The sequence below is a fragment of the Benincasa hispida genome, chromosome 8 (assembly GCF_027475165.1).
Source record: "Benincasa hispida cultivar pf3 chromosome 8, pf3_genome.v1.1, whole genome shotgun sequence".
In the NCBI taxonomy this organism is placed as follows: Eukaryota; Viridiplantae; Streptophyta; class Magnoliopsida; order Cucurbitales; family Cucurbitaceae; genus Benincasa; species Benincasa hispida.
In genome coordinates this window covers 25,925,463-25,997,551 of record NC_143485.1, presented here as the reverse complement: position 1 = coordinate 25,997,551, position 72,089 = coordinate 25,925,463, and the positions used below count along the sequence as shown (strand labels likewise).

The 72,089-nt window shown below is 34.2% G+C and overlaps 2 protein-coding genes across 2 annotated transcripts; one reads left to right on the top strand and one right to left on the bottom strand.

Moving 5' to 3' along the window:
• The first annotated feature begins 45,556 nt into the window (after nucleotides 1-45,556).
• On the top strand, nucleotides 45,557-48,886 carry LOC120082462 (thymidine kinase a-like). Its single transcript, XM_039037642.2, has 4 exons — nucleotides 45,557-45,995; nucleotides 47,545-47,689; nucleotides 47,952-48,073; nucleotides 48,258-48,886. The coding sequence occupies exons 1-4, from the start codon at nucleotides 45,655-45,657 to the stop codon at nucleotides 48,511-48,513; spliced, it is 864 nt and encodes a 287-aa protein (XP_038893570.1). The 5' UTR covers nucleotides 45,557-45,654; the 3' UTR covers nucleotides 48,514-48,886.
• A 4,577-nt stretch (nucleotides 48,887-53,463) lies between these two features.
• LOC150034457 (NADH-ubiquinone oxidoreductase) lies at nucleotides 53,464-54,273 on the bottom strand. The gene is made up of 2 exons (XM_090316616.1): nucleotides 53,981-54,273; nucleotides 53,464-53,888 (listed from the first exon to the last, which is right to left on the bottom strand). Exons 1-2 carry the CDS (start codon nucleotides 54,132-54,134, stop codon nucleotides 53,740-53,742), a joined length of 303 nt encoding a protein of 100 aa, XP_090172742.1. The 5' UTR covers nucleotides 54,135-54,273; the 3' UTR covers nucleotides 53,464-53,739.
• Between the last annotated feature and the right edge of the window lie 17,816 nt (nucleotides 54,274-72,089).

Below are 72,089 nucleotides of genomic sequence, written 5' to 3'. Positions count from 1 at the left end.
TGGCAACATTGAAGTGGACCATCAGGTCAAGAACGTGTTCTCTCACTAACTGGCCTTCTTTCATTCATGTATTATAAATGTACTTGAGGGCCACATGCCAGATCTGAGAGGATGGTTATCCAAACATCTTCTGGAGGGACTCCATGATCTGACGTGCAGTGATCTTGGTCTCATGTTTCTTGGTAAGAATGTCAAGTAGACTTGCCAAGATATAGACTCGGGCCTTGTCATTGGCCTTTGTCCAGCGGTCATAAGCATCCTTCAATGATTGGGATGCATTCTAAGCAGGGATTAGAGGACACTTCTCTATTAAGACGAACCATAGATCATCTATAACTAGAATCATATTCAAGTTAGATTTCTACATCGCATAGTTTTCACCAGTTAGCTTTTCATTCTTAAACAAGGAAATAATTGTGGAAGACATGCTGAAACGAATAACAAACAATTGACCATATCAGTTATATTTGTCTTAACCCATTACACAAAAACAAGTATTCATTCATCAGTAGAACAAGCATTTAAAGAACCCTAATTAAACTATTGATTTAGTTTTTACAATGATACTTCAGAGGTTTAGAGCAACAACCATCAAAATGTGATCAACTATCCCTCCCTTGATTTGAGACAATCTCAGCTATTCACTAATACTAGAATAACTCTTATTCCTATATTTCTCAACTACCATTTTTCGGCCAAGGATTCATTACTAGCTTAATTCATCCCATAAGTTTGACCTTACCATTTTCTGATCCAAAGGTATGCTTCAACAGGTTATCATATGGAAAGACAACTGTTGAAGATTAACCTAAGAAACCCTATTCATTACTAGAGTTCGCATTGTTCCGAATCCTATGATCAAGCCTTCCGAAGGGATGGTCACTTTAGGACGATACGCAAGCGGACCATAGGAATCTCATAGTGCAACCTAATAGAGGAGACCGTAGGATAGTTGACACGCGTCCTTCTCCCACTTACTATAGACCTTTTCCCTAATCACCTTGGTATTGACCCATGCAAACCTTTTTTGAAGGGAGGTCTCGTCCAAGGCAACACGAAAACCGAGCATGGATCTCACGATGTAAACTCTTAGGGATGTTAGAGCAAAAAAAAAAATTATATATCTCATATACCATTTTCTCCTACTAAAGTGTTCTACTATTTTAAGGTTTTATTTTACTTAGTTAAATTTCGGCTAATGAATTTGTCTAAGTCTATGCCTACTATAACTCTTATAATAAGGTCTTTATTCTAATGTTCTAGGTGAATTAAACCATTAAATTAACCTAGTGACATTGCATGCTCACAGGATTAAGGTTAATTCAACTCAATTTTCGAGTCAGTACCTAGGTAGGAAGTGTTCCATAAACCATCATTTTAAGAACCCCCAACCTAGACAGAACTTCACCGATAGAGTTCCTTTATAATCTAAAGTCTTGTTTGTCCTATTAGTCATATTTTAAATCTATTCAAACAAATAAATTATAATTCTAATCTTATTAGAATTAATGTGATCTAAGGTCTAGATTAATTTAAAACATTTTAAAATTAATTCCAATTCCCTAAGATCCTAAGTTTGCATGCAACTCTTTATTATAGGTTTACGGTTACTAAATATTAATTTTATAACTATTACAAAATTAATTATTAGCCCTATAATCATGCTTTCTATGGTTTACTTGATTAAAAATCAAATTCTAATAACAAGACAACCATATTACATGCATTTCATGACTTTAATATAACAATTATATTAGATTGTGAATGTGTCATGCTAGTTGCAAATTGATTTTCAACTCTATTAATATAACACTTGTATTAAACAACTCATGAAAATCAACCACGTATACACAAACATAAATAAATATAACTTTTCATATTTACCTAAGTAACGTCATGCACCATGCTTTATCAAATTCATATATTTAACATATCAAAATATATTAAATAAGTCATGAAATGATATACAAATCATGCGTTAAAACAATATATTATAACGCTTATAATATATTAAAATGCATGAACATGCTTAACCTATGATGGGATTTATCTAAATGACATCCACAAAGCATTTAAATAACAAATGAACTAGTAATTTGGCCCTTAGGATAAAATAAAGCAATAAATTACAATAATCATGCTAATTTTATCCTAAAACTACTTCTGCCGCTCTATAACCGGACCAGACCAACTCGAACCAATCCAAACCGCTTTGAACCAGACCCTAAAACCATGAACCGAGCCAACCCAGTGTAAAACTGGATCAAACCAATTTGAACCAACTGAACTAGACCGAATCACCCTCGATTGTAGTTGAACCGCATGCAATGGAACCCTAGCGTCGCACGTGTTGTAGCGTTGCAACGTTGTCACACAAGAATGTGATTTTGGGCAGTTCGTCGATTGTTGTTCCGTTTTTGGCCAAAATTGGTCTCAATGTTCAACGATTATAGCCTTAATTGTAGACACAAACTTAAAGAAGACTCAACTTACATGATTAAATGCCCAAAATGCAGGGACCTTTACAGTTTGATCGAATCAAAACATGAAATTCTATGGCCATAAAATACCGTAAACATTCATTTGTAAAACTATATTAATAATGAAATTCATCCCACCAAAAACTAGTGCAAATTTCATAAACCTAATTTAATTCTACAAGAAGGCTCTGATATCAATTATAGAGATCAAAACCCTAATGCGGCGAAAGAGAACGGGATCATACTTAAAATTAATTTAAGAATTCTAAAATACCAGTACACTGGAAAATTCAAAAAATCATATAGACAAAGCTAAATACAACCTACTGTATTATTCTTAGGTTGAGCATGCTTAAAGAAAAATACAGAGAAAGGAATAGAAATTCTTACTCTCGATGAAGACTCGATTGATAAGACCAATTCTCCAATTCAGATTTCACGAACACCACCAATAGACTGCCTTCCTATTTTTTTAGAATTCTTGGAGAATGGTTTATGAGAACCAAGGATACGTTTAGAAGGAGGAGAAAATTATAGAGAGTACATAACTGTTCTTTATATATATATATATATATATATAAATCTTGCGTTTTTCAATTTTGTAGGTTTTAATCAAAGGAGAGAGAGGGAAACGTGGGAGCCATCTAATGTTTCTGTTAACTTCCTACATATGACTTTTAATTTAAAATTAAATAAATTAATTTAATAATTAATTAAATATTATTTAATTAATGATTTCATTTAAATCATATTTAAATAAAACAACTCTCACAAAACCTATAGTTTTAATTCAATTAATTTAATTAAATCAAATTTAATTTAAATTAAATTAATTTAATTAATAATCAATTAATTCTCCAATTAATTAATTACCAAATTAAATATCAAATATTTAATTTAGCTTACACTTGAATCATATTTAATTGTATTTCTCTTATAACCTATAGTTTTAATGTGCATCTAATATGCATTAATTTTAACATATAGTTTTAAAATGAATCTAATTCATATTAAATTAATATTGGAATTCCTTCAAATATTTAATTCTCCCATAAATTAATTTTGAATCATATCCAAAATTAAATTTATATTATAAATTTTAACTAAAATATAAAATTTATATTATAATGTATAATTATACATTATACTATTTCCTTAAGTGAATTTGAACATTTCAAACTCTATACAAGACATAATTATCTCAATTCCCTTTACGAGCTAGGAATGGGACCTTATGGACCTACAAATCAGAAGCTCCAATGATATGAGATTAATTGGCTAAACTTATTAACCAAATTAATCAATATTCGTTAACTGTGAGTACACTCCACTAAAGACCCACAACTATACTCTTCCCATTGCATATATATTTCTGTGTCCATGGATATAGGCTAATAACAACAAGTTAGTCCTTCATGAGTGTCCGTAATACCAGTTGAATCAAATTACCATTTTACGCCTGGGTTACCTCTGTATCCTTAAATATTAGTGCTCCTCTAATGAACAACCTGTTTATGGTCCAATCATTAAACAGAAACCCCCTCAGGCCAATAAGAGGCTAGGACCCATTGTTCAAGTCCCAGAGATACTACTTAAGGGAACACTCATCTACTTACCCTAAAGTTGGTAATGAGTGTAATTCATCTTGTATTATTATGTTTCCAACTCCCCACTCAATCTTGTCCCCAAAATGGTAGGCTTATTGAATCACGAACTGGCCACTCTTACGCATGTAAATCAAAGGACTATCCCTTGTAAATAGGAGTTCATAATAGACTCAAGATTAAGACTAAGTTGCCTAGGTCATTCTATTGAAATAAAAATCTAACTAGTCAATGGAGTTACATCTAGTGGTCACTATTTTGCGGTCTACTTTATGTAAACTCATTGCATAGGATACCTTCACTCGCATGTCACCTACACGAACGCATTGGATCATTGCGTTTGTATCAAATACAAAGTGGGCCGTATCCATAGTGTCACCAGGATAAGGTACCCAATCTTATCCCTATACTATAGACTCTTTAGGTTGTATCTTGAATATTGATTCTTGTATGTCTCTACATATAGCTCAAGAATCTTAAGACAGCCTAGGATGTTAGTTTATTGGATTTAGGGTTATTAAGATAAAATGAATACAACATAATCAATAACACTTACTGACATAACATCGATGATTCTTTATTGAAAACAGTCAATTATTTACATTTACTATCTACGAGTTTTAGGACATAAAACCTAACATTTGTAATATTGAATTTGTCAACAATTGGGATTTATTGTCGATTGAGGATCTCGTCGACTTTGTTATCTCGGTCAATTGCAGATTGAATTTCTTGCTAGCATTCCTAAGTTTTTAGTGAAATTCTTATCGGTGCTTCGTGATTCTTGATTTATAAGTTTGTGAATTTGATTCTAAAGTTTGATTAATGATTCAAGTTTAAATTTGATTAATTATTTTTTGATTTAAGTTTAAATTTAATTAATCATGTTATGAATTTAATATTAATTGATCATGTTGTGGTTTAAATTTAAATTTAATTGATGTTTGTGTGAATTTAAATTTAAATTTGATTGATGATATTTGGTGATATTCACATGTTTATATTGCTTTAATTGTATTATGTGCATGCAATTATTAAGTTGAATTTTGGTATTTGGTGTTCTTCTTCTTCTTCTTCTTCTTCTTTTTTGTACAATAATGTTATTAAATTATTGTGTCTTATATTTTGGATTGAATTGGTCAAAATAATATGTTACCAAAGTAGTTTATGTTATTGTGCATATTCATGAATTTATGTGGACAATTATCGACCCAAAGAAAGATAATTATTTGGCCAAATTATGAGTATGCATATGGTAATGAGAATGTGACAATTATAATGATTGTTCATGTGAAAAATAGTCGGTCCAAAGAAAGGGTATTTTCTAACAGAGTTTATTGTCAGTACTTTATTACTACGTTGAGAATACTATTTATAGTTGGTGTTTTTGCTCAAAGGCTGGATATCAATGTTGTGCTAGGTATTTTGTTAAAAGGGGCCCACCACATATATGAAATTTATTTTGTTAATTTTAATATTGAGTATATGTTTTGTTGTTTATTGTTTCAGTTGGTCTTACTCAAATATTTGAAAATCTAAGTTCAATCTCTAAGTTGAATGGATCAAATTTAAAGATTTAGAAGGAAAGTCTAGAGATACTTCTCGGGTGTATGGATTTGGACCTTGCATTAAGGACTAATAAACCTACTTTTACTGAGGAATAGTTGAATACAACTAATATAGAGAAGTGGAAACAGTCAAATCACATGTGTTTGACGATCATTAAGCATTCCATTCTGAAGTCTTTTTGGAGCTCTATCACAAAAATTGAAAATGCCAATAAGTTCCTTGCTCAAATTGAGAAATATTTTTCTAAAAATGAAAAAGGAGAAGCAATTAATCTTTTGACTTCTTTAACTTCTATAAGGTATAAAGACAATGGGAACATAAGGGAGTACATTATGGAAATCTCAAATCTCGTAGGTAAATTAGAGACACTTGATATTGAGATGAATGAAAATTTACTCATACATCTGGTACTTATCTCTGTTTCTACACAATTCACTTGGTCTAAAATAAGTTGTAATACTCAGAAGGATAAATGGAGTATTAATGAGCTTATCTTACCAGAGAAAGGATAGAAAGTGCTCATTTGGCAACTAACTCTCATGATAAGAAAAAAGGAAATCTACTAGTACTGCAGAAGGGACATCTCAGTAGAATAAGAGAAAGAAACAGGTTATTGAAAATCCTTGTTTTTTCTTCAAAAAGAAAGGTCACTTCAAGAAAGATTGTCCCAAATACGCTAAATGGTGTGTAAAAAAAGATAAACTTCTTACTGTAGTTCGTTTTGAAGTTAATTTAGTTTTTGAACCTACAAATACTTGGTGGATAGATTCTGGTGCTACTACTCACATAAGTATATCAATGCAAGATTTCCTGTGGAGTTAGCCGTCAAGTGATGCTGAACGATTCATTTTTGTGGGCAATGGAAAATCAGTTCCAGTTGAAGCTATTGAGAATTTTAGATTACATTTAAAAATTTGTTGTTATTTGGATTTGACTGACACTTTTGTTGTATCGTCATTTAGACGGAATTTAGTTTCTATTTCCAGTTTGAACAAATTTGGTTTGTCTTGTTCTTTTGAAAATAATAAATTTAGTATTTCTTAAGATTCCAAGCTTATTGGTACCGATTCTTTAATTCATAATCCTTGATTCTTTTGCTTCATTTATCAAGATCCTGTTATCTAATTCATGTGGTACAAAGTGTAATTATATGAGAATTTCACTATATTATGGCACAAGCATTTAAGTCAATGTAAGAGTCTATTACGCGTATGCAAAGAAATTCAGGATTCTAAGCACTCTAACTACATTAAATTTAAGTATGCATGTTCAAAAGGAGAAAAATAGGATTTCAATAAACAACCTTTGTAGAAACACCAAATTAATGTAATCCCTTGTTGAATTCTGATCACGAACACTTCGTGGAGCACTACTAGAGTCTTTCCTGCTATGCTTCAACCTTAAAACAGATTGTGGGATCCTTTTTGTGACTGTATTTGAAGGGAATTTAGAGAGCATAGAGCCTTTTGGTGTAGGGTTTTGAGAGAACTTGTTTTTAGCTTAAAAAGCAAAATTATTCAACCATTTTCTCAGCCAATTTCTTTCTTATTTAAAGAAGAAAGACATGCAACTCAATTGCATGTAAGATTGATACCCAATTAACATAAATTTAGTGGGATTCGTGGTATTAATCAAAGTGGCGAAGGTGGGAACTTTCCACTAAGTTGAAATTCATTTATAAGTTGAATTTCAGAAATTCAATTTAAATGACTTTTAATTTTAATTTTTAAATAAAAATTAATTCAAACAATTAATTTTTAAATAAAATTAACTTCTTTTAAAATAACTTCAAATAAAATTAATTCTAACAATTAATTTGAAATAAAATTAATCTTTAAAAATTAATTAGACAATTTAATTAATCAAATTAATTTCATATCGAATATTAAATTAATAAAATACCAATTCAGATCATGAATCCTTATTCATATATAAAATATTTAAATCATATTTAAATATTTTCAACTCTCCAATTTGTTCAATTCAACAATTAATTTAATTATATCGTATATAATTAATACTTTATTCCCTAAACCAAATTTGAACGTTTCAAATTCTCACATCACACTATCCTAAGGTTTAGTCCGATATGAGCTAGCAGGGGGACGTAATGGACTTATAGATAATGAACTTCAATGATCTGAGACTAACTTACTAAACTCTTTAACCTAATTAACCAATATTTATTAACTACTGGGACACTCCACTAAGGCCCAGTAGTTGCACTTTCCTCACTATAGATATATTTCTATCCACTTGATTTAACCATGATTAGTAAATCGATCATTTACAGGTTGTTCGTAATTACAGTTGGGTCAAAATTATCGTTTTACCCCTACTTCTTAAGTCCTACTGATTCTCTAATGAACAATTGGTTTGTGGTCCAACCACCAAACCGAGTCTCTCTTGGGCCAATGAGAGGGCAGGGCCCTTTGTTCAAGGCTCGGACTCAGCACTTAAGAGAACAACCCATCTACTATCCCTAAAGTCGAGTAGGAGTGAATTCCATCTTGCAGAACTATGCCCCCAGCTATCTACCCAGTCTTACTCCTAAAATGGAAGTCTTATTGAGTCGCCGATGTTGAGCCACTCTCACCATGTAGATTAAATGATAATCTCGAATAGACAGGAGTTCATAGTTAGCTCAGGATTAAGATGGAGTTATCTAGGTCATCAAATTGAAATAGTCAGTCTTAATAGTAAAGGACGTTATAAAGTAAAAAGTGACTATTTCGTGTTCCGGTCTTATGCAAACTCATTGCATAGAATGCCCCCACACGCATGTCTCCACATGAACGATTCAGGATCACATCGTTTGTATCAAATACAAAGTGGGTCGCATCCATAGTGTCCCTAGGTTAAGATACCCAGTTTTATCCCTATACTATAGACCGCTTTGGCTATATACTCGAACTGGATCCATTTTTTTGTCTCTACATAAAGTTCAAGTATTCATGCTATGGCCGTGGGTTCTTAGTTTATTGGATTTAGGGTAAAATGGTGCAATTCACATATTCAATAATATCTTTATTGAATAAACTCAATAACAACTTTATTGTATAATAAAATACGTTTAAAGTTTACAAACTACGAGTTTAGGACATACATCCCAACAAATTTCCACTTGGACTAAAACTCCAGTGGGGTTACATATATATAAAATGTTGAGTGTGAGAGAAAAATATAAATACAATAAATTAGGGCATCATATACCCATGACCTCTTCCACTTGCCCTAGATTTACATAACCCGTAGTCCTAGACTCACTAGGTGACCCTCAAAGACTTTAGCCGTGAGGGCTTTAGTAAATGGATCAGCAATGTTGTATTCCGAGGCTATCTGTGTGACGATCATATCTCCTCGATGTACTATCTCCCTGATGAGATGGTATTTACGCTCAATGTGCTTTTCACACTTATGGCTTATAGGTTTTTTAGAATTGGCAGCTGCTCCACTATTATCACAATAAATGGTTATAGGCAGATACATATTTGGAACCACTTCCAAATTTGTTAAAAACTTTCTAAACCATATTGCTTCTTTCACCACTTTGCATACAACCACGTACTCGGCTTCCATGGTAGAGTCAGCAATATAAACTTTCTTAATACTCCTCCAAACTATAGCTTCGCCGATTAGAGTGAACACTAGTCCTGAAGCTTATTTCCTCAAATCTATATCAGTCTGAAGATCAGAGTCTGTGTATCCTTTTAGGATCAGATCCTTAGCGCCATACACAAGCATATAGTCCTTCATTCTCCAAAGATACATGAGGATATTTTTAACGACAGTCCAATGATCTTATCCTAGATTGGACTGAAACCTACTGATGATTACTACTGCATAACATATGTCAGGCCATGTACACAACATGGCATACATCAGACTGCCAAGGACTAATGGATAGGGAATACGCTTCATGTCCTCAACTTCTTGAGGTGTCTTATGACACTATTCCTTTGATAGATGAATTCCATGCTTGAAAGGTAACAAACCGCTCTTGAAATTCTACATCTTATTGTTGGAGTTGATGCCCTAAATCTCATAAGGTCCTATAGTTTGTAAATATTGTATGAACAAACTCATTATATGATTAATAAAATATATGACATTTTATTCACTTTGTCTATAAAATATGTGATATTTTAGTTGCATTAACCACAAACCAATAAACTAACATCCAAGGTTGTCTTTGTACCTTAAACATGTATGTGGAGACGTACTGGTGGATCATGTTTAAGTGATAACCTAAATGGTCTGTAGTAGATGGATAAGACTGGGTACCTTATCCTGTGACACTACGAGTATGGCTCGCTTTATAGGTGTTACAATTGTTGTAAAGTACTACAAATGATCTAATCCTGATCATTATGTATTAGACATGCGAGCGGTGATATTTTATACAAATGAGTTTGTATAAGACCAGACCACGAAATGTTTAGTCTCATTATATAACACTGTTCATAATAGAGACTTACATTTCACCAGGATGACCATAGGTAATATGACCTGAATCCTGAGTGAGTTGTGAACTTCTGCCTATGAGAGCGGTCCTTTGATTTGTGTGGGTGAGAGTGGCCAGATCGTCGACTCAACAAGCTTACCATTTTGGGGATTTGTCTGATTGGGGAGTTGGGAATACAGCTACACAAGATGGAATTCACTCTTTCCTCGAAACAGGGGTAAATAGATAAATTGTTTCCTTAAGGGCTGATTCTGGGTCTTGAACAATGTGGCGCCACACTCTCTTCGGACTATGATCTATTGTTTATTAGAGGGATCAGTGGTACTTAAGGAGTTAGATGTAACTACTAGGGCAAAACGGTAATTTGGCCCAGCTGTACTTATGAGCAATTTGTGAAGGGTCATTGTACTATTGATTGGTTATATCCAATGAACACAGAAATATATCTGTAATGCAAAGAGTGCAGCTGTTGGTCTTTAGTGGAGTACCTGACCGTTAATGGATGGTGAATAATGTAATTAAAGAGTTTAATTAATTATTCATGTATCGTTGGAGCTTCAAGCTACAGGTCCATGAGGTCCCCTTGGTAGCTCAAAAGGATTTAGTTGAGAATCGGTTTTTTGGATTAATTTGAATTGTTCAAATTAATATATGGATTTAATTATATATGATATAATTAAATTGTTTCAATTATATATGATATAACTAAATCGTTTCAATTATATATGATATAATTGTCATAATGTATTTGATACATTATAGTTTAATAAAAGGAAATAAATATTTGAATGAGACTCAAATATATTTTCTATGAATGTGATTCATAGTTGTTAAATTTAATATAAATGAGATTTATATTAAATGTCATTTAAAAGAGAAAAGAATCTATAGTTTATATTCTATGTGATACAATATTAAAACTATAGGTTATATGTTATATTTGATATAACATATAATTTAATATAAATATAATATAATAAGTTAGTTATCATTTTTTTATATTATATTATTATTATTTGAATAATAAGGAAGGGAATTATAACTCCCTTCCCCATCTTTTCTCTCCACCCACTTTGGTAGGGTGGTTATTCGATTTGACGATAGGAGAATAAAAGAAAAACAGTTTTTCTTCTTCTTCTACATTGAACTTGATTGAACAATTGAGAGAGTTACAGAAAAGTTCTATGAGTTTTTGTGTGATACTTCTCAATCCTCTTCCTCCACCTAAACTTTCCCTCTAAACCAAAATAGTCAGAGTCCACTACTCTTGGGTTCTCATCCTAAGAATTTCGAGGATTCCATTGTGGTTGTGTTCGAGTTTTCTGTTCGAGATTATTGTGAAGAGGGTCTTCAAAAAAGGTTCATGTCCATTCGAGGGAGGATTCATGAAAAAAAAAGGTCATCAAAGGTGAAACTCTTGAAACCCTTTTTCATGAAAAGCATGCTATAATTTAATTTAAATGCCTATCTATTTGTATATCTACTATAAATTTTGTATTTGATAATTAATGGAATTTGGTCGACCCGCTTCCGCTCAAGGTTCTCCTCAGTCGAGATCCTTCAATTGGTATCAAAGCCAGGTTGTTGGTTTCTGATTCTAAATTTCATTCTTGTATTGAATCGTTTACAGTACTGGTGGGTTTTATAATTTGCATTTCGTTTATGTGATAAATGTTTGTGGATGGATGGCTTTGTTGATGGATGTTTTTGGGATAGAACTCTCAGTTTAAAGGCTTTATTAAAATTTAGAAAGTTGGTTTGTAAAGGGCCCTTGCGTTTTTTTGGCATTATTATTGCAATCGAATCTGTAATTTTTTTTTTTTGTTAGTTTTGAGTCGCTCGTAGTGTTCCGGAGGGTTCAAAGAAGGGTTGCAGATCGATGTCTCTACATACATGTTTAAGCTACAAGATAACTTGGATGTTAGTTTATTGGTTTGTGGTTAATACAACTAATTTTGAAATAAAACATCAAATATTTTATTATATAAATAAAATGTTTATACATTATAATTATAAACTATAGGACCCTACGAGATTTATAGCATCAAATCCAACAATTCTTGGGTCAACTGTGAGAAAATTAGATGGTTTGGTTTGGTCTCGGTTCAAAATCTTAAAAACCAAAATAAATCGAATTGAATTTAACCAAACCAAACTAAACCAAACTATATATATATATATATATTATTTAATTCATATGCAAATATTCAACCCATTATTCCAAACCCATTTTGATCCTCCAACGCAAAGCCTCCTTGCTAACATTATTTTGAGCCATGAAATTAGCTAATTAATATTGGCCATTTGGAATTTTTTTAATATTAATTTTCAAAACGCTGAAACCCTAACTGAAGTTGGCATTCTCTACGTCCCAGTTTAGTTGCAAACAATCTTCTTCTTCCCATCTAATTTCTTTTATATTTACCTTTGCACATTTACTTCTCTCGTTGGCACCTCCATTTTGTTCTTCTCGCTCTCATTATTCATCGACTCGCAAGTATTATTAATATTTGTATTGATTTTCTTTCAAACTTCTTCACTCTTCCAACATTTGTGTTTATTGTTTTTTCCTCCGATTTTAATATGTGTTTTATTCTTCTCATATTTTGTTTTTCTCCCCCACATTTCGCTCTCCAAACGATGAGAATGGCAACAATGGTTATACCCAAACTAAATCAAACCAAATCGAAGAACGCCGATTTGGTTAAAAAACCATAACCATTAAATTTTTTGTTTTTCTGATTCAAATAATATTAAGAATCGAGATTTTTGGTTTTTTTCACGGTTCAACCCAAAACCAAACCAGATTGAATCGTGCATACCCTTAGTCAAGAAAGACTAATTAATTTTTACTAATCAAAGGAGCATGATAGAGACTTTCCATAACAAGATCTCAAATATTGTCATTAATTGTGAACAAATATAATGAATCGGTAATTTATTTCCACTGCTAAAAGTATCCAAAGTGTGCTATCTTGCTTGGTTTAACTCGGTTTCATTACATGGTTTAATTTGTTTAATCGATGATTGTAGGTTTCAAACATCAAAGAAATAGATCTGAACGTGAAGATGAAAATTCAAACAGAGCACCTAGGTCAAAGAGAAGTCAAAATAACGGAATTTTCCTTTAAAGGCCTAGTGTGGCAGCGCCGAAGGCAATAGCTACAAATGGGAACAACATCATGGTGTTGTTTCGTAGTGCCATGGCATTGCGATAGTTTTGTAAATAGAAATATTTTTTCCTTTAGGTCAAGGAATCATCGCTCATTTCTCAGCCTCCTCTCTTCCTTTTCTCTATTGTTTACTGTCTTTAGTCTAATTCCATGTTCTTAAGACTCATCTTGGCTATGAAGAGCTTGATTCCAATGTTTAGTGGCTAAGGTAAGTATTCTCTAGCTTAGGTTGAGGAAAAAACTCATTGAATTTAATAACACCGAAAATGTGCTATCTAGCTCTGCGTAATTCGTGATTGTCCTAGGATTTTATGTATTTATTTTGCTATTTTGTAGGGTTCGAGCACTTAAGAGGTAGAATGGGGCATTAATAGCAAAATGGACCTAAAATGTGTTAAATCGGAGCTTAATTACATCAATCAGGAATTTGAAGGCTAAGTGACCAAAATGCCCATGTGTACAGCATTGCAACCCTCTAGAAAGCATTGAGCTATGCTAAATGGCAATATCTTCAAATTGCTCGCAGCATCGCAACCTACCTCTATGCTCCAACGCTATTCTTAAAGGCAATATTTGAAAATGTAGGCCAGCTTTATGACGTTGCGAACTCTAGACGTGTGACACTTCGATAAGAGCGTTGCAACACTATGTCCAACATTGTAACACTACGGCTACAACTAAAAATTGTTGTTCAGTCACCTAGTCAGTGAGTCATAATTTCTGATGATTTCAGCCGATTTCAACTTCAATTTCTCTCTACTTTTCTTCTATTTTAGTTTGGGAATGTATCAAGATAATACCTTTCCATGACTATTATGGGCTAAAGTACTCGTTCTAGCTTGGGTTTGTTAGGATTTTTCACCTATTTAATGTATTCGTGAAATTTCAAAATAGAGATTTGTAATTTTCATTTTCAATTTTGTTTATCTTATGTTTACAATTATTTCATTGGATACTTGGGAATGTTCTAATTATCGCTTTTGATTGGCATTGGATATATGACATGTAATCTTTTGTTGATCAATTAGAAGAAATAGGTTAGGGTAGCTTGTAAATCACCTAGATGAGCATTGTTTTAACCAACTTAGAATCGAATCAACTGAATGTTTCATTAAGGTTATTCCTTGTTGAATATTCAATCCAACTTTTCCCTAGTTCTTAATGTAATTAGGTCAATTTGAATTTGCATGTTGTTCATCAATTTAAATTGGTCTAATTAGTTGATTAGGTCGGATTAACTGGTTGTTCCAATTAATTCAGTTAGGTAAATTTAATTGCATGACTCTAGTAATGAGAACTCTGTGATCGAATACATCAAATAGGTGAATTCTGTCAGAACCCAAGCTAGGCCTTCTCAAATTGAATTTCTTCATTTTATTTCATTTTATGCAATTTAATTTCTTTTACAACAAAACAACTTTCACAAAACCCTTATTTGGTTATCGTTGGACTGGAAACACTTTATTTACAAATTCTGAGGGCTGGGTGTTTGACTCGGTCTTGCGACTAAGACTAGCAGTTTGTTGTTATGGATACGGTTAATTATTTGGTCCGAATTTAGGTGATGAAGTCCGCGTCGACCAAATTGGCATCGTTGCCAGGGAGCTAAATGTTTTCTAATTTTTGTAAAGGGTTTTTTATTCTTTGTTTATTCTTGAGTTTTCCCTTCTTTGTATGACCCGATCCTCCGAGGATCGAAATTTTTTGTTGTATTTTGTAGAGCTTGGTAAGGAGGAAAGGAGACAAAGAAGGGAAGTTAGAGAATAAATAGCTTTAAAGGAACAAATCCGTGCAGAAGGCACAATTGAAGAAGAGCATTTTGAAGAGGAGCTTGAATAAGAGACGATGGTGCAGCCTGCCGAGCTCACTCTAAAGGAGCTTTCAGCTCCTGACCTTACTTAGCAGCCCCTCTACATCACTTATCCTAAGACCATAGGTAAATTTGAACTAAAAACTAATCTCATTCACTTACTACCTTCTTTTTCTAGACATGCAGGTGAGGAACCACCCAAGCACTTAAAGAACTTCCACATCGTGTGTAGTGGAGTGCGCCCTCATGGGGTAACCAAGGAGTGACTCAACCTATGAGCCTTTCCATTCTCTTTGAAGGATGCTGCAAGGACTAGTTATACTATCTACCATCGACATGCATCACCACATGGACAGAGATGAAGAGGAGGTTTCTGGACAAATTTTTCCCAATATCTAGAGCCACCAAAATAAGCAAAGAGATTACACATTTCCTTATAAGGATATAGGGAATCTTTATCTGAGTATTGGGAGAGGTTTAAGCGTCTCTACACTGGCTTCCCCAATCATCAAATCTCATATCACCTCTTGATTCACTACTTTTATATAGGTTTAGTAGGGCAAGAGTAACATCGATACAGCTGCAAGTGGAGCACTTGTGAAAAAAATCCCCTATCAAGTTATGGAATTGATTTCTACTATAGTTGAGAATAATCAACAATTCGGGACCAGAGATTGTGTCTATCAATCAGCCACATCTTCACAAGAGGTAAATGACCTTAGAGCTGAAATTATTAAACTTTCTACTCTTGTGAAATATGTTTTCTCTACAAGATCACAATCTCAAAAGTCTGTTACTAAGGTAAATTATGCTAGAAATCAGCAAGGCGGTCGGATGTACAACAATTGGCGGGGCAACCAAGGACACCAGAGGCAAAGTAGTTCAAGCATGCCTTTGGACTTTGGAGGATATGGTGAAAATCCTGACAAATTCTACCATGTAGATTCAGCAGAACTAGGAGAAGTTCAGCAGACTACTGCTTCTCACATGAGTAGTATGACTTCTCAGATCTCTCAGCTGGCCGACGCGGTCAGTAGGTTGGACACCCAGTATGGGAAGCTTTCTTCCCATCCAGTGCCCAATGTGCATAATTTTAGTGTCATTTCTGTTGTGAACTATATGGGAACCCCGAGGCACCTGTTGACGATCCACTAGAGGTTGTAAGTGAAGTTGGTGTCGAGAATGTCATTGAGCTGATTGTCAGCCCACCTAGAAGATGAGGTATAAGATTTGATCTGTTGGGTTTTATATCCTAAAACTCATGGTTTGTAAACAATAAAACTTAGTCTGAAAATTCAATAAGTTGTTATTGAAAATATGTATTGCTTATTACATGAGTACTTGAACTTTATGTAGAGACATAAAAGTGGATCAGGTTCAAGTAAGTCAAAATGATCTATAGTATATGAATAATGTTCGGTGCCTTATTCTGGTAACACTATCGGATGCGGCCCACTCTGTAGTTGTTACAAAGAGTTGTAAAGTGCTACAGATGATGTGATCCTAATTCGTATATGTTATGACATGAGGAATGTGGGCGTCCTGTGCAATGGGTTTGTACAAGATCGGACCACGAAATCAGTCACTCTTACTTTATAACGTTGTTTACTATTTAAGACTGACTATTTCAAAGCAATGACCTAGGTAACTTGACCTTAATCCTGAGCTAACTGTGAACTCCTGTTTATTCGGGATTATCCTTAGATTTGTATAGGTGGGGGTTGGCTCAACAGTGTCGCCTCAATAAACCTCCATTTCAGGGGTAAGAACAGATAGATAGTTGGGGACATAGGGTGCAAGATGAAATTCTCTCCTACCCTCTTTCAGGGATAGTAGAGAGGTTGTTCCCTTAACTGCTGACTCTGGGTCTTGAACAATGGGTCCCATCCTCTCATGGGCCTAGAGGGACTCGGTTTGTTGATTGGATCACAAATCATTTGTTGGATCAGTGTGACTTAAGGAACAAGAGGTAATCTCGAGGGTAAAATAGACATTTGACTTAGTCGTTATTACATACAACTTGTGAAGGATTAACTTACTAATCATAGTTATATCAAGTGGACATAATATATCTATAGTAAGGGGAGTGCAACTATGGGCTTTAGTGGAGTGATCCATTAGTTAACGAATGGGGGTTAATTTGGTGTAAAGAGTTTAGCCAATTAATCTCGAATCGTTGGAGCCCATGATCTGTAGGTTCACAAGGTCCCCTACCAGCTCGTAAATGGATTAGCTTTAGAGTAGCATGATAAGTTAATTTGAAACATTCAAATTAAAATTAAGGGAATTAGTAATTATATGAGATATAATTACGCGTTTACTTTTGAAATTAAACGGAATTGGAGAATTAATCAATATTTAAATATGATTTAAATATTAAATTCATAAAGGTGAAATTTGTGTAAAATTAATTTAATATTTGATGTTAAATTAATTAGAATTAATTAAATTGTTTAATTAATTATTTATTATTGATTTTATTAGAAAATTAATTTTGTAAAATTAATAAAAATTTCAATTTTTGAAAAAAAAAATTGATTTTAGAAATCAATTTGCAATTAGCGAAATTGGGTAAAACACAAAAGATTGGAAAATCAAAAGTTGGAAAATTAACTCACTTTCATGTAGTAGCTCACTCAAAACCCACTAGCTCTTACTTCAATTCACCAAGCATGAGTTGCATCTCATGCAGCCTTCTTCTTGGCATGAATATCTTGCAATATATAGAAAAGTTGGAAGTGGAATTGAGGCATGCATTAGTTGAATTTTTACAGAAAAATTGAGTTGAAGAAAGTATTCTTCAAGTGGGTGCAACAATGAGTTCTTCTCCAAATTCCCTTCATTCAAGCTTATTTTGAGTCACACAACTCAATCTAGAGCTCCAAAAGAATAGTAGAGAAGATCTTTAGGTGGTTCACAATGAGATTTGGAGAAATTTGCAGCTGAGAATCGTGATTCAAGAGGTTCTACAAAGGTATTACATGAAACCCTCTTATTTTTGTATGAGCATGCTTTATTTATAGCAAAAATTAATGAATTAGAATGCTTATTGATCCTTGTTGCTTCCGCTGCATGCTGACTTACTCCTACATGATCCACCTTTAAATTTTAGAACTGATGCCCCCCATGCTCCTTTTCCTAGAAGGTTGACTATTGCTCAAGGCGGATCACTCAAGGAGAAGGCGGAGTTTGTTTAGTCTTCTGAAGGCAAAAACCTTACTGCAAAGGGCAAGAAGGTTTGGGTTGAGATTCCTAAAGAACGCAATGTTGAAGTTCTTGAGAAAGAGGAAAAGAAAGAAGAGATGGTCAAGCAGAAGGTGGTTATCACAGGTAACTTACCTATTAGGGTAGCTTGCAAATCACCTAGATGACCATTGTTCCAACCAATCTAGGATCAAATCAACCAAATGCTTAATTAAGGTTGTTCCTTGTTGAATGTTCAACCCAACTTTTCCTTAGTTCTTTATGCAATTAGGTCAATTTGAATTTGCATGTTGTTCAGATTTAAATTGGTCTAATTAGCTTATTAGGTTGGATTAACTGGTTGCTCCAATTAATTCGTTTCGGTAAATTTAATTGCATGACTCTAGTAATGAGAACTCTATGATTGAATGCATCGAATAGGTGAATTCTGTCAGAACCCAAGCTAGGCCTTCTCAAATTGAATTTCTACATTTTATTTCATTTTATGCAATTTAATTTCTTTTACAACAATACAACTTTCACAAAACTCCCCTTTGGTTACCGTTGGACTGGAAACACTTTATTTAAGAATTTTAAAGGCTCCCTATGTTCGACCCGGTCTTAGCACTAAGACTAGCAGTTTCTTGTGGTGGATACGATTAATTATTTGGTCCAGATTTTGGTGATGAAATCCGCTCCGACCAGAATTATGTTGTGAAGATTTGTAATTTTTATTATCTTATGAATGGTTGTAATTTTTTTAACGTATTTAAATTTCTATGTCTTGGATTATGTTTTTATTGATCACCCTTGCATATTTTCATTATTTGATATCAATTGACTCACAATCCATGACATTTAGTTATGTGTTAATTCTTTAGTAGCACAAATCAAAGCATGTTTGTGTATAAATTGATTATCTATTTATGATGGTCATTTTACAAAAAGTATGATTGGTTAGTTCAAGAATAAAATCAATTAGACTACTTAAGCATGACTTAGTAACTAATCGTCTCAACTTTTCCTTAATGATTATGAGAGTGTGAGATGTTTATGGAGCATGTGCGCACCCAATTCATTAAACATTTAATTTAATTAAGCATCTTAATTAATTTTCTAGGGCACTTATCACAGCACTACCAGAAAAGCTGGCTAAACATTGAATGATTTGATGAATAATTTTAGTGTCCAATGAACAACTAAATAAATGGGTCCAAATACCTAAGCCAAAATTTCCTCATTTATATAACTCTGTTTAAATTTTTATCTTTACTTTTCATGGTATTTAGTTTTCATGCAATTTACATTCACCGTGCAAAACAAACAAACAAACAACCCCCTTCCCGATTACCTTGATTAGAGGAAAATAGAATGCTCCTTTGGGTTTCTCCTTTGATGGAGGAATAATAATAGACATTTCAAGGTGCTCGTCTTTACCTTTCAGATGACCCTCAAGCTTGTATCTTATAAGAATGGAGGGAGCTAACTTCATATGCATCAGAATTTTCATTCACATGAACTGGACCAAACATGGTTTTGTTCTACACGGTTAGGATTTGGAATCTAGGAGCTGGGATTAACCAGTGTGGCTTTGATACCAAATCACAATTTCAAGAAAGCTAGATAGCTTAATGTTTGGTGTTATTATTGTGTCTTAAAATGAGAAGGAACACCACTAAACACAGTGACAGAAGGCAAAAAAATAAAATTTGAGTGCTAAAATTCTGACACGAGGTAAATATTTTTTTAAAATATATTTTATATAATTTTTTATTTGTGTGTGTAAGAAAGGAGGATATACATAAGAGTGTAAATGGATTAGGTTGGATTGAAGATATTTTTTGGACCAATCCGAAAAATTTAGGTTGGTTTGATTGGCAAACCAAATAACCCAAATAAAGTTTCCAACCCAATCCTTAAAATTTGGATTGGTGGGTTGGGTTGTCGGGTTATAACTTATTATTTTTATTTTTAATGAAAAATATGTAAATTTATATACAACACATGACTAATAACTAAAATCTCATAAAATTAAGATGCTAAATACCAAATATCTATGATATTTATTGTAAATTTTACAAATATCATAACAATTTTAAAAGAAAAATATAAAGAGGAATATATATATATATAATTCGGGTTGGGTTGGGTCAACCCAGATTTTTTTTAACCAACCCACGACTCAATCCAATTCAACCCAACCCAATCCAAAAACAAAATTAACCCAACCCAATCCAAAAATAAAACTAACTCAATTCAACCCTTACAATTTAGATAGTCCAAATTGCTTGGGTTAACAAGTTATTTAAACACCCTAATTAAATTGCCCTTACACAGACAGGATCAGAATTGAGGGGTTCAACCACTCTCAACCACTAAGAAAAAGAGAAGTAAGACTAAACAACATTAATATGTTATACGTATGTAGTACGAGTTGACTGTGCTGTAATTTTGTGACATTCAAGAAAAAGAAAATACTGTGGCAGCAGTCCGTGATGAGTTATAATTTTCTCCAAAGCAATTTTTTACCCCAAGCTTGACAATTTATCAAATTGTTTCAACTTTTACTTTAAACTTTCAATTTATCAAATGAAATAGCTCAAAAAAAAAAAAGAACAATACCAATTATTTGAATTTTTTTAAATAATGTTTTTTTAATAAATAATGACAAAAATAGGATTGGGGGAAGTATTTTCAAAAATAGATGTTTGGGAAAGTATTGACAGATTTAGGGTAGTGAAATCGTGTACCCGGTACACGATTTTCATGTGGCATACTCATGTACCAGGTACACGAGTACCATTTAATCCAATCAGCTGACTGGTTGACCGGTCAAGCGAACTCGTGTACCCAGTACACGATTCGCTTATAATTTTTTTTTTTAAAGTTAATTGTTAAAACTTAATTCATTCATTGTTGCTTATAATTTTTTTTTATTGTTAAACTTAATTATTAAACTTAATTCTTTCATTATTAAACTTAATTATATATTTAATCTACAATGAAAACATCTTGCACTCATATTAAAAAAAAAATACCATGATATTAAAGAATATTTACAATTAGCTCTTTTGAGATTTGCAATTTGAAAATGATACAATATGGGATTTAAAAACGACCTCCCCCCCTCCCCCTGGCCCTTATTCCTCATGTGGGTTGTCTTCGTGTCCCTCTAAATTAGGTTCACCCTCTTGTCCTGTCGTCTACAACGAATACGTCTTCGATCGGTGTCAGCAACATTGAGTCGTCTTGTTTGTTGAATAATACTTTCTACGTTGATCAATGTTTGCTGACACATTAAACCCAATTCTGGTAGGTTGTTCTGCACTGAATATTGTTGAACATCGCCGATAAAATTATTCTGTAGAATAAAAAAAATATTAAACAATATTCATATTATATATATAGAAAATGTCTGATTTGAAATCTCTTACCATGCAATAATAGCAAGCGCCGTCTGGTGAGATAAATCGCCTCGTGATCGAATTGTACCAGGGAAAGTAGTCGTATGTATAGGTAGCCAATTGTGCAGCAAAGTGTGGCACTAGACGATGCGAAGGATCGCGCTAAACGATAGCGCTATGCGTTGGACGATAGTGTTAAGCAATGGGGCGTTGGTACTACGCGATCGGAATCAGTGCTAGGCGATGACACTGGGTGATGGCGCTACGCGATAGACATGGGCGCTAGACGATAGCCGTGTTGCGCTAGACGATGGGCGTCAGCACTACACGATGGGCATCAATATGCTATGCGTTGGGCGAGATCGTCGGGTGACAAGCATCAGTATGAAGCCACTAAACGATGAGCTAAACGATGGGGGCAGTGAACTAAACGATTGGACTTGTATTGATTGATATTAATAACTGATTAAAAACACTAGATGTCCTTAGCACCGGAATTTAATTCCATGAAAAAAGAAGTGTCACGCTATGCTTTAATGAGAAGCGGTGGAAAGCAGTATAAAAAGGGGAGGTCGAATTTCAAACGATCAATTTGATCAATTCCTCTATGCAAGTTTAGAGTTCTTGGTGTCTTTGGAAAGCTCTGAGAGTTTACTTTTAGAAGTGATACTGTCAAAAGAAGTCTTCATCTGATTAAGGCCGGAGAAGGAGAAAAAGGACCAGAGGTTCTGTTCTCGGGTGAATCTGGGCCATCGTTAAAGAATTGAGTCTCTAGGATAGACCACAAGGAGTCTGAAGCTGAAATTTTGAGGTAAGATTCCTGAGACAATTTTTAACAAGTTCGTAGAAGGAAGTTTCTTGAGACTCTAAAATTAGAGTTATTAATTTCGTAAGATGAATCTAAAATTTTATGAACAAGCAGGTAGCTGCTTGAGTTGAGTAAGCTAACAGCTCGAGGTGAAACGCTTGGACAGACCAAGGGCTAAGCTTTTCCATGCGTTAGACCTGTTATGTAGGCTGAGAAGAGCTTGAAATGGAGTCTTGGATGCATAAGAAGCCTTGAGGATGACCATATGCAGCTGTAAGAACACTTAGAGAGAAAAGTGTTGGTTGCATAAGTGGTGTTGCGTTTGTGAAGAGCAGTTGGAAGCTTTGCATGAGCCAAATCTCAAAGAAATTCCTAAGTGTCTAAACCTACAGCAAGGTGCGTTGTTGTGAAAGTCTTCAAGAGGAAGGCTAAACACAAAGCTTACTTAAGGGTTAGTTTCAAAAGGGAGACTTATGCTAGTAGCTAATATATGCTTTTGTGTCCACATGATTGACACCAGTAATAAAAGCATATCGACCCTTGAGGAATAGTTCTAAAAGTTGTGAGTGACTAAATATTTACAATGTTTTGAAGAAAGATTATTCTCTTGTTAGCTAGTTTTACAAAGTAATTTCCAAGCAAACCATGAGTTATGCTTTAAACGCATGCTATGTATGAAAGTTTATTGAAAAGCTATTTATGTGTGTTTAATTACACAAAGCATGCATTAGTATCTTTAAAACCATGTTTTCCATGCGTTATGTTTTACATGCTTTAAAGAGAAAGTCATTGTATGACTAATTTTACTTGAAACTCGATACTGAGGGACATTTGAGAAGGTATCTGAGCAAAAGTACCTAAGGTATGACGGTACTTAGTTATGGCCACGTGTATGTAGGTAGTTAAAGTTAGAGATTGAGTAAAAGGGTTCTCTCTTGACTAGCAGTTGGTGTTGGGATTTAACCACAGTAGGGTTATTCTTAATAAGAATTAATGTTTTATGATGAAAACATTTTTATATGCTTTATGCTTGGAAAGTATTTATATTGCAGTACAAGGTTACTGTAGAAATTTATATTTTAGTTTAATCTCTTTATTGGGAATTTTGCATGAGAATTAGTTTTCTTTCTTAAGTCACTCACTGGGCTCGCAAGCTCACCCCGTTTTCAAATGTTTTCCTTTCCCCAGGTAGTGGTCAAATCCTCAGGAGGTAGCTCTGCATTTGCTCTGCCACTCAAGGACAAAGTAATTGTAACCCGTCTGTTAGGTGGTTATTGTAAATAGTGTACACATGTTACAGTTGTTCATATAGGGACTAAGATTTTGGGCATTGGGACTTATGAAACTAGTAATGTAATCTCTCTAAATATTTTGTGTGTAAACTTAATGTTTTATCCATAGAGGCATCTGCTCTGTATGAGATTGCATGTTGGTATCAGAGTTATTTCTGCAAGAGTTATTAGGCAGTAAGTGTCAGCAAAAGAGTTGATAACTGCTTCAGTCCTGTCTTCCTATGCTCAGAGAGTAGTCTGGGAGGGGATGTGACACATACACATATACAAACGCACACTCACACACACATTTCTTTTTGTTTAAAGTTTGATTATTTTGGGTTAATGAATTTATGAATTTTTAATAATTTTCTTTTAAAATTGTTATGATGTGTATTTATTTAAAGTTTGTAATAAATACCATAGATATTTTGTTTTTAACATATGAATTTTATGAGATTTTAGTTATTAGTCATGTATTGTAGATAAAGTTACGTATTTTAAATTAATATGAAAAAAAATAGGTGATAACCCTACAAACCTGCCCAACCCAATCCAAATTTTAACAGTTGGGTTGGAGATTTTATTCGCTCTTTTGTGCTGCCAACCTAACCAACTCAATTTTCGAGTTGGTTAAAAAAACATCCCAACCTAACCCATGTATACCCTCAGATTTCTACATGGAAATTGATACAAAATCCACGTTTTTTTCACAATTTTCAACACTTTGAAGCTATTCCCAAATATCGTCATTTCCCACAGACAGGTAGAGATGTCCACAAGGTGGGGTAGGGACGGGGAAGACTTCCCCATCCCCGTCCCTACCCTCTTATTTCATTCTCCATTTTCGCGAAATTCTCTACGGGGATTGGGACGAGGACTCCCGTGTAGAACTCGCGAGGATCAGGCTCCTTTAAGGAAGAAATCCCCATGTGTGTTTTTTTTTCATTTATTCATTTTTAGACTTTTAATTTTATTATCAACCTTGATAAAAGTTTATATATTAAATTGGTCATTTCCAATATATTTTATTAAAAAATACTATAAAATCTCTCAATAAAAACAATAGTATTTTATATGCAAATATATAATTTAAATATTTAATCTCAAAATTTCTACAAATTAAAATTTAAATATTACATCTTAAAAATAATAAAGTCTTAGATATTAAAAAAAATGTATTGAATTATAAAAACATTGATATGAAAATTAGAAAATTCTAATTATTGAAGCTATTGAAGTATTATATATATATATAAGAAAATTATATATATTTCATTATATGAAAATAATATAAATGCATATTTTTCTTCCATCAAGGGGGAGCGGGAAATCAGACGAGGTTGGGTTAAGGACGGGGAATGTAATCCCTATTTAGTCAAACGAGGAGAAACTTCTCCCCGCTCCCTCCCTCATCTAATTGGGGATTTTTCACTCTTTTAGAGCGGGTCCTCGCAGGGTCTGGGTAAACAGATAAGGGTTTTCTTATTAGAGGATTTTGAAAAATAGAAAAATAGGGGGAACTATTTATATAAAATAGAAAAATTTAATCATCTTCCCCCTTCTACGTCTTCTTTTTCTTCTTCTTCTGTCTAATCTCTGTCTCTCTCTCTCTAACCCATGCTCTCTAATGTCTAGCAGCCACCATACTCATGTCAATCATCAATCCACCGCACTTTGGGTCTACATCGTAGATCTGGTTATATGTCATCGTCGGTGAGCATAATTTTCTTTCTCTACCCGATTCACTCTCTCTCTTCCTCTAACTCTTAGATCCATGTAGCTCAATCCTCATGGTCGTTGTCTTCTCACTGCTAGCACTAGAGTTCGCCAAATTTCTAGCCGTTGGGGTAAGATTTTAGGGGGCTTGGGTTAATTTTGTTTGGTTTTTGAACACTCAATAAGTTTTGGTGTTAAAATTGACCATGAAGTTGCATGCTAGATTTGAATTTTGTTGCTTTTAGATAATTGTGATAGACATTGTGATCAATGCCTCTCACAGATAGACGCTAATAGAAGTCTATCAGTGTCCATCAGTAATAGAAACTAATATAAGTCTATCACTAATAGACACTGATAGAAGTCTATTAGTGTTTATCAGTGATAGAAACTAATAGAAGTCTATCATTGATAGAGGCTGATAAAAGTCTATTAGTACTTATCAGTGATAGAAACTAATAGAAGTCTATCATTGACAGAGGCTGATAGAAGTCTATCAGTGTCTATCAGTGATAGAAACTAATAGAAGTCTATTATTAATACTATCGGTGATAGAAACTGATACATGTCTATCATTGATAGACACTAATAGAAGTTTTTCAGTGTCTATCAGTGATAGAAACTGATAGAAGTGTATCATTGATACTATAGTGATAGAGGTTGATAGTGCTAGGTTGAAATCCCAAGCGCAGCGAAAAAAAATTCAAATCATTTTTAGATTATAATTACAAATTAACAGAAAAAAAAATCTATAAACCCTTACGATCTTGACGGGAGAGTTTCACCAACCTTTTGGATCTACGATTTGATTCCTTTACTGCAAATCAAGTGAAAATCACTAAAATGGTGAAGTATTCTCCTTGGCTAGTGAGATAGGAGGTGGGATCCTTGGAGAAATTTTCTTGAGAAAAAAATCTGGGAAAAAAAAAAAAACTAATTTTATGATCTAGAGAGAAGTATTTTTTAGAGAGAAGAGGGAGTTGGAGAAGATCTCTTCCACACCCATAAAACTTCCCACATCGAGGAGTTTGTTATAACAAATTTTTTTTTTTTTGTTTTTTTAGTCATTGTTTATTTATTTAATAAATTAAATAAAAATTTATTTTATTAAACTAAATCAAATAATTGTCAATTAATCAAATTAATAAATAATAATTAAATATATCATATTTAATTAAATGTGTATTAGAATCATATTTTAATACATCCCCTCTCGTAACCTATAGTTTAATTCAATTAATTTAATTAAATTAAATAACTAATTAATTCTCCAATTAATTAATCATTAAATTAAATATCACATGTTTAATTTAACCTTATCATTGAATCACATTCAATTATTTTTCTCTCATATTACCTACAGTTTTAATGTATATCTAATACACATAAATTTTAACCTATAGTTTTAATATGAATTCTATTCATATTAAATTTAATATTTTCTCTCATTAAATTAATTTTTGAATTAACTTCAAAATAAATTTATATTATAAAGTTTATATTATAATGTATCACCATATATTATATTCTTTCCCTTAGTAAATTTGAACATTTCAAATTACCTCAATATGCTATATGAGCTACCAGTGGGACCTACTGACCTACAGATCAGAAGCTTCAACGAAATGAAATTAATTAGCTAAATTCATTAACCAAGTCAATCAATATTCGTTAATTGTGGGGACACTCCATTATAGACCCACAATTGCACTTTTCTAATTGCAGATATATTTATGTGTCCGCGAGTATTGACCAATAACAATGAATTAGTCCTTCACGAGTGTTCGCAGCATCATCTAGGTCAAATTACCATTTTACTCCTAAGTTACCTCTCCATCCTTAAGTACCAATGCTCCTCTAGTGAACATCCTGTTTATGGTCCAACCATTAAACGAAAACTCCTCTCGGACCAGTGAGAAGGCGTAAGACCCTTTGTTTAAGTTCCAAAGACACCACTAAGGAAACACTTATCTACTTACTCTTAAGTTAGGAATGAGTGAATTCCATCTCGTGAAATTATATTCCCAGCTCCCTACTCGATCTTGTCCCCAAAATGGTAGGCTTATTGAGTCGACAAACTAGCCACTCTCACCCATACAAATCCCCTCATGAAGAGAAGTCCATAACTCACTCAGGATTAAGATAAGTTGCCTAAGTCATTCGAGTGAAATAGAAACCTAACTAGTCAATGGAGTTACATCTAGTGGTTACTTTTTCGTGGTCCGGTCTTATGCAAACTCATTGCATATGATACCTCCACTCCCATGTTCTCTACAGGAATGCATTAGATCATTACATTTGTATCAAATACAAAGTGGATCGTATCCATAGTATCACTAGGATAAGGTACCTAGCCTTATCCATATACTATAAACCCTTTAGGCTGTATCTTAAATGTTGATCCCCGTATGTCTCTACATACTGTTCAAGACTCATACACCAATCTAGGATGTTAGTTTATTGGATTGGGGTTATTTAGGCAAGATAAATATAAGATAAGCAATAACTATTTATTATAATAAACATTGATAACACTTTATTAATGATCGGTCAAATGTTACATTTACTATCTACAAGTTTTAGGGCATAAAACCCAACAAAAAGAAGTCTATCAGTATCTATCAATGATAAAAACTTATAGAAGTTTATCATTGATACCATAATGATAGAAACTGATACAAGTCTATCACTGATAAATGCTGATAGAAGTCTATCAATGTCTATTAGTGTTTTTTTTTTCTTGTTATTTTTGTAGATAGTTTGACGTTTTTTCTATCTGTGAAAATTTCTCTTTTTTATTTCCTTCCAAACCTGTGAGTTTTTTCTTTTCCCTGTAGCAACTATTTTTCATTTTATATATAATTTTATTTTGAATATAGTTAATTAATTAATTAATAGTAATTTAACAATATTAAGATAAATATTTATTATAATAAATCAATAATAATCTATTAAAATATTTACTTAACTTATTTTTACAATAAAAATGTATTAAATGAATGCAATTATTTTTTTACATAAATAATTAATTAATTAACTAACGACATCTTAGGATTAATTAAATTTAGTAGTACAAAATTTTATTTTTTAATAATAATAATTGATTACTTATTTTTCTTTTATAATCAAACAATTATTTATTGAGATTAATTTAAATTTGATCTTTCATTATAAACATGGAATCATTATTGATTATTTTTAATCAATTATTTATTTATTAAAATTAATTTTTATTACCTTATTCATTATTAACATATCATATTTATAAAACTTTTCAATATTCTTTATTAACATATCATATTTTTATCTCATTTTAACTTTTTATATGATATATTGTTTATTTAAATACATTTTCTTATATTATTTAATTAAAATTACAATTACTAAGGTTTAACTTAATTAATTATAAAAATATTAAGTATTAGAATATAATTAATATGACATTAATTAAACATATTAGTGGGTTAATTTTAATTATAAATATAATTACCTGATTTCCAAATACTTATAATTAAAGTTACTATTGATTATTAATTAAATAAATTTTATCAATATATTGAATGATATTTCCTTTTTACTTAATTATTCTATTACAATTATATAAGATTGTCATGTTTAATTTCATAAATTAAATATAAATATAATATTTTATCATAAAATTATGATAACATTTTTCATGCACAACCAAACACATTCGTCTTTGATTTCCAGACATCTTATTCCTAGACATCCTTTATTCTCGAGCATCTATAAAACCTTAAATGAAATGACCCATTAGATGTATCTCAGGTTTCACTTATCTTTGTGCACCCTATCCAAATGTCCAGTTAGAAGTTACCACGTGATAAATGTTTTCTTTTTTAATACGAGACATTTTTTTTTTGTATATTTTTCACTTTCGAGATGCATGAAGATGCAGTCTGGGCACCTAAGTATTTCTTTGTATAAAAATATTGAAAAAAGATGTACCCATCCTCTTACATCTCTTTCAATCGCAAATTGAAAATATAAAAAAGTGTGAAAATTTTCATTTTTTTTTTTACATGAGGTAGAAGTCGAACCTATGACTTCGAAGTTAATTGTACAAGTAATTAATTAATTTTGTATTATTGTTTGAGTTACACTGATACAAAATTGTCATGCAATGCTTTTGGTACAGACAAACCTCAGTCTCTTCCCCATTCACTCTCCAAACAACGAACTATCAAGAGGTTTTTGTACTGATGGCCTTTTTGGGGGGCCAAACTGAAAAATGACCGTATTAAGGAATTCGCTGAAATTTGGTCTTTTGCTTATGTTAGATGCCTGTGAAATTTGGCCTTTTGCTTATGTCAATGCAGCTAATTTATGTATTTTATGCAGAAAAATGCGTTGGCGCAAGGCAGAATTGCGATCCAAGGAAATCAGCGTTTGAGCGCATTAAGAGATTGCAATCGCAAGGCTATGCGATCGTTTGCGTTCGTGAAAATCTGCTCAAGAAGGTAGCTGCATAGAAATGATGCATCAAGGTGAAAGCTTAATAAATCACGATGGGACAGAAAGCTGATGACGGTTGAATCCGAATTTAGTTGACAAGCCGTTAACGACACACTGTAGCAAGTACACTCAACTTTTCGGTGACAATTATTTGGCGAATCAGATAGAGAATTAATGACATCCCATCAGTACAATCATTTGAGAAAAAAAGCTCTTCACCCTGGAGCTCTATAAATACTGAAGGCCACCTTCGTTAAAGGAGTTCGATTCGATTCTATTCCAGCTGAGCCATATAGAGAGATAGTTAGTCTTTGTTCATAGTTTTCTTATACTTAGAAGGCAGAGGCGAGAAAAGAGAGAAGACGTCGGAAGATCGTCTTGATCAGCTCAAGAAAGTGCCAGGGAGTGTGGAAAACAAAGAGAGGGCTGATTCTTATGAAAGCAAGATTATTCTTTGAGCAAAGTAGAGAAAAATAGTGTAAAAGCCTTGGGAAGCAAGAAATTGCTATCAGGCTCTCTATCATTATTTCCTATTATCATTCTGTATTTTGATTTCATTTATAGAATGAAACCTGCATTTCTACATCTGTTCACTCTTTGTACATTATACATGAGTAACTAAACTTTCAAATGGGTTGAGAAGTACTTAGCTAGCATGACCCAAGATTTTCGTTATATGCGATTATCTTGTCTTATGTTGTGTCCATCACCCCTTTAGAGCTATTCGAGAGAGAGTCTAAAGAAAGAATCTACGACTTGAGAGAGCTAGGTTAGAATCTAGACTTGAGAAAGTAAGATTAGATCTGCATAAGCAAGAGATAGAGACTTAGATAAGCCCTATTTGCCAACATGCATTGTATGCACCCTAGAAATAGGTTATGGTAGTATACGGTCACCTTATGTATGTATGCGTCATTCATCACCGCATAGACAAGAATAGAGGCTTAGAAATAAGTCCTATAGACATCATCGCATACATCGCATGCGTTTCGAAACTAGTAGCTATAATATTTGCATTGAGAGATGACTTGTTGTTGTATGTATGTAGCATGATCACATAACATGAACGTAATCTTAGGAAGTGTTAGCTAAAACCCTTCTCAACCCGTTCCCTTGCATACTTAGTGCATCTAATATTATTAACTCTTCCTCAATTCCGCCGCATAGAATTTATACATTAAACAAACATACCAACCAACGCATTGTTTTATTTGTCATCGCAAAGTTATCAGAAATCACTGTCGCATATTGTTTCCATAGTCCCTGTGTTCGACCCTAGGCTTACCAGGTAAATTAATAGGGTTTATATTTGGATCTTGCTAAGAAAACTTGCATGCACAATGCATACACCACCTTCACAATTTACACCATTATTTCATCGCATTAACCACACATCAGATACACTGCAAGAAACTCCAGTCCTTCGTAATGATTTTGGTCACTATGTTGGCAATCATTAAGCAATAAAGACAGTAATTAGGAAAGCATGTAAACATAGGATTTAGAGATATGGACTGGAAGACAATTTTTCATGATGAACGCAATCCACATCTCCGCAGGCGATCAAACTTGCCTGCCCAATGTCCTCAAGGACATTTCTCTTTCCCGTGAGATCCAGGGGCTTCAGAATTGCTTGGTAGGGTTCCAAGTGTTCTATTACGTAGCTCGGATGCCAGCTGCCCTACTTGAATCTCCAAATTTCTGATTGAAGACGCTTGCGACTTCATTACCACATCATTTTTCTCAATGTATTGCTTGAGTAGGGACTCCAATGAAATACTAGAGGTGTTAGAAGAGGATGGTTGGTTTTGCGGCTGTCTCTGATGCCCTTGATTCTTGTTTTGGTGAAAAGGTGGAGGGTTTCCTCGATTCTCGGAGTTTCTGTTCTGATGGTTGCGTGGCCCACCTTGGTTATGATTTCCTCCCCAACCGAAGTTTGGGTGATTCCTCCAACCAGGATTATACGTGTTACTATACGGATTATTCTAGATAGCGCATACTTTCTGCGGGTTTGATAGGCACATTTTCACCGCATGGTCCCTCCACATTGGACGCAACTTATTGCAGCCACTTGTGCCGGCGCATTGGGTTGTGCTGATCCTTGGGAGAGGGCACCTTGATTAAGCACCATCGATTAGAGGATAGAGGTTACCGCAGCCATTTATGCGGCCAAAGTTGTCATTGTCTCCACAGGCACAATGGCAGTATCATTTCTTCTTCTTTTGGAGCCTCTTCCTCCATACCCGTCATCAACCCAGTCATCCATATTCTATGAGATGCGGTCAAGGATGACCTTGGCTTTAGTGTATGTTTTATCCATAAAACCTCTTACAGCGGAGGCATCAATAACAGCTTGTGTTGATCTGTTCATGCCATTATAGAACGTTTCCATCATAACGCAATCGGGTATCCCGATATGTGGACAATTCTTCACCAATCTTCTGAATCGCACCCAGGCAGTGCTTAGGGTCTCGTTATCCATCTGCTCAAAGTTCAGCACGTCCTTTCGCCTTCTTGCGTTGACTGTCGGAGGGAAGAACTTCTTCATAAACCGTTCAGTCAACTGGTCCTAGGAAGTTATTTCATTTGGCTCTAGTGAATGAGCTCACCTCTTAGCCTCATCCCTCAAGGTGTAAAGGAAGAGGTAAAGTCTGATACCTTCTGGGGTAACGCCAGGTATGGAGAAGTTACCGCACATCTCGACAAAATTGGTCAGATGGGCATGTGGGTCTTTTCCTTGCAGACCACCAAACTACCCCAAATTCTGAATCATTTGGAGCATGACCGGTTTAATCTCGAATCTTGTATTCTTCTTAACTATCAGTCTTGAAATTCTAGGCAAAAAATCATACAGATTAGGTGCCGCGTAGTTCCTCATTGGGATGTTGCGATCGGCAGTAAGAAATAAAGGGTCTTGCACTGGTCGGCCCACCCCTTGATTCACTTTGGGTGCCTCATTATTATTGTTTTCTGCCATGTTGGCTCTCTTTCGCCTCGCTCTATTCTGGCGTACCTGTGCGCGAAATGTACGCTCGATCTCTGGGTCAGCTTCGAATTCTGGATCAGTTCCAGTACTCATAAACCGTCAGACTACTCTTCGTGATAAACAGTTAGTACAAAGAAATCTGTCCTGCAAAATATCATAAACGTACTCAACACTAACCGTTACCAAACCCCGGCAACGGTGCCATAAACTTGTAAATGCTAAGTATGTGATGTATATAAAGATGGATGTGGAGTGTGGATGTTGTGTTATGCATTACTACTTCTAAATATATGTGTTGTCAACTATATGCTTGTAACATGCTATGGAATAATGCGTTGTCACAAGTTTCCTTGCACTGAAACCAAGTATATTCCAACGCAAGTTTCTCAGAGTAATCCGAGGTCGAACATAGTGATTGTTTTTGTTAATGTGTTACTTTCGTGATATATGCGACCAGTTTTACAATTAATAAAAGATTTGACGTGTACATGAATTTAAATTGCAATAAACATAAATTGTATTGATAAAATAAAACTGCGATAAAAGTAAAGTCCTAAACTATTATGATACAAGATACAAGATTCATGATACATGATACTGAGTTCAAGACTAACTGTGAAGTTATACAAAGGATCGTGGTATGCGATGACAAGTCTTTATGTATGAATCAGAATTAGAAAGAATAATTAGTAAAAACATCGCAAGTTAGTTAACTACGTTAAAGATGTAACTAAGGTTTCGCTTTCCCTTGGCGTACACCTCTCGGTGATCAGCCGCGTTCCCATATCTCTATGGTGAAACAGGGATGAACGTGATGAACGCAAGGTTGCTTCCATCTCTAGAAGTACTTCTCGCTTTAGTTAACACATTCTTTCAACCCTCTCTCGATAGGCGGAATGGCATCTTCACTTCTGCTCTCATAGGTGAAGATGCCATCTAGCATGCTTTAGCTAAACAAAATTATTTCCTTAACACAGATTAATTTAGTAGCTTAATTCTTATTATAATTACCCATGAAATTAAGAAAACATCATGGAGAAAGTGAATCATGGATGAACGAAAATAGACAGATAGATGATAATGGAAATGATCATAACAATTAATACTAAGATTAAGCGTCTGATACATGGTGTGAATGATAGAGTAAAGAAGATGAGTACTAGTGATGAAAACGAGGTAGAAAATAATACAGAAGAGTGTCAACGTCTTGACACAGATCTGGATGGAAGTTTTGCTTGTCGGCATATGGAATGGATGAAGAGAAGAGCTTCCCTCTCAGGCTTGCTCGTCTGGTAGAAGTGACCTTCGTATAGAGCTTCAATGGCGGGGATTGAAAGGATTCTTTTCCTGGAGACTCACCTCTCGGCCTTGTCTCTTGATTCTTCTCGAATCTACTCTTATTAATCGCTCAACCAGTCTCTCTCTCAGATCAGTATTCAAGTCTCCCTTATCGAGTATATACAAGTATCAATTCTCTCGTATTCAGTATGTCTCTTCAATGGAATTGCAAAAGCTATTTATAGGCAAAGTTTTAACTCTTTGCATTGTGGTCCCCACTTTATTGTTAAGGCAGTTCCTGAAATGGTGGAGTGAATATTTCTTCTGTTACGCAATCAATCCCATCAGTAATGCACAACGGTCAGCTGTACACGTGTCAGAATCCTCCGCAATTGCATTGCTCTTTACATCTTCGATTGTTTGCCCGCATGCGGTGTTTTTTTTATTACCGCATGCAGTTGAAGTTGCGTTGATCGCAAAGCTCTTGATCGATTGTCGCATGCGCCGTCATTGCGTTGATCGTCTCTTCATTATTGATTGACGGGCGCAATGCGACGTAGATGCGTTGTTCCGTTTATCTTTGAGCCATGAACACATGCGGTGACTTGATTTCTTACAAAATAGAATAGAAACATTCTTTTCTACCATCGCCATTGTGTCAGTGGGTATATTGACGACAATTTATAATTCTCGCATTTCTTAGCCAATTTCCATACTCTCGACGCAACTTTTCTTTCTTTTGGCCGCAATATTTAAATAAAACAGTATAAATAACTTGTATTTCTACAAGTTATCATGATGTTGTGGCGAACTCCAAGGAGCCTAGGAGTCATAGGCGTGACAGACACATAGAGTGCAAGTATCATCTCATCCGTGAGTTAGTGCATCAAAGGGACTTGATAGTCAAAAAGATTGCTTTGGAGCACAACGTTGTTGACCCGTTTATGAAGGCTCTCACAGCTACAGTGTTTGAGGGTCACCTTCAGAGCATGGGTCTACGGGACCGCCCGCAGCTAGACTAGGGCAAATGGGAGATATTTTTGTACTGGGTCTTAGTGCCCTAGTTTATTTTTTTGTACTAGTTGTATGTACACCCCACTCGCTTTAGGACAAGTGGGAGATTGTTGGGGATGATGCCCTAAACTCTCGTGTCCTATAGTTTGTAAACACAATTTTGAACAAACTCTTGTGATGTATAATATATGGTATTTTCTTCACTTATTGACTATGAACATTGGATGTTTTATTTGCTTTACCACAAACCAATAAACTAAAATCACTGGTTGTCGTTTATAACTAAAACATGTATGTGGAGACATACAAGTGGATCATGTCTTAAGTGATAACCAAAATGGTCTGTAGTATATGGATATAGGAGGAAAACCTTATCCTGGTACAAGATATGCGTTGGCTTGATGAGTGCTGAAGAGGATCGTAGAGGCTTTGGGAGATGTTGGTGAGACACGAGTGTTAACGCAGGTGCTTCAGCCGTAAGGATAGAAGACAAGGGTTGGAGACGTGTTGGCCAAGAGAGGGGTCTATGCGATGAAAACCAACCTATGTAATGGTATTTCAACCTATGCGTTGGTGTGAGTTGGAAGAGTTCAACTTAATTATTGAGCTTAGTGGGCCAATTGTCATGTTTAGATGCCTTAATTATGCTTAGTGGCTTAGTTGTCACCGTATTAAACCATCAGCCTATGCTTGCCTTAGTATTAAAGGGGAAGTTAAGTAGGATAGTTTGGTTTGGCATTTCCACTCGTGCTAAGGGAGGAAAGTTGCTGCCAAGTTGAGGTTTGATCAGTGCTGAAGACGAGCTGGGGCTACCAAGAAGATTTTCCCACAAATTTGAGCTGAAGTTTGAAGATTTCCCTAAGTTTTGCAAGCTTTCGGATTTCTCGAGCAGGTGAAGAAAATTGGTAAAGTTTAAGGTTAATAAGAGGAATCAGAGGCTCAAATTTTAAGGTAAGGAAGTTAAGATGTTTATGAACAAGTTATTGGAAGGAAATTCTATGAAATAACATATGGAATTTAAGTTAGTAAGGCAAGAAATTGAATCCGAAAATTTATTGTTTGAACAAGCAAACAGTTATATCTGATGCTTAAGCATGCAGCTAACGGGTGAGCTAAGCAAAATTTAGCACAAGCGCTGCCTGTGGTGTGTGCACACAAGGTGAGCATAAGGGTGCAAGGGAAAGGAGGACATCAATCGGACGCGCTAAAGAGAGTGTTAACAAGTGCTTAATGCATAGACACCACGGGCGTGTTCTAGAGCTTAAGTGAGCGCTATAAGCACATTGCTATTTACGAAATGAGCGCAAGGTAAGTTGTCTAATGTCATGTTGTGATGAGGTATTTTATGCAATGAAAGTCGTGAAGGTTGTCTAAAGGTGATGTTGAACTTAAGAATGTAAGTTAAGCTCAAGAGGGAGCTAGTAGTTTTAACCAAGGGTATTTACTGAAAGACAAATGGAAATAGGAGAAGCCTATCATCCTTTGAGGAAATAGCCTAAGACAGTGAGTGACAAAGCTTATGAATGTTTTCTCTTATGTGTTTTCAATGCATGATTTACTATTGAGCTAGTTTTCAAGTTGTTTTCCTAACGGTGCACCACGTATGACCTTTCAGCTTTGCGATGAGTTTTCTAAGTAAAGCATGATTTTTCATAAGCGCTAGTTCAACACATGCATTAATATGAAGGTCAATGAGTAGACAATAGTTCAAAATTTTCATGAACATTAAGATTTATGACTAGCATTTGATAACTTATGATAATCTTTCATGATGAGTGCGTTTAAGATTTGTTTTATTGGAATGCTTGATGTTTCAAAACGGTGAGTTTTCTATTCCAAAAGAAGAGTTATGATGTTACCATGAGAAAACCCGATACTGAAGATATGGAGGTATCTGGGTCCCCTGATACCTAAGGTATGATGATATTTAGGATATTACCACGTGCACCTAGGTATTATACTATAGACAATGATTATATTGAGATTACTCTACATCAGCTAAGGATCGAGCGAAAGGGTTCTCTCTTAATTAAGATTTAGTGAAGGGAATTTCCAATGAAATGTTGATGTTTGAGTTCAGGGTTTGAATGTTTTACATGTTTTCATATATATGAGTAATTGTTTTAAACCCTAATGTTTTATTGATGCTCAATGAGTATGTTTTAAGGTAATCACTCATTAGGTTAGTAGCTCACTCTTTCCAATATTTTCTTTTCCCCAAGTAGCTGTCAACATCCTCGAGGATAGCTGTTCCGCTAGTCTACCACTCAGTATTCAAGGGTTGAAGTGAAGCTAACTTAGGTTGTTAAGTTGTTTTGTTAACGATTGTCCTTCGTGTACATAATAGGGACTTAGACTAGTTTTAAGATGGGAACACAGTTTGTCGTTTAGCATACTACTGTTTCTACATATGAGTTTGGCATCTATTAAATTTGTTTGGTTAGTTTGTTTGAGGAAATAAATGTTTTTAATTTCTTATCAGGTGCTTAAATTTCTGTTGAGAAGAGAAAGGGATAAGGACAGGTAGTTAGTGCCATAAGAGGATTGGCATTAGCTATCTTCACATCTTCTCATAGGATAGAAAGGGTTTCTGGGAGGGGGCGTAAAGTGTAGCCAATTTTATAGAATCTCTTGTACTTGCATATGCAAAATCAGTAACTCCACTCGGTCATATGTCTGAATGGAAGATATCGGTAGATCATATTGAGATTAAAATTCTTCCACCAAAAAGGGTTGTTAGGGTGGGCCGCCATTGTGTGCAACGAATTCCATCTACTAAAGAACACCTGATAACGGGCAGAAATGCACATTATTACAGTGCCAAGTTATTAAACAATGAAGGTTTGCGTTGATAAAATATGTTAGATTGCGTCCAAAAAGCATTAAGTTCATCGCATAAAAATAGTTAACTTTTGTATTTTTATGCAGAATATGTGTTGACGCAAGATGGAAAGCGCGATCACAAGAAATCAATGGTCGAGCGTAGCATTATCGCAAGGCTTTGCGGTGATTTATGCTCGCAAACATCTGCTCAAGAAGGATTGCCGCATAGAGCCAGCGCAACTTGGTGGGCGCATCTGGGTGAAAAGCATAATTAATCACAATGGTACAGAAAGCTGATGATGGTCGAATCCGAATTAAGTTGACAAGCCGGTAACGATAACAAGTACACTCAGCTTTTCGGTGACAAATATTTGGCGCATCAATCAAAGAATTAAAGCCATCTCATCTGTGCAATCATAAGAAAGAAGCCACATTTCACCCTGAAGCTCTATAAATACCAAAGGCAACCTTCAAAAAAGGGGTTTAGCGAGTTCAGATAGTTAGAGAATTTTTCCCTTAGAATAGCCTTGTTCATAGTTTTCCTTTTTATTTAGAAGGCTGAGCGAGAGAAGGGAAGAGACGTTGAAAGGTCACTTAGGAAAACTCGAGAGAGAACCCAGAGGTGTGGAAAAGCAGAGAGCGGGCCGACTCTCGCGAGAGTGAGACTATCTTTTGAACAGAGTAGAAAGGACAGTGTAAAAGCCTTGGGAGGCAAGAGATTGCTACCAGGCTCTTTATTCTCAACTTGCATTGTTATTTTATATTTCAACTCTATATCTATACAATGGAATTTCTTTATCTACATCTGTTCACTCTCTTGAAAGCACACATGAGTAGCTAAATTTACCGAATGGGTTAATAAGAACTAAGCTAACATGACCTAAGATCTTCATCACATGCGATTATCTTGTTTTATGTTTCCCTAACACCCCTTTAGAGCTACTCGAGAGAGAGTCTAAAGAAAGAACCTGAGACTTGAGAGAGCTAGGTTAGAATCTAGACTCGAGAGAGCAAGATTAGATCTGCATAAGCAAGAGATAGAGACTTATGTATAGGTCATATATAAGAATAGAGGTTTATGTGTAGGTCTTATAGACTCATCGCATATATCGCATGCGTTATAGTATTAGAAGTCGTACCATTCGCGTCGAGAGATAGTTTGCTATTGTATGTTTGTTGCATGATCGCATAACATGAATGCATCCTAGGAAGTGTTAGTCGAACCCCTTCTCAACCCGTACACCGTCGCATCTTCCGTATTATCAACTCTTTTCGTAACTCTACTGCATTTATTTATTTTATTACCGCAAACACAACCCAAAACAACTATTGGTTTATTGATTACTGCAAGGTCTTCTTGAAAATTACCACTGCATACTGTTTTTCTTAGTCCCTGAGTTCGACCCTGAACTTACTAGAAAACTCAGTGGAATTTATACTTGGATTCCGTTGAGAAAGCTTATTGCTCAACGCATTTCCATCACCGCATTTCATTCCATATTTTCACCTCATAAAATAACGCATCAACACCGTCCAACCAAGAAATGCCAGTAATGGCACGGGGCATAACCAAAAAACTTGTAATGACCATTAATTATCACAAACACAATATAGTAATGGAACAAGCAAATACTTAATGAATTGTTATGTAGCTTGGAAAAAAAATAAATCTGCTAGTTATGCGAATTGCAAAGTAATTTTGTTTTTATAACATTCTCGATAAGGGATCTCAATTCTCGATGATGGTGCTCGTTCTCGATCCTCGATGATGGTGCTCGATCCCGATCCTAGATTATAGCACTTAATCTCAATCCTCGATGATGGCGCTCAATCTCGATTCTTGATGGCACTCGATCCCAATCTTGGATTATGGCGCTTGATCCTGATCCTAGACTTGCTTTTCATAAATTTTTTTAGACGTTAAAGTGCTCGCTTCTCTCGGAATTGTATCTTTTTCATTATCGCTCGCGTTTCATTAATTATGTCATTAATAATTTGCATCGATATTGATTATCACTCATGTTCATCTCTAAATCCACTCTTGTTGCATTCATTAGAGAAAATCTACTACTTTATAAATTTATGAAAATTAAATTATACAATAGACTAAAAAAAGGAATCTATCAACCCACAATTGGCAACCATATTGGAGCCAAAAATCTACAATCTTTTATTGTATGAGTGAGTCTTTGGTCGAGGTCCCATGATTAAATACTCGAAGAACATCAGATAGAAAATGCCACAGTCTAACGTCTTTTTGCATTGGACGCTACTAGTATCTGCTTGGTACATCATCCATGGACCAGGTTGTAGACTAGGTTTCTTATCAATAAGACCACAATAATGACATAAAGATGGCAATGTGTAGGTCATTGGCATAAAGACAAGCTGAAAATCAGCCTGTGATATGTACGATGTAGTGGATCGTACAATATTATCCGCTCGATGTTCACATCTATCACCACCAGTATTCAGTGTTCACAAAAATTATACGTCGTGTATACAAAGTCAACATCCGTCCATGCAGATAATACTTCACTTTTACCTTACACTATATCAGTCAGTGATTCCTAATGTGCCCATACCTCTGCTGCTTTTATTGAACACCTCTAAAATATAGACTTTATAAACTATCGCTGGTGTATAAGTTTAGGTGACTGTTGAATGAGAAATTTTGGACCAATCACAAATTGCCATATCATTTCTCAAATTAATGACTAAATTACAAATCATCCAATTTGGGACCAATTAAAGGTTGACATGTGTCCCAATTTGAAATTGGAGATATAAATTGGAAAATCTCGAAAATGTCATGTGTTTTCGTCATGATCGTTGTATTGAATAAAACTAATTTGGTCCAACTTAATATTAGAATTTGGGCTAAAGTCTAATTGAGCCCAAAAATAGGATTAAATTAGCCCAAATGCCAAATTAGGCCCAATGGCCAGTTCCATGGACCAACAAGCTCAAGCCCACCAAGCCCACCTAAGAACTTTATAAATAGAAGAGTTCTCTTTATTCGTGGAGTCAACAATTCTATACTCTAGAGAGCCTATAGGGAATTCTCTACAACCAGAAGACTTTTTAACTCCTGAAGCTGACCGAACACAGTTGAAGACCGAAATCCTTTGGAGATACAAGCATTCTTCTAAGACTCCAACTTCAAGAACATCTACACGCTTGGCTTCCATACATCAAACATACACATTCAACTGAGAGAGAATAAGAGGATAAAGTACAAAGATCGAATCACATCTGCATCAAATCTACATCGATATAAGTTCAACTCCATGAAATACATTTCTCCAGAAGTCTCGTATGAACACTAATCCTTCAAGAAGATCATCAAGTCCAAAGGCCGATCCTCCAAGAAAACCATCAAGCCCAAAGGTCGATCATCCAAGAAGATCATCAAGCCAGGCCGATCATCCAAGAAGATCAACAAGCCCAAAGGTCGATCATCCAAGAAGATCATCAAGCCCAAAGGCCGATCATTGGAGAAGATCATCAAGCTCAAAGGCCGATCATTAAAGAAGATGATCAAGCCCAAAGGCCGATCATCCAAGAAGATCATCAAGCCTAAAGGCCGATCATTCAAGAAGATCATCAAGCCTAAAGGCCAATCATCCAGGAAGATCATAAAGCCCAAAGGTTGATCATCCAAGAAGATTAACCAGCTTAAAGATTATAATTTATTTTGAAAGCATCAAAGGATTATGTATTAGAGATTGTACTCGCTATACATAAATTCATACAAATAAAAAAGGTTCAAATCCACAAACTAAGTTTCTCCAGAAACCTCGTACGAATAGTGACGTTATGTACATGATAAAATGTTATGAAAATAGTATTCATGTACGAACACATCATGCGATAGTCAGATTATACGTACGGTTTATGCAGATGGGAAAAAAGTGAATCTATATATACATATCTTCGGTCGCGATCTGAACTTCCTGGATAGGAGTTGTAGTATGGTCTCGAGTACCTGCAATCTTGACCGACATTTTTTTAAGTAGCATAATTCTAAAAAAATTAGGAAACAAATATACGAAATGAAAACAATTTATATATTACTTACATCGCACTGGACCCACTTATTATCCATGATTAGTTCACGAAACACTTGTCGAGCAATGTAACTCATCTGGAACAAGGCCCATCTCGCCGGTACATGCAACTCATCATTATCAATAGCCAGCCAATCTATAAACAACTTGTACACATCCTCTAGTACCAAATATGTCGGATCATATAATGCTCTATCTACCTATGTGGGTGGAAGGATACTCGGAGTCATCAAGTTCCTCGGCATTTTGGGCTACTTGACAGCTGTGGGAGAGGTATATGGTTTGTCTTCATTTCTCTTTCTCTCCATGCATTTATGTCCTTCATTGTTAGCTCGTTTTATTATCATCTTCGTCTTTGTAGGAGCGGTCGGGCACATCTCTACTTTGGGGTCGATGATGGTGATAGGAGTTGGCTTTATGGAAGTAGTGGTGGTCTTTGATACGATAGTGTTCGGGTTGATGGTGGTGGTGGTGGTGTTGGGGTCGATGGTGGTAGTGGTAGTGGTGGTGGTGGTGGTGATGTTCGGGTCGATAATGGTGGTAGTGGTAGTGGTGGTGGTGGTGTTGGGGGTAGTAATGGTGGTGGTGTCTGGGTCAATGATGGTGGTGGTGTCTGGGTCAATAAGGTGGTGGTGTCTGGGTCAATAAGGTGGTGGTAGTTCTAGTGATAGTAGTGAAGGATCAATCTGGTACAAAAGTTAGGTTAATCAGTTAATGAAAATAATTGAATAACAGACCCCACTATTGTACACAGCGTGGCAGAATGATCATACAAGATCAACAAGAATTTGCAACTGCAATTTCATATCGCATATGTTGGACTTCATCTCCTCCAAGGTATTCTCGACTCTTGCAACTCGTTCATCTAGTGATAGACTAAATTCGCCACGTTGTTGTTGGGAATGGTGTCCTAAATCTCCTTGTATAGTTTGTAAACTTTGTATAAACATATTGTTGATTAGCAAAGTAAGTGTTATTTTATAAGTATATACTCAATCCAATAAACTAAGATCCGAGGTTATTTCATGTAATTAAAACAAGTATTTAGAGGCAACAAGTGGATCTTGTTTAAATAATAACCTAAACGAACTGTAGTAGATGGATAAGGCTGGGTACCTTATCCTGGTGACACTACGGATACAGCTAGCTTTGTAGGTATTACAAGTGTTGTAAAGTGCTACAAATGATCTGATCCTGATCATTCATGTGGAGACATGTGAGTGGGGATATCCTATACAAAGAGTTTGTATAAGATCGGACGACAAAATGATTCACTCCTTCCCCGATGCAGGGGCAAGTAAATAAATTGCTCCTCTTAAGGGCTGATTCCAGGTCTTGAACATAATGGCCACACCCTAACCTGGCTCATAGTGGGACATAATGGTCATAGTGGGACTATGACTTATTGTTCATTAGAGGAATCAATTGTACTTAAGGAGTTAGACGTAACTACAGGAGAAAAATGGTATTTTGGCCTAGCTGTACTTACGAGCAATTTATCTGTAGTGCGAAGAGTGCAACTGTCGGTCTTTAGTGGAGTGATCGACAGTTAACAAATGTTGGATAATTTAATTAAAGAGTTTAATTAATTATCCGAGTATCGTTGGAGCTTCAATCTATAGGTCCATAAGGTCCCCTCTGTATCTTAACAAGGATTTAATTGAGAATTATTTTTTATATTAATTTGAAGTGTTCAAATTAATTGGGGGAATCAATTATTTATGATATAATTTAATTAATTATATATGTGATATAATTAATATAATGTATTTGATACTTTATAATATGAGTGGAATTTGAATATGATTCAAATATTAATTATATGAATGACATTCATGTAATTAAATTTAATATAAATATAATTTATATTGAAAAGAATTAAAAATCTGGATATGATCCAAATATCATTTATATGGATGAGATTCATATAAGTGGATTTAATATAAATGTGATTTATATTAAATGCCATGTATGGTTGAGAGAAAATAAAATCTATACTTTATATTGTATTTGATGCAATATAAAACTATAGACTATATGTTATATTTGATATAACATATCGTGTATATATATATATACTAAAGTAGTTATTATATATATATATATATATATTATTTTATTAATATAATTAAAATTAATAAAAAGAGAAGGAGTTACAACCTCCTCCCCCATTCTCTCAATTTAATTTACGTGGGATTCAAGAAATTGAATTAATCATCTTCTTCCTCAATTCACTCTGAGAGAATAGTTCTCTCTTGAAAAAATTAACAGCGAAGAAAAGTTCTTCTCTTCCCTCTCTTCCTCTCCATGTCCTTTCCCTCTTCCAAGGATTCAAGCAAAGCCCACACCTCTAACTTGAATCCTTTATCCCAAGAGAATACAGAGGGTTCTCGAGTGGTGGTGTCCATTCTTGAAGAAGGAGATCAGCGTGGAGAGGTAGATCAGTTCGTGATCCGTTCAAGGGAGTTCTTAAAGAAAGAGTTCTTCAAAGGTAAAGGTTTCTGAAACCCTAAGTATTCTTTTATTTAAAGCATGCTATAATTATGTAAATGCATATCTTGTTCTTGTTTTACTGTAAAACTTATTTTCAATAAAAATGGAATTTGGGACGATCTTTGCTTCCACCCAAAGGATCTTTTTCAATAAATTTCCTTCAATTGGTATCAGAGCTAGGTTGTAGGTTTCTGATTCCAAATTCCATTTGTTTTATTGAATCGTTTTACAGTAATTGTGGGTTTTATATTCTACATTCTGGTTCATGCGATGAATGATTGTAGATGTAATTTGTTGATGGGTGTTTTGGGATAGAACGCTCTATTTAAGGCTTTATTTAATTTACAAATTTGGTTTGTAAAGGCCCCTGCGTTTTGGGCATTAATGTTGCAATCGAGTATGTATTTTGTAAATTTGAGTCACTCGTGCTGTTCTAGGATGCTTCAAAGAAAAGTTGCAGAGCGTTATTTTGATGGAGAACGTCGTGTCTCTGTAGATTTTATGGGTCATTCGGTGGGCGTGAGGATGATAATGAGCAGTAGAGTGAGAACCTTCAAAAACACGACTTTTAGTATATATACCGTCAAAGTTTTTAAATTCAATTAGATGGTGGGGTTTGCTAGCGAGGATCGAGATTGAGAAAGAGCATCGGGAACGAGAATCGAGAGCGATTTTAATTGTCTAACGTGGATCGGGATCGGGGAGTAGGGACATGGAATGGGGAATGGGATCGAGAAGCATATAGTTGGGCTGCTGATCGAGATTGGGGATCAATAAAGGAAAACAGGGAATGGGATGAGAACCGAGGTTGGTACACCAGGGGGCCAATCAAGCACATCTTCAAGGACAATTGGATAATTTCCCTGTCGCTGACGTAAGTAAAATGCCAAATTTCAATAAATTCCACAATGTAGGCCACCTCACAATGAGCCATCCTTACAAAAACCCCAACCCTCGATGTTCTACTATTCACAAACATTTCTCGTTGCAAAGCCAAAACCCCCATTAAAACCCTCAACCAAAAGCTCATGTTAACCATTTCAAAGATGAAACCCTTCGTATCTTCCTCGTCTGTCTCAACCCTCTCGCCCTATTTCCCCATTACTGCTTCTCCATCCTTCTTTTCTTTGCCTTCTAAATCTACGCAATGCAAGCCTACATTCACCCATGTCTCCAATTATCTCACTTTCAAAACACCCATAATTTCGTTACCCTCAAAAGGGGTTTTTTCAACCCAGAATCGAATAGGGCAAATGAAAGCCTCTTTCTCACCACCCTCCGGCGAGATTCATGTGATTGTGGGTCCGATGTTTGCTGGGAAAACAACCACTCTTCTTCGACGGATTCAGTCCGAGAGCAGCAATGGCAGGTCTTTTATGCTGTTCTTTTGTGCTTCTGTTTGTTAATCGAATGGCTTTCGAGGGTTTAGTGTTATTTGATGTATTTTGTTCTCTATCCCTACAAATTCTCGATGTTAGAGTTATGTATATAGGTGATGAATAAGGTTTAAGCTGATATATGTTGTGGGTTTTGACCTCTTCATAGAGAATGAATTAAACGAGTGAATTGGCGAACTAAAGCAACTGATTCTTTGAAGAAAAAGCTTCAGAAAAAGAACAAAACGAAAAAAAAAAAAAAATTGAATCCCAAAGTTTCCCTTGCTCCCTTAACTCTTTTAAAAGATTATTTCATTTTCTTTAGCTTAACACACTAGAAGATAGCCTTATTAACATTAGACTTCATGGGCTTTGGTTTCTGTCTCAAAGAAGACTGCTAATATGGAAACATTGTTCCACAAAGGTTTTTCTTTTTTCCCCCTTTTTTTAGTACAACTATAGGGATGGGGGATCGAACCTCTAACTTCTAGGATGGAAGGTCATATTAATTATCGTTGAGATCGAACCGCCAACCTCTAGGATGGAAGGTCATACCAATTATCAATGAGTTAAGTTTACTTTGGCTTGTCACACCAAGTTTAGGAAGAGAAGATATCACACCAAAGGTCTGGTGACAGTTTCCTCTCAATCTATAAAATATAGGGACATTTTAGAAGTTGGTGACTTGCATTTACACCATGTTTTCTGCAAAGTATGCACCAAACCAGTCGGAATATACTATTTGAAGTTAGATCACATTGTTTGGAGTTGATACAAGAGCTCAGTGAGATTTGTGAAATAAAGGCTTAGAGAGAAGAGAACATTTTCAAGTCATGGTGACCTCCTATCTAAAATTTAATATCATACGATTTTCTTTGGCAATTAAATGTAGTAGGGACAGCCAGCCAGGTTGCTGCCTCGTGAGGATTGTTGAGGGCACTCAAGTTAGCTGGGATACTCTTGAAAAAAAAAAGTTGTGGAATTCTTGATAGATTTAATATTTCTCTGCTTTTCCTTGGTCTATGTTCAGGTTGTGGATCTTGGATTAAGTGCTCTTTCTTCATGTTAGGTTACCACCTAATAAGAACTCTCAAGAACAACAAAAACATAAAAAACACGAAAAGATAGAAATATATATTGCAATATCAAGGGCTATTCTCGCCTAAAATTCACTCGTTGAAAATGCTACTAAAATCTTCACACCTTCCTCCCTACCCCAATCCCTCTTTATAACTAAAAACTCTAACCAACTTACTAAACTAATTAGTAATGACACATCTTGTCTTCCCTATTCTGTATCTTTATATTCAAAAGAATTGTCCTACCTTCGTATATTCAATGTTAAGAAGCATCAGGCTCATGATCGATATGCTTATTGTTGATCGGAGATAAATGTAGCTATTTGGAAATTTTAGAACGTAATTACCTGGATCAGTTGGATGGAATGTATACTCTGATGTATCTTGATTGGTGTAGAATCTTCTATTTTTGGTACAATTCATAAGAACTATTCGTTTTTTCCTGTCATGTACATTCTTACAGAAGTGTAGCGATAATTAAGTCAAATAAAGACACGAGATATGGATTGGATTCTATTGTGACACATGACGGCATGAAACTGCCTTGCTGGGCATTACCAAACTTAACATCTTTCAAACAGAAATTTGGTCAAGGTGCTTATGACAAGGTATCATAATCCCACTCTTTGTGATCCAATGTAAAATTGTTTATATCGTTCTTAGACATTTCATTAATTAAATACAAATTATTCTCATCCTCGTTAAAGGTAGCAAAGTATTTAAATCTATGAGGCTAAAGATTCGGTTTCTATTTAGAATTAGCAGAGAACTGATTGAGTAGCCTTCTGAATTTTGGTGACTGACATAGTTGGAATTCCTGATTTTCCTAGTAACAAAATTGTTAATCTACTTATGATATTGGTGTGACAGCTAGATGTGATTGGAATTGATGAAGCTCAATTCTTTGACGATCTTTATGATTTCTGTCGTGAAGCTGCTGATATTGATGGCAAAACAGTTATAGTTGCTGGGCTGGATGGAGATTACTTGAGGTATTATCAAATTTACTAGCCTAGTTTTGGTTCATACTTCAAAACAATTTCAATTATTTTCTTAGAAACCGATGGCCTTTCATATGGTAAACATTCAATAGAACTTCAGATTGGTTTAACTTGAATACTCATTAGTAACTCAGTGAAAGCTTTTGTGTTGGGGTTCATACAAAAAACTGAACAGGAGAAACTTCGGTTCAGTTCTCAATATAATTCCGCTTGCTGATTCTGTAACAAAGTTAACTGCTCGATGTGAGATCTGCGGGAATCGGGCTTTCTTTACTTTAAGGAAGACAGAAGAAAAAGAGACCGAGTTGATCGGTGGTGCAGACGTGTATATGCCTGTATGTCGACAACATTACGTCAGTGGGCAAGTAGTGATAGAGACAGCAAGAACTGTAGTAGAATCACACAAGATTGAGTGTCAGACACCTGCATAGTTGTTCTTAGTATGTAGTATGTCTGCAGCATAACATACACCCCCGGAAGCGAATGTCGCAACATGTTAGTTGTCCCGACAGTTAAGTTTACCAAGGTTCGGGCGATTTTGGAACTTTGGTTAGCATAGTCCTAGGATTAGGAATATTTATTCAGAAATTTGAAGGCAAAAATGAAGAAGAGGGATAGGGGGTTGTATTGTTTTGTTTAGAAAATGGTATTGAATAGGGTGTGCTTGTATTTTCATGGCTGCTTTGATTGATTGAATGGGATTAGATTAGAGGGAAAAATGAGTCAATGTTGTATGTCATATGTATGTAACCAACAAAATTGAAAACTAATAGATTATTGGGGGAGGAGACATTCAAGTGGCAAGCATGTGTTTGCTTTGGAAGTTGTTGATCAGCCAGCTGTTGATTTATTGATTGTAATTTCCATTGACATAATACAACTACTTTTCATAATTAAAGACATCAAAGTTGTTAATAATTGAATTAGAGCAAATATTATCTTTTTAAAAATTATTAAGTCAAAATATGTTGCACTTGGCTATGGTGGATTAGCATCATAAAAATAATTTGATACTTATTAAAAATCTTAATGGAAAACAATGCTAGTTTAATTTTCCACTTACATACTCCAAAATATATTATGCTGTAATTAATTTCTTAAGATTAAGTACCCAAAAGGTAATAGGTTAGGTAATAGTAAGTTATGTTTTAATTAGATTTGTAGAAGTAATTAACATCTTTAACAAATTAATATACTTAATGAGGAAATTTTATATTTCTATTTGATAATAAATAAAGTAGAAAGAGAAATGGAATATAATAGATGGGTAGATGATGATGGAGGAAATTCCACGTCTTATCACTTCTCTTCACTCAATCTACCACAATTCAACTCAATCTAATTAAGGATTCAAGTTAATTGAAAATAAATAATAATTAAAGGTCGATTTATTATGGTATCTAAAACATAAATTTTGGATACTATAAAGTGAAAACAAAATTTTCTTTCATATTTTTAAATAAGAGATTGGACTTTATTTTAAACAATTGTTTTTATACATAGTTGTCAAAAGAAAAATGTTTGATCCTACATATACCATAAAACTATTTGAAGTTATCCATTAAATATTAGATTGACTATAAAACATTATCAATTAATTTTAAAATATTTTATGTAATTTTTTGTATAATCATTATTTTGTAATACGTTGTAGGCTAGTCGGACCAATGACAACTAGCTCTATATCACACAAGGTAGATGTCCTGAAATGCTAAAGATTATTTCCCTCCAGGGTAGGTTGCACCAACCTAACTCTATATACATAGTTTATTAAATATTGGCCTACGAGCCCATTAAACAAAGCGCTAAATCATTGTCTCGGGGAAGCCCCATCAGGAGAGAATTGCTATGTCTGATGTTTTAATTTTTGAAAAAAAAAATTGAATTTATAACATGAAATACTATATTTTTAAGCGTCTTTATATTTATTTAATATAAATCTACATTTTAAAATTAAAAATTAAAAATCTAGATATACTAATAATATAAAAATATTATTTTTAGAATTTGTAGTTTTTGGATTACAAAATCAGAAAATAATTTTTAGAAATATAATCTAAATTGAAACATAAAACGAAATCTGAATTGACAACCAAATAGACTCTCAACATCCAAATTAATATAAAATAAGAGTAACAATAAATTAAGCATCCCAATTTACGTGAAAAAATTTTCTCGCCCTCTTTTCCATTTTCTTCATATTAGTTCTTCCGACCATACTAAGGTTTTTATGAGTGTTGCAACTTAATGATTAACAACTCAATCCTTCTAGAAGTCAGCACGTTTAAATATTTAGTTTGCCATTCATTAATTTATTTGAACTTGACTTTTGTAGAAGTTTTGTAAATCATTAACATTATGTTTAGTTAAATTAATGAGTATATGTAATAGAGGTAATAAAAAGCAAAATTTGAAATGTAGGTAAAAATCAATCACCATGGACTGGCCTAGTGGTAAATAAGAGAACATCCCTTTGATAAAAGGCTAAGAGACCATGGATTCAATTTATGGTGACAACCTATTTAATATTTAAATATTATTCTACGAGTTTCTTTGACACCCAAATGTTGTAGGAACAGATAGGTAAAAGGCGATCCGTTTCCCCAAGTTCTGAGGTATAGACACAAGTAATTTAAACATATGAAATAAAGTCTTAAATGGTTATGGCACTTTTCTCGGATGTTGACGAGTTAGCTTAAGTATTTGGTGAATGAGTAATGAAATTAGAAGTTATATCACAAGCTTAGGTAACATGGAGGAAAAAAAACTGGCATAGGGTTAGGGATGTCGAAAAACGAGTTGGCTAAAGGATGTGATGAATGAATAATGAAATTTGAAGTTACATAATATCCATCATAAGGTAACATGGAGAGGAAAGATATGTATAGAAAATCTTATCTAATATATATATATACACACACCAAAACCGTGTAATATTATAATAATTAAAAATCAACCAAACCCAATTCAACAATCCAGACGTAAGCATAAAAATTCGGAAGACGAGCTTTAACATTCTTAGTAGTTTTGATTCCATTCCGGCGATTCATATACTTCATAAGTTCATTTTTCTCCCTTTCAAATGTAGGTTATGAATTAAAAATACTTCTTAGAAGGTAAGTGGTTTGGGGTATAGATCACCATGGTCTTTGGGTATTCATGGATTGGGTTGGGTTGAAAGACTTTTTAGACCTGACTTGTAAATTTTTTCAACCCAAATAACCCTTATTAAAAAATGAACCCAATCCAACTTTGGATTGGTTCGAGTTAATCGAGTATTTATTTAAAATTTTATTCTAAAAATAAGTAAAACGTAAATATGTAAAAATTGAATTTGATTATTTTCATATATTGAATTAAGATTAACCATTCAATTTCAATTTATGTAGTGAAAATTTTCTTTCTAAAGTGTAAATAAACTATTCTAAGAGTTGAAATAATAAATTATCAAAAAATATTAAAATTAAATAAAATTAAAATCAATATATGTATAAATATTTGTATTATAAATAATAAAAAAATATATTTTAAAGTTAATAATAAATTCGAGTTGGTTTGAATTATATTAGGTGAACTCATGAATCAATCCAACCCATAAAATTTTCATTTATTTGAACTCAAACACTCGTAATCTTTGTTTTCACCTATAACATCTATCTTCTATGAAACATCATCTGAAGCTTCAAATATTGGGTGTGATTCATTTAAACCTTTCAAATGTTTAATTTTGAAAATAAATCATTTTGAAAAAAAAAAGATTGAAATATTTTGTAACCACTCAATAACTTTTGAAATACTCTTAAAGTATATTTTAATTTTTGTTAAAGAGTTTAAATAAAAATGATTTGAAAAACGTTTTCTTCCCTAATCCGATCCAAACTAACCCTACCTCGGAAGAATTTTCCTCCATTGCCATTGTCCAGTGAATTCCTCCCCCTCCAATGTTCGCTTTTCTTCACTAAGGTTTAAATTTCGAAGAAGCTCAAAACTCAAAGTCTATGGGAGCAATTCCTTCATAGTAGTTATAGTAGTTATGCTGAGTAGAGACTTTAAACACCATCTGTAGAATCGGAAGTTACACGATATAATATATAAGATAGTGGATAAACATTCATTACTTATCTTAAAAGGTCGATGGCTCAATCTCCAAGCCCATAATTATTGAATTAAAAAAAAAAAAAATCATCTGCCGTATAAGATGCATATTGTTTTCAATGTCTGGCATACTTTTGTGCCTTTGTTGGAGGCTTAAGATCGAGAGATAAAGAGGTTCTAATGAAGTTCACAGCAAATATGAACATAACTTAGTGGTTAAGATATGATATCTACTCATTTCTCTAAGGTTGGAAGTTTAACCTCCTACCCAACATTTGTTGTACTAAACAAAACCAAGTACACTACTGTCACTCTCATAACCTTCTTCAATCTAGTCTGATCAAATATCTCACCAAAAATGGATTTCACCAATGAGAACCCTCAACCACTCTATTAGGAAGAAGAAAATCTAATACATGAGTACGATTTCTTCTCACTGTCAAATGATTTATTGGAGCGAAATGAGAGATGATATATAGCTGCAACAAGTAGAATCTATATCATACATTATCATGCTATCCAATGAAATTAAGCACAAAATAGTAGATTAATAGCTTAATCTCATCAGGAACTTGCAACGAAAGCTATCCTCTTGTACAAAAAGGAAAACAAACAAAACATCAAGAATCATTTCCAAATTAAACTTCACAAATCACATCATATAGAAGACAAAAAAACACATCTGAATCTTCGCTCTCCTGCAAGAAAAGGCTAGGAAAAAAAACCAGCGAGAAAGTAACAGGCAAATAAAGAAAAAAGAAAATTGGGAAACAATTTTGCTTAAACTTTCTCAAGAATTGAAAAATCTCAAAGGCTCAAACTAACAAGTAACATAATCATCACCAGATTTCCAGGCAACTTCTGCAAATAATATACCCTCCTAAATAGTTGTGTCAGTGTTATATAAAGGAATTTCTCAGTTAAAAAAAAAAGAAGAAAAACTGTTATCTAAAGGAAAAGCAACAAAGAATCTGATATCAATGATCAAAATCTACCCATTACTATGAAATGCATTACCATCTGTAGATGACAACCACATGATCTGAGCAAACAAGACTGCTTGAAGGATGAAATGCAACCATGAAAGCACAAAAGATAACATGAAAAACTACCATAGTAGTAAAATGCGCCAGAATGGTTTTTCAAGTTTAGTTTGCGTTGGGGTACTGTTCTGATACAATCATAAAGACATATTTCTCCCACTTAAAGCTGCTATTTTCTATTTTCAGGTTCTCTGCGGAAATAAACACGAGTGATGACAATGTGGCAACAAAGTATGGCACAAATGGCACAAGAGACAAGTATATGATTCATTCCTTCAAACCCCTTAATGGGTCACCTTTGTTTATCGATCAAAAGCAAAGAAATCATGTAAAGTCTTCAACTGAATGATTTAGACGAAAAATGGGCAACACAGAAAAAGTGACGATTCAATTTGCTTATTGATACAACCCGGTTGCACGTTTAATAACTGGAACATCGTAAAAATGTCCACGAACTCGAAATTCAGAAAAAACAAAGCAAAAATGATGAAGAAAAAAAAAACCCTAAAACGCACAATCTTATTTCTTATAACGAGCTACCTCGCCGTCATTGGGGAAGAATCCCATAAGCCGACCCGCCGAGTTCTGATAAGCGTACATGAAGCCTCCCATCAGGCCAATTAGACCACCGGTCACCATTGACGGGCCCCTAATCCCGGGTTTAATCCCTAAAACACAAAGACGGGATAGGAGATTTCCACATGAGCAAGGAAATGGAGGATGAAAAAAGAGAAAAGAGAAGGAAAGACAAGATTGATACCGGAAAGATAACCGACGGTGACGGAAACGCCGGTGATGGTGACGAAACGGAGGTAATCGAGAGTGTCGAAATTGCCGACGACTTTAGTGAATGGAGGGTTCCGATCTATTACTGGGTACTCTGGCTTGGTCGAGGCTGTAATATCGGTGTTCATCTTGTCTTCTCCGGAGCTGAAACTGATCTCCACCTGTTCTCTCTCTCTCGCTTGCTATGTGACTTTGCAAGAACTCGCTTGCCGACTCGTTGCGGTTGAAGACGATACGAGTGTTTAGTGGTTGCTGAGCTGACTGATGAATGGGTATTTCATGGGCTGGGCCCAATGTAGTTTATCAGCCTCGGCATGGCCCATTATAGAAATGAGAATCAAATCAATTTTGGAAATTTTTAGGCTAAATTTATAATTGAAAATTTTATTTCTTGGAGATCTTTACATGCAAAATCGTTCGTACACTAGATATTTACTTCGTTAAGAATTTTTAACTAAAGGTAGTTGTATAAATGGAAATCCGACCTAAAATAACAATATAGCAAAAGGATAAAATAATTGCATACATAACACAAAAATAGATCCATATATTATAAAAGACTAAAAAGTTCACCATTTTCGCACAATCCATCATTTTTCATGCACTTCTCCTTCCCTATTTTCTCAAATTGAAAACTATCATTGATAACAACTAATAGCAACTATCAATTGTCATCGTTGATAATTTCTATCAGTATCTATCATTGATTCATTTTCGTCAATTGAATTAACCGTAAAATATTAACCTTAAGGTTATCAATGGCTACCACTGATAGACTTCAATCACTATCCATCAGTGATTGTCAGTTTTCAAACATTAATACTTAAAAGCTATTAGTTGTTATCACCAATAGACTTTTATTAGTGGCTATCAACTTTAATTAGCTATCAATTATTATTAGCTAAGTTATTGAGGTTTAAACTACGCTCTCCACTTATGTTTTACCTTGCGTTGGTTTCTCTATTTATGATGATGATTGATTATGAATTTTTTTTATTGTCAATGGTTATAAGTGGCTATCATTAATAGACTTCTATTAGTAGTTATCAACTTTCAAAGGTTAACACTTAAAGCTATAAGGGATAGAAGTTTATCCATGAAAAGTTTATAAGTGACTATCACTAATATCCACCTAAGTCATATCACTAATATCATTGGCAAACATTATATATAAAAATAGATATATAAGAGAAGTCTATTAGTGATAGAAGTTTATCGTTGATACATCCCATATAGAAACACATCCAATAAAATTTATGTGTGGATTGACTTTTATTCGTGATAGAAGCATTTCACAAATAACTTATTAATGAAATGCTTTTATCACTAATAGATTTCAATATATACTGAAGTTATATAATTGGTACACGAATATCATTGATATCTACATAAGTTATATCACTGATATAATTGATAATTGATATCACTGATACATGGATATCACTATTAACATACTATCAATATAGCTTTGATATTATGCTATTAGTGATATCATTGATAATATCACTCGACAACTTCCTTCATCTAATCATGTTAAGAAAACTTATTTATTACTTTTAAAGTCAATCACTCAAAAACTTCCTTCATCTAATCAGTGATATCACTGATAGACTTCTATAAGTGATTATTAACTTTGAAAGAAACCCATCAAACTTGAAAGATTAAACTATCATTGATAGAAAACTATTAGTAGTTATCACTAGTAGACTTTCATTAGTGACTGCCAACTTTGAAAGATTTAACCCTCAAAGCTATCAACAACTATTACCGATAAACTTCTATCATGATTGTCACTAATGGACTTCTATAGTTGATATCATTAATATCTACCTAAGTTTGATATCATTGATACATGAATATCACTAATATCTACTTAAATACTATCACCGATATCATTAGTAATTGATATTATCGATATACGAATATAATTGATATTTTATCTAAGTCATATCACCAATATCACTAATATCTACCTACGTCATATTACCAATATACAGATAACACTGATATCTATCTAAGTTATATAATTGATATCACTAATATCATCGATTTTAAACACTAAAATTACCAAATTCATATTTTTCACATTAAATAGAGCTTTAGTGAATTTTTTCTTAACATTTAAAAATATGAGTGATAGTCAGTGAATTCTTCAATCAATCATAAAATTCTTTGAGTGACTAATTATAAGTATATCAGTGGCAATCACTGATAAAATTATATTATTATGTCATAATAATAGAAGTCTATCGCTGATAAATACTAATAGATTCTATAAGTTTTAGACTCTTAGTTTGATCTTGAGTATGTACTAATAAGTTATTGTTCATTAGTTGATAAAAATCTACAAGTGACTTCTATCACTAATTGAAGTAGTCAATCAATGATAGAAGCCTATCGATGATAGACTATAATAGACTTAGTCTATCCGTGATAAAAGTTTATTAGTAACAAATTTCATACTTTTAAAGTCCTATCAAAAGAAAAAAACTATAGACCCATTTGATAACATTCTCATTTCTCATTTTTTTTAGAAATAAACTTATTTGATAGTTATTATCATTTCTTATATCTAAATTTCAAGAAATGTTTCTAAAAAGGTGCAAATTTGATAACTAAAAAAAAGTAGTTTCTATCAAATCCATTTCTATTTGGTATTTATATTTAATGTTTTGTCATAATAATCAATCTTACTGATTGACTCGTTGGTATTAAGGCATTGATGAAAATGATTGTGCACTCTCAAATCTTGGGTACAAAACACAACTTGAGAGGGAAAGGTAATGGAAATGCGTGCAACGTACAACCAGGGAAAATTTGGTAATTTTTAAAAATTCAAATATTGACAACATTGGTCATATTTACAAATATTTTAAAGATGTGCTATATTTTAGATTTTTCTAGAATTTTGCCATCTCTTACCATTTTTTTTAGCTATTCTAGATTAATTTAACCCTTTTCCGATTGTTTAAAAAATTTCAAAATATTAGTTCTTTCCTTATTAACTCATCTTCAAATTTTGACTTTGTTATTATTATATATTAATTTTGGTTGATATTTATTTAATGTAGGATATTTGAAGTTAATGTTTTCTTCATTTTAAGAGATTTTGTTGATTTTCTTTCATAGTCCTAGTTGAAAATCGGTTACCTTCTATTGAGATCTCAAGTATGTTGAATATATTGATAATATACACTAGAAAATGTAAACATACATTGCATATACCATGGTTTATTTTTTTGGTGTGTTACAAATATACGGAAAAAAGTAAATATACATCACATATATTGTTCGATATACAATACAATATATTGTACAAATTGTCTTGTTCATGCACTTACCAAATATACCTTACTTTATTTCTAAAATATTCAAATATATATAAAATATATTTTGCCATATATATCAAATATACTATGTTTTCTCTTTCGAAATTTGTTGTCGATTTTTGCATTCGTGTATGAGGGGAATTGTTTTTTTTTTAGATTTTTAGAGAATCTTTTCTTGCATGAATAGGTTTTGAAAAGAAGACCATTTTAGGAAGTCTATAATCATGAGAAATTTTCCTTACACGAATCTATTGATATTTTAGTATTATTGTATATTTTTTAAGAAAAACAAATGGTAATTAAGGTAATTAAGAAGACTATTCTTAGTGTGCTCATCCATCTAACTTCTCAAATTTTAGAAAATCAGTACTAGAATGAACTTCATCAAGATCTAGACAAAAGGAAAAAGTCTTATGGTAAAAGCCATTAGCAACCATCAATTAAAAACCAAATAAAGAAGCAAATTCTGTGCTAGATCAACAAGACAATCACAACAGAGAATGGAGATATGGGTGTTTTGATTAGATGAAATATTCATCATAATTCATGAACTGTTGATAAAGAGAACTACCTCAATCACGTATGACAACCCCCCATTATTCTAAGTGAACCCCACAACGATAATAAGAATAATCCTTAATAAACAAAATGATAACAACCTCAAGAAAGCTAAACAGATTTGGCTTGGAAAGATTTGATCAAGGATCAAGAAGTAAGGATAACTTGTTTCTAACTTCAAGATTTCGAACTCTCCACAATCTAATTGATCAAACTAGATTGAAAGTCCTAAATCATGCATTCTAAACACAAGAATATAAAAAAAAAAACGTAAAGCTTGATAGAATATACTCTAATGAAATTTTATTCAAATTCAAGTGTTGTTCCAAATGCAAAAGTACATAGGTACTTATACTAATTGAAAAGACAACTTGAAATGACACAATCTTTCACCTAATTGACTAGGTTCAACTAAAACTCTTCAACTACATACATCAACCTCCTTAAATGTAAATACATTGTTATAAATTGATACATCTAATATTAAATATGTGAATGAATCTAAATTTCCAATTCATTATGACTTTTGGTGGCTTTGATTCTTGAAGGTTTACAACTCTTCATATTTGGAAGCCCTTTTTAATGCTCGAACTCCTAATCATTGCCAATAATTTGCTTATTGATCACAAAGAAGGAAAAAGATAAAAAAGAGAACCGCTCTGACCAAGAAACAACAAAAGAAGAAAAACCACAATAACCTGGTTTGTGATCCTACTAGAAAAATATCCTATGGTGGACAGTATGGATGGGGCAATCAAATCTCCATAATCCAAAATCAAAGATGAAGATAATCCTTGGCCAAGAACGAACGTAAGAAAGGATGTATGCGAGTTGGATCCTTAAAATAATTCTAAATCAAAAGAGAGAAGCACAAACAAAATTACTAGAAAATCTACAACAAAGAGATAATACTCTCCAATTGAGTTCCTTACGTCGAACTTATAACGACTCAAATGTTTAACCACAAATTCCAACTTAGAACTTTATGCTAATGTTATTAGTAATTTTGGACATAGCGAATAGACCAAAGACAAGAAAAAGACTAGAAAAAATAAGTTCGAGATGAAAGTGGAATTTGGTTCAAATAAGTCCAAGACCAATCAAATATAATCCTAACTTGTTCATGATTAGAAAAACTCACATCATGATGAATTTGATGTCAAATTTTCAATAAATACATCAAAATAATTCCATATGAGGTAAGTTCAAATTCTGACTTCTTGGTTCTACCATTTTTCATCTTTGATAAAATTACATCTTCTCCAAGTTACAAATTTACTAGTTGAGATACTTGAAATTTAGGTAAGATTTTCACGAGTCCGATTTTGTCATCAATTATATTTTCTTAGTTGAGGATATCTTATTATAACATAATGAGTTGGACGTACATGGTGTGGAATATAAAATTAAACTAACCAACAAATTTTATAGGGAAAAATACATTTTTGGTCCTTGAAGTTTGGGAATCATGTCTATTTGGTTTCTAAAGTTTCAAAACAAGCACTTTAATCTCATATGGAACTATTAGCCATTGCAACCTTTCGTCGGTTGTCGGAAAAATGGAGAAATTTACCAAATTTCTCAATTATCAAAGAGAGAATGACATAATAATCAACTGGTTGTTGGACTTGTATGAAAGAATTGAGAAAAAAAATGTGTTAATGACCAACCTCCAGTGTCTACCAAGATTTTGATGGAATTAAAACCTTCAGACCATGAAGCCATATATTTGGAACTAGATTGTAAAGTCAAATCTCCAAATAATAGATCCAGAGGCAACAAATTAATATCCCAAAATTAATTTAAAAATAAATTGAAATGGAGGTGATGGAAAAAAGATTACGATATTTTTCGATATCAACATTTTAAATCTTGTCTACAACGATCAAAGTAGTACATAAAATAAAACTCAAGCTCTTTACAATAACTACTTTGCCCTTAGTCTTTTTCTCTTCTAATAATCATACCTATTTTCTTTTCAATTTTTATGGTATGTTTTCTCTATTTTTGTAAATAGATGTGAGTTTTTAGTCCAGTTTAAAACATAATAATTAAATTTATATATATTTTTAAATTTTTAAAAAGTGGAAGAACAGAGAAGAAAAAGAAAAAAAAAATTTATGGGCTCAAATTAAAAAAAAAAAAAAAAACTGAATAACTTTTTTTTTTTTAATTATTATTATTATAGAGTGATATAGTATTTATATGCTAAAACTGAAAGTAAGCTAAAATTTTATAAACAAAATGGTTACGAAAAAAATGCTTTAATCAATCAAGAAAACTATAGTTTTGGTGTGTATATTCGATTTAATTTCTTGTTCATATCTTATCTTATATGAAGAAATGGGAGGAACAAAGTATAATATAAAGTGGAACCATTCTCTAAACTCACACACCTAAAGTACTTTTTATTCAACACGATAAACTTTGATATTTTGTATTCCAATAACAAACTATATTCCAAAGATATAACCCCAGAAGTTAATTATTAAGATTACCATAAGAATCCCTACCATAATCAATAACCTTATTAACCCCATGACACTTAATACTCTCAGAACTAGAACAAACATTAGGAACATTGACTACAGCATTATTAACAACAAAATGGCCTCTTCCATGGTTATGGATTCTGATCATCCTATTATGGTAACCTGAAGGAACGATCGAACCGGTCGGAAACCGAATCAAGTCGCTGAATTCAAGTGGCATGACAATCAAATGACTGAGCACGAACGCTTCGAGACGGTCGACGGCAATGGAGATATTGGAGAGCTGAGGGTCTTGGGGGATGAAGAAAGTGATTTCTTTTAGGGTTAGTTGGGTGGTGATGTTGAGCATTTGGAGAAGGATGGCAAAGCCATAGAAGGATTTGGCCTTCATGTCTTCAATGGCCGCTTGAAGATCTGTGTGGTTTGCGGGTTGGGATGACACTATTGGGACTGCTGAAGAGATGCTAATTAAGAATAAGAGAGAAACAAGGACAAAAATTATAGTGTTAATTTTGCCCATTTTTTAGCAAGAAACAAATGAGGTTTTGAAGTTATTTATATGTGTTTTTCAATGTGTTTTATGTATGTTTTTTGTTTTGTGATTTTTGGTTAGAGATTAGGTTGCACATCAGAAAGACATGGATTGTCATATAACCATGTTTCTCTTCTTAGTGTTGATCTAGTGTAGTTTTTTTTTTTTTGGCTTTGGGCTGTGAAACTTCTTAGACATTGCCAACTCTTTATTAACTTTTGTACCATTATCTACATAGTTTTTCTGAATTCTACTCGTAATATTAAATCACCACTCAACTCGAAAACTGTATAGCAGATGGATTATATTAGAGTAGATTTTATTATGAGGTTTATCCTTATCTTATATTTCTAGGAGCTTAAAGAGGTGTTATGATATTTTTTTAGAGTGTTTCTTTGAGGTTTTGTTTAGGTATTTATTTACGGTGTAAGCATATTATACAATAAAACCCTTACATTTTATAAAATATAATAAAAGTCAAGATCTTTGAACTAGATGATTTTTACAATAATATTAGTTAGAGTAACACACCTTGATCAATGATATTGATTTAGTAAGGGAATGGGTTTCTCTTTCTTGACTTTCTTTTAGAATCTATAATGAAGTTTCTTGAGAGTGAAAATAACTAGAGAGAACCAATTTCTACACCTCCCATAAGAGGGTTCAATTATAAAATTACCTTTTACTTAATTTCGGAAATTATCTTTACTTAATTGATCTAATAAAATAATAGACCTAAAAGATAAAATAACAGATAATACATGGGTCACATTAATGATTATATTAAATTTAAATTTAATGTAACATACAAATCCCAATATAATTCTAGAAAAGTCTAATTTAGATATTTAAATCATATCGTATAGCCTTTAAGAACCTTCTAGAATAGTTAATGTTATTGCCTTCTACTTTAACAAGATGCACACCAAAAATGCACTTGGCCTAAGCTTTAGCTACCTTAATGACACAAAGATCAAAAGATATGACTTGAGATGAACCATATTAAAGATTGATTGTGGTTAAAAGAAAGCCTAACATACATTAGACTATGGCCATCATTACCAAAGGTGTATCACAATAAAATAAAAGGTAATTTCGAAAGTGGGACTTATTTTTTTATGTTTATTTGTGTTTACTGGTGTTCTATATTTGTACTGACAAGTGGGGTCTAGTTGAAAATCTGTAATTAAGGAATGTAAACTGAATGACGAGTGTTAGATTAATCGAATTGTGTTTGAAAATTGAGTGAGACCCACTCTCTTTTTTCATATAATTTTGTCTAATTTTCCAAAATTTACCCTCATACATCATCAATTGTTTGTACCGCTTGGAGTGTACACTCATGGTGAGTGTACAAAGGACTTTAACCATTCATTTCTTATATGATTGTTGGTCTATCCTTCAATGTTATCAGTATCCGTAGCAAAAAAGTTTTAGTTCATCATTTCATCCTGTTATTCATCTTCATATTTTGCATGCATTTGTTCAAATGTGTAATGTTCGTTTGTTAAGATATTTGGTCAGAGATCATATGCAAACAAACAAAATATACAGATTTTCATTTTTTAAAAAAGAAGTTGTTACATGGTGGGTGGTGGAGGTCTAAAACAGATTAACATAAAAGAAGAAGAAAAAGGAATACACTCTACTCCGTGTCACTAGAGATCATCACTAGTGCACATCGGGTATTGTTGTTCTTCTTCTTCTCCACTAGGGGTGAGCATCGGTTGGTCGAAGTTGGTTTTCCGACCAACTACCATCGAGCAGATTATGGTCCGTTTAGTAAATGTTTAAAGTGACCTCGACCGTTGAGGAGTAAAAGTTGGTCTATCGATTTTATTTGGCTGGTTGGTCGATTTGGTCAATCTTATTCTTTAATTTTTTTTTAAAAAAATCGATTTGGAATTTTTCCAAATCGAGATCGACTGACTCCTCTCTTTCTTCAACTAACTGACTTCACTTCGATCGGTCGACTCAGTTTTTCGATCTATCATGTTCACACTTATTCTCCACCTTCTCCGTGTCGCTAGGTCCTTCTTCAGCATGATGTCTTTTCCTCTCTACCTCTGTTTCACCTTTCTTCTCTTTGTTCTCCTTAATTCTACCTTTTGGTGGAGGGCCATTGATGGAGCTAAAGGACTCTTTACGAGGGGACGACTTGTTCATACTTGATTGTGAACGAGTCGGTTCCGTTGGAGACGAAGTGAGTGATGGGGAAAGGGGGGGTGACTCCTTGTCCAAGCTTGCAGTTTCCTCGTGTGTAGCAAAATATGAAAAGTTGTCCGTGGACATCTCTAATGTTGTTGCACGAGTTGGTGGGCTCTCTGGCATCGAACTCAACGATTGCCGCGGAACTGACGGATACACATATTAGCCAAAACTATTGTTATAATCAGACTATATTTTCATTTTTCTATCTAAGAAATGTCTGAAAATTTTAAAGAATGGTAGTTTTATATATACATTATGTGGTGCATGATCTGAAGGAGGAAAATGTAAGGACAACTGACTGATTGTTGTTCTTCGGAAAGGACACACCATTTTACATAATTTTATGTAGTTAACGTTAGCGTTATCATTAACAGTAATGATAATCCAAATGATAAGCACATATGTGTGATCGTCTATATGCTGACACCTAATGTAGTAGTTACCGTTTGATCGTGACTTACGGTTGCATTTTCTATTCCCATGCAAATTGAAACGATAAATTAATTACTCGAGTAAATTACTTTATGCTCCTCGATGTATATCCAGTGGGAAACGATTACAAGTCGTCCATCAGCGTCTGATCCATTTTAAATGTGTGGTAACAAAAACGGAAGTCTAAACGATAAAGGAAATGCTAACTCGATGAACTTGTATTCTAGTGTGTTGCAAGTGTGTGGATATGGCATCGGTAACGGTAAGACTAATGGCCATTCCATCTTTCATGGATTCATTTAACCATAACCCTAACGCTAACCTTAGTGGTGTTATGTCAACAAATTTTTTAGTTAGTCTTCCACACAAAGTGAATACAACTTTAAGGTTCGAATTGTAGTGTTTCTGATGTCAAGTTTGAGGGGTTTGAATCAGTAGGCGATCGTCATTTGGACATAGCTGTATGTATTTTCATATTTGCTGCCTCTTATAGTTTCTACCCTTGATGGGTTGTTTGTTTGTTGTGTGTGTTGTGTTTTTCCTATTCTTTTTCTTTATCAGCAAATAACATTACTTTGGAGGCTTCTTTTTCTTCGATGTTTATAGACTTTTTTTTTTTTGGGTTGTAACAATGTATTTTTTTCCTAGATTATTATGCACCCATTTATTTGTAATTTTTTTAATCGTATGCATCTTTAGATATGTCTCAACTTATTATTGCAAGGAGAAGGAAAGTGTATGTTGTTGTGAACATGTTGATAGTCATGCTTCGAGAAATATTTGCAGCATGCATTGTTATATGTTTTTATCGACTTGGAATCTTCTTAAGGGGTAGGTATGAGGATCAATTTCTTAGGATGACTTACCATATATGCCATTTATAGTCCCTAGTTAAGGAGAATGATGTGGATGTTAACGTGAGAAACACTACAATTCGAACCTTAAAGTTGAGCATTTCATAAGTTATATAATATCCTTTAGGTGAGAGGCCAATTAAGGGAAACTAAGAATGTGGATGTTGAGGAGATGGTGGCAATGCTTTAGCATATACCAACGCACCATGTGAAGAATATAGTAGTTTGCTTTAGCTCTAAGAAATCTGGCCAAACTATTAGTAAATGTTTTCATAAACATCTAAAATCCATTATTCGATGCCAATGACTTTTTTGGAAGACCCCTGTGGCAACATCGGCAAATTTAACTGACTTTCGATGGAAATGGTTTAAGGTAAGTGACATACAATATGATCTTTCTTCCTTGATGGTGTCAGCACGATAAAGTTTAACTATTTATTATTTTTCATTTTGGGTGTTTGGGTGCTTTTGATGGAACACGTATCAAGGTTCATGTTTTGAAAAGTGAGAAAACAAAATATCATCGGAAAAATGAGATTGCGATGAATGTGTTGGAAGTTTGTTCATTGGATATGCAATTCATATACTCCTATCTGGTTAAGAAGGATTCGTTCACGATGGTTGTGTGTTAAGAGATGCCATAAGCTGGAAGAATGGTTTGAGAGCCCCTCACGATATAATTCTCAATTCAAGTAACATAGTCCCTTATTTTTTGCATGTTGTCTTACATTTGGATTGTTTTATTTGTGTAGGTATTACTGTTTGGTTGATTCTAGTTACACTAACAACCAAGAACTTTTGGCATCATTTAGAGGACAATGATATCCTTTAAGTGAGTGGGATGACGGTAATCAACTAGAGACAGTGGATGAGTTCTTTCAACATGAAGTATGCATCGACTAGGAATTGTATTGAGCGTGCCTTTGAAAAGTTGAAGATATAGTGGGTGATATTACGTAGTCCTTTTTTTTTTTTTTTATGATATCATGACGCAACGAAAGATTATCTCAGCTTGTTGCATGATCCACAATTTCATTAAGAATGAAATGGCAGTTGACCCGATGGAAGATGTAGTAGACAATTATGACATGGTGGAGGACAACAACAATTATAACTACATCAGATCGATTAACACATCGAATGAATGGGACGGTTGGAGGCAGTCTTTAGCAATTGACATGTTCAACACGTGGCGGGATGGGTTTATTGGATAGATAGGGCCTTTTTCTTCAAGTAGTAGTTGTTTGTAATGTCATAAGAATTTTTGTATTTGACTTCGAATAGCGTTTAATTCTAATCTCGTTTGTTCAGTAATTTTTCTTAACTACAAACAACGTATCTGTTGATGTTGAATGTTTAATATATACAATCTTTTTTTCTACAATTATTAATTTGTTTAATTCGTCAAATAATTATGCACACTATTAATTGGTTGTAAATAAGCATTTTTGGACTTCCAAAGAAGATGTGACGCTAGTGGAATCACTACAAGACATTTGTTTGAACACTTACTAGAGGTCTGAGAACGAATTTAGGAATGGGTACTTGAATCAAATTGAACGAATGATGGCTGAAAGGATATTGGGATGTGAAATGAAGGCTTCACCCCATATTGGCTCTCGACTGTGCACAATGAAGGCGAAATATAATGCAATTACGAAGATGTTGAACAAGAGCGACATCAGTTGAAATGATGATACGGTGACTGTGCATTGTGGGAGGGCGGTGTATGATGAATGAGTAAAGGTATGTAATATTTTACGTATTACTTCTGTTATTATATTGACCGATTTTGAGTTCATATCGTATGTGTTGGCATATCCATATGGATGCGTTTGGACTTTACAAGAGGCCATTTCCCCATTACCATGCACTAGCAGTGATCTATGGTAAGGATAGAGCAACAGATGTGCACATAGAAAATCCCCAAGATGATGAGGAAGATTTAAGACAAGATGATGCTATATCTGGACATGATTGCGATGACGTTGAATTGAGTATTGACTGTGATCCCATGGAATCTCAACCAGATGACGACATATCTGGCTCACAACGTCGTGCAAAGCGTCAAGGCAACTCCATCGTGTATTGATTGGGAGATCGCGAAGATGCAAGATCAGTTGGCTCACAAACTGAAGACAATTCATGGTATCACAGTGCAACAATGTTTCAAAGTTGCCAATATACTTGGGAATGAGACCTCACATGTTGCAGATATTCTTTGCGTCAGATGGGACGGACAGGATAGCATATGCCGCGGACATATTGGATATCTATTGGCACTGAATTTCAAAATATCTGACAATTTAACTTAACTATGATTTATTTTGTGTATCAGCTTACTTCCGCTTGCAAGTACTATGTCAAAAGAAGATTACAATGTCCTGATGTATTTTGTGTATATGCTTAATTATGCTGGCAGACACATTGTCAAATGAGAATGAATATTGTATTTTTTGTATGTGTTGGCTTTAATGAAAAATATGTGTTGGTCTTAATGAACAATATAGTCAGTTTACAATATTTTCACAGAAGTTCAAAATATATCATTCATTTATCCTTTCCACTATGATACAGGGTATTCACCCATAGTTGATATACATACTAGAACCTACATTTCTTTAGGTTCAATTCTGCCAGGGATGTCATGTCTGTTTTAGTTACATGGTATTGTAAAAGTTTACAATAGAAGATCCCAGTCCAATGTATCGACTCTCTATACATCAACTGTGCTCACTCGTCTGAATTTCCATGGCACTCGCAAGAGATCTTTTTTCACTCTCCGAACATTGCAATATGTAATTAATGATGGTAGCGTGTGTGTTAAGGTAAGTAGCTTCGACTTGAGATTTTCTATGCTGGTGTAAGACAATATTAAACCCTATATAAGGATTTATCTGACATTCATGTCAATCACCAAGAGTATCCAATGGTCCCGCATGTTCAACAGCGCGTACAATAAATCTACATTGCACCAGATAGGCTTGTACATTTCGTGACACCAAGAGCCTCCATGTACCATTGATCCTTCTCCCCATACACATTTTGCTTCACTCATTGGACATCTTGTGATCTTCTCATACACTCCATGTGGCGTGTTTAAGTATTCCTATAATTAGAAAACTTGTTTGCACACACCCCATTGGGAAAAAGAATTTTTGGCCACAAAATGTATAATATACTAACTAGGGTTGGAGATGGTATGATTGTGAATGAGTGCTGACTTAGGTTGTTTGCTTCAAGTTTATGTTTCACGAGCATGTTAATCATGTCCAACACCTACACCAAAATTAAGATGGATGTGGGAATAAGGTAACTAATGAAGGTCAATTTGTAAGTGCACATATTTAAAGTAGCGTACATCGCTATGGACCCAAATGTTTAGTGTGTGTAGATCCAATATGCATGATTTTTTTACACTGCCTATTAGGGACAATTGTCATTAGCCATCCACTTAGCACAAACACCTTAACACGTGAAGGGATATCATGCATCGGGTTGTAAGTTCGGTAAAGATTACACTTACCCACTTCCTCGAACACCTCATCAACATTTGGGTTCGTCGGGATAGAAATCTAAGCAACTTCAGTGCCATCTATATGACATATTTTCTTATTGAATGCGATCCTCGACCTCTTATTTGAATGGCTTGCTTTGGTAGACAGGTTGACATATGCAAAAACTCGTGTAGTCTTCCGTTTACAAACAACCGCTTTATCCAAACCAGCTCATCTCGACTTCAACCATGTGGATTTTAGGTCAATAGGGTAAGTTGGGACTTCGAGTTAGGTTTGGAGGTCAATGAAGAGGATTGGTAATTCGGGTTGGGATTGAGGATCAACAACTGTTGGAAGTTTGGATTGTGTAGGAGTTGGTATTGCTGGTGTGGGCTTTACTTCAGCTGGCGTTAGGGCTTCAGGGGTAATAGATATTAGGAGTTCGAATTGTGGTTCAACAGGAAGTGGGGGTTTAAGATGTTCATTATAGGAGTCGATTGAGATTTGGGGGTCAACAAGTGTTGGGAGTTTCGATTGTGCGAAGGTTGGTATGAAAGTGGAGAATCTCCACTAGAGGGGCCATCGGGGTTATGACTTGTGCTTGGGGATCAACATGTTTTGAGAAATGGGATTGTGCGAGAGTTAGTAGGAGCCTTATACTCCCACATGCTACTGATTGATGGGAGAGGGCATATGGGATTTTTCGCCTTGACACAAGGCACTTCGTTGAGGATGTTGACTCTCACGAAAGAATTCATCAACCTACGGAAATATTACAACCATATAAGTATAAGGTAATCGTAAAATAACATTATTCAGATGTTAGTGGATTGTACTAACCATTGAGATTGATTTGATGAACTAAAAGATAGTTCTCATCCCATTGCTAAGATCAATGAGCATAACCTTCACCTCTCGAATTTCGTTATGCAACTCAACCGTTGTTCAATCGATGTAGATGCTGGTGGTGTTGGTCCTCCCACATTTTCATCCCGTTGCGTATAACTTGATGGAAAGAATTAGTCATCAGTAACGGGAGTATAGAATGGAACACCACGAAATGGTCACTGACGGGTTCATATTGATGACTTGTATGAGTATCCTCAACAAAACGGCTGTCACAGAAATTTTGGGGGGAGCAATAACCGTGCACATTGATTAATAGGTTCAATAGGTTCCGCTACGTGCATTGTCGTGCATTGGCCTCTCGTGTACTAGGGTGGATCCATATGCTCGTTCTTCATCTGACATCCCAAGAAGCATAGTTACCATAGTTTGAACATCACTAAAAAAAAAAAAAAAATCAATACAGCATTGTAGTCAACCGTGATATTAAGATGTGTAAAACTGAAGACACACTAATGCATAATTAAACACTTATCTTGCGACATGCGAAGCAGTATTGGTTGAAAACAAGTCCATCGTAGTGTTCGAAGAATGATGTTGGTATTTAATTTGGTCACAACGACACCATCAATTGTGGATAGTGTCTCATATAGCTATGAAATTTATACAAAAGCATGAGGAATAAATGTCACAAAAGCGCATAAGGTGAGTACAATGCATTGATTCAATGAGAAGGTCACAAAAAAACTACTTTACTTGAAAGGAAACTAGAAACCCAGGAAAGCTGAACTTTATGACATAAGATGGATTTCTTGTTGTGTTGTCGGGTACATCCGAGCCTTTTTAACCATTCGAGTTTCTGCCTTAGGCAGATCTTTGTGATCACAGATGAGAGCATGAGCAAGACACTCTTTGAGGATTCTTCACCTCCATAGGCCTTTCGAGTGACGATCGGAGTTTCGCCGGAGATAGAGCTCGAGAGAGACTTCTCCACCATCCATCCATAGCACCACCAGCAACCTTGACGCATTTCAGATGAAAAGCAAGATATTACTTACATCTAGCCTTCCATCTCTTCTCTTATCTCTGTATTATATTACATTTTAGCTTAAGACATTAATAAATTTTGTAATCAATGCAACTCCTAGTTCCTTCAGTACCACTTTCATCATCTTCTTCTTCTCTTTCGTCATTTACATTCATCGTTTAATCAAGTATCGAAGACAAGCCGCATACTCAGTCATGCGGCCTAGAGATATGACACATGTAGCAAACTACCGAGAGGTATGTTGGATTTTATGTCCTAAAACTCGTAGTTTGTACATTAATAAACATATTCTGTTTTTTTTTTCGATAAAGTTATTATTGAAATTGTAATCTTGAATCCAATAAACTAAGGTCCTGAGGCTATTTAATGTAGTTTGAACTTTATGTAGTGACATAAATGTGGGTCAAGTTCAAATATATAACCAAAATGGTCTATAGTATATGAATAAGGTTAGGCGCCTTATTCTGGGGACACTATGGATACGGCCTACTTTGTAGTTAATACAAACGATGTGATCTTGAATCGTTCATATAGAGATATGTGAGTGAGGGCATCCTATGCAATTAGTTTGCATAAGACTGAACCATGAAATAATCACTTTTTATGTTCTAAATGTCGTTTTATGTATAAAACTGATTATTTCGTTAATTGATGACCTAGGTAACTTAATCTTAATCCTGAGCTAACTATGAACTCTTGTTCACTCGGAATTATCCTTAGATCTGCATAGGTGAGGGCAGTTCATCATCGCTGGCCCAATAAGCCTCTCATTTCAGGGGTAAGATCGAGTGGATAGCTGGGAACATAGGGTGCAAGACGAAATTCACTCCTACCCATTATAGGGATAGTAGATAGGTTGTTCCCTTTAGTACTGAATCTAGGTCTTGAACAAGAGGCCCCACCATCTCCTTGGCCCGAGAGGGATTCGGTTTATAGGTTGGATCTTAAACCAATTGTTTATTAGAGGATCAGTGGAACTTAAGAAACAAGATATAGTATTGGGGGTAAAACGATTTTTATGACCCAACCAAGATTACGAACAACCTGTGAAGGATTAACTTACTAATCATGGTTATATCAAATGGACACAAATATATTAATAGTAAGTGGAGTGCAACTACGGAACTATAGTGGAATGACCCGTTAGTTAACGAATGTTGATTAGTTCCGTCTAAAGAGTTTAGCCAGCTAATCTGGATTGTTGGAGCCCATGATCTATAAGTTCATTAGGTTCTCCTACTAGCTCATATGGAATAAACTTAGAACAGTATGACAGAATAATTCGAATTGTTCAAATTAGGTGAAGAGAGAGAAACCGACAAGTATATGTGGTATAGTGGTGAAGTTTTCAGTTTAGAGATATATCTTTAATATTTAAATGTGATTTAAATATCAAGAATATGAATACGTTCATATTCGAAAGCTCAGAAATAATGGAAATGGTCAAAGATGTAAAAAATCAGAGAGTTAACTTTTGACTTTGAAAAGTCAAACTTTGATCGACCTTATATTCAAATGTGATTTGAATTTCGAGAAAATAAATGCGGATTCATGCTCGGGAGGTCAAAATTAGTCAACACGAAAAAAATCATAAAAAGTCAAAATGTTGACTTTTTGGTCAAAGTTTGACTTTGACCAAATGACTATTTTGCCCTTTGACTAAAGTTAGTGGGAAAATCCAAACTTTTGTTGAATAATTCCACTAACAAAATAGTGGGCTAGGTGTTGACTTATAGTGGAGATGTTATGCCCACTAAGATAGTGGATTATAGGTGTTGGGTTTCTATGGATTTGGTTCATGCAATTATTGCATGGTTTTTCTATAAATTGGGCTTTTGAATTTGGATTTAAAACTTTTGCAATTTTTTCAAATTTAGTTTTTCAAAATTGGGCTAAAAAATAAAGGGAAAACCCAAAACCCAAAATTCCATCTTATTTTTTCCATCTCTTTCTCTCTCTCGATTTTCTTCATCCACCAGATCCCACAACCCGGTTTAGAGTCCAGAGAATAGTAAGTCAGCTCTAGTGGTGGTCCGTTCGTGTTCGAGTGGAGATAGATGAGTTTCAGGAGCTTCAAAGGTATTATTTCAAAATAATCCTAATTAATTCTTTTAGGGTTGCATATTTATTTTGGGCAATTAGAGTAAAATCGATTCTTATTTCCGCTGCTCATGTCGATTTTTCTATCAAGGTGTGTGTTGCGTGAGTATAGTGAGTTAATCCTCTTTGCTTGGTGTGAGGCTATCGCAATGCTTGTCTATGAGCTGATTAGCTATAACTAACT

Coding starts and splice junctions, on each gene's coding strand:
- LOC120082462 (XM_039037642.2), top strand. CDS start 45,655: ATGTTAACCATTTCAAAGATGAAACCCTTCGTATCTTCCTCGTCTGTC. Junction 45,996..47,544: donor TCCGAGAGCAGCAATGGCAG/GTCTTTTATGCT, acceptor ACATTCTTACAG/AAGTGTAGCGATAATTAAGT. Junction 48,074..48,257: donor CTGGATGGAGATTACTTGAG/GTATTATCAAAT, acceptor AAAACTGAACAG/GAGAAACTTCGGTTCAGTTC.
- LOC150034457 (XM_090316616.1), bottom strand. CDS start 54,134: ATGAACACCGATATTACAGCCTCGACCAAGCCAGAGTACCCAGTAATA. Junction 53,889..53,980: donor CACCGTCGGTTATCTTTCCG/GTATCAATCTTG, acceptor TTTGTGTTTTAG/GGATTAAACCCGGGATTAGG.